Source organism: Cucurbita pepo, chromosome 8 (genome assembly GCF_057944985.1).
Source record: "Cucurbita pepo subsp. pepo isolate OVF chromosome 8, ASM5794498v1, whole genome shotgun sequence".
NCBI classification, from domain to species: domain Eukaryota; kingdom Viridiplantae; phylum Streptophyta; class Magnoliopsida; order Cucurbitales; family Cucurbitaceae; genus Cucurbita; species Cucurbita pepo.
The window spans coordinates 9,754,825-9,816,496 of NC_141805.1; the positions used below are offsets into that span (position 1 = coordinate 9,754,825).

General features: G+C 34.8%; 10 protein-coding genes across 14 annotated transcripts in view; 7 read left to right on the top strand and 3 right to left on the bottom strand.

Moving 5' to 3' along the window:
* Positions 1-48, top strand: part of LOC111800860 (uncharacterized) — an 851-nt gene extending 803 nt beyond the window's left edge. Inside the window, exon 1 of the mRNA XM_023684746.2 lies at positions 1-48. This exon is cut by the window's left edge and continues 803 nt beyond it. The gene's annotated coding sequence lies outside the window, so the exon portion shown is untranslated.
* Positions 49-5,089: 5,041 nt separating this feature from the next.
* LOC111800878 (uncharacterized) lies at positions 5,090-7,425 on the bottom strand. 2 transcript variants are annotated; one of them, XM_023684783.2, is made up of 3 exons: positions 7,351-7,425; positions 5,500-5,652; positions 5,090-5,429 (listed from the first exon to the last, which is right to left on the bottom strand). In XM_023684783.2, exons 1-3 carry the CDS (start codon positions 7,383-7,385, stop codon positions 5,249-5,251), a joined length of 369 nt encoding a protein of 122 aa, XP_023540551.2. In that variant the 5' UTR covers positions 7,386-7,425; the 3' UTR covers positions 5,090-5,248. The 2 variants fall into 2 exon arrangements, with proteins under 2 accessions (XP_023540551.2, XP_023540550.2); XM_023684782.2 differs by having other exon boundaries at positions 5,500-5,655; positions 7,351-7,417.
* A 3,193-nt stretch (positions 7,426-10,618) lies between these two features.
* LOC111800153 (uncharacterized) lies at positions 10,619-11,567 on the top strand. Its single transcript, XM_023683742.2, has one exon. The coding sequence runs from the start codon at positions 10,641-10,643 to the stop codon at positions 11,424-11,426; it is 786 nt and encodes a 261-aa protein (XP_023539510.2). The 5' UTR covers positions 10,619-10,640; the 3' UTR covers positions 11,427-11,567.
* A 1,691-nt stretch (positions 11,568-13,258) lies between these two features.
* On the top strand, positions 13,259-17,171 carry LOC111800820 (heat shock factor protein HSF8). The gene is made up of 3 exons (XM_023684687.2): positions 13,259-13,808; positions 15,343-16,665; positions 16,761-17,171. Exons 1-2 carry the CDS (start codon positions 13,527-13,529, stop codon positions 16,621-16,623), a joined length of 1,563 nt encoding a protein of 520 aa, XP_023540455.1. The 5' UTR covers positions 13,259-13,526; the 3' UTR covers positions 16,624-16,665; positions 16,761-17,171.
* A 1,351-nt stretch (positions 17,172-18,522) lies between these two features.
* On the bottom strand, positions 18,523-23,204 carry VAM3 (Syntaxin/t-SNARE family protein). Its single transcript, XM_023684736.2, has 7 exons — positions 22,708-23,204; positions 21,218-21,311; positions 20,810-20,949; positions 20,426-20,500; positions 19,640-19,797; positions 19,463-19,563; positions 18,523-18,891 (listed from the first exon to the last, which is right to left on the bottom strand). Exons 1-7 carry the CDS (start codon positions 22,896-22,898, stop codon positions 18,826-18,828), a joined length of 825 nt encoding a protein of 274 aa, XP_023540504.1. The 5' UTR covers positions 22,899-23,204; the 3' UTR covers positions 18,523-18,825.
* Positions 23,205-24,870: 1,666 nt separating this feature from the next.
* Positions 24,871-27,677, top strand: LOC111800851 (binding partner of ACD11 1). Of its 2 annotated transcripts, XM_023684731.2 has the most exons (5): positions 24,871-25,057; positions 25,676-25,779; positions 25,863-25,938; positions 26,649-26,732; positions 26,839-27,677. In XM_023684731.2, the coding sequence occupies exons 1-5, from the start codon at positions 25,052-25,054 to the stop codon at positions 27,439-27,441; spliced, it is 873 nt and encodes a 290-aa protein (XP_023540499.1). In that variant the 5' UTR covers positions 24,871-25,051; the 3' UTR covers positions 27,442-27,677. The 2 variants fall into 2 exon arrangements, with proteins under 2 accessions (XP_023540499.1, XP_086982607.1); XM_087126481.1 differs by lacking the exon at positions 24,871-25,057 and having other exon boundaries at positions 25,670-25,779.
* A 1,447-nt stretch (positions 27,678-29,124) lies between these two features.
* On the top strand, positions 29,125-32,073 carry LOC111800883 (dolichol-phosphate mannose synthase subunit 2). The gene is made up of 3 exons (XM_023684788.1): positions 29,125-29,293; positions 31,527-31,633; positions 31,748-32,073. Exons 2-3 carry the CDS (start codon positions 31,544-31,546, stop codon positions 31,898-31,900), a joined length of 243 nt encoding a protein of 80 aa, XP_023540556.1. The 5' UTR covers positions 29,125-29,293; positions 31,527-31,543; the 3' UTR covers positions 31,901-32,073.
* Positions 32,074-32,216: 143 nt separating this feature from the next.
* Positions 32,217-34,692, bottom strand: LOC111800875 (putative calcium-binding protein CML18). Of its 2 annotated transcripts, none has more exons than XM_023684776.2 (2): positions 33,602-34,690; positions 32,217-32,693 (listed from the first exon to the last, which is right to left on the bottom strand). In XM_023684776.2, the coding sequence occupies exon 1, from the start codon at positions 34,102-34,104 to the stop codon at positions 33,613-33,615; it is 492 nt and encodes a 163-aa protein (XP_023540544.1). In that variant the 5' UTR covers positions 34,105-34,690; the 3' UTR covers positions 32,217-32,693; positions 33,602-33,612. The 2 variants fall into 2 exon arrangements, with proteins under 2 accessions (XP_023540544.1, XP_086982647.1); XM_087126521.1 differs by lacking the exon at positions 32,217-32,693 and adding an exon at positions 32,818-33,266 and having other exon boundaries at positions 33,602-34,692.
* Positions 34,693-41,321: 6,629 nt separating this feature from the next.
* Positions 41,322-49,708, top strand: LOC111800796 (lysine-specific demethylase JMJ13). Of its 2 annotated transcripts, XR_002816023.2 has the most exons (12): positions 41,322-41,803; positions 42,939-43,326; positions 44,699-44,855; positions 44,928-45,147; positions 45,465-45,518; positions 45,602-45,681; positions 45,860-46,137; positions 46,239-46,634; positions 46,914-47,341; positions 47,471-47,710; positions 48,093-48,819; positions 49,215-49,708. XR_002816023.2 is itself a non-coding variant. In XM_023684649.2 (11 exons), exons 2-11 carry the CDS (start codon positions 43,014-43,016, stop codon positions 48,456-48,458), a joined length of 2,532 nt encoding a protein of 843 aa, XP_023540417.1. In that variant the 5' UTR covers positions 41,322-41,803; positions 42,939-43,013; the 3' UTR covers positions 48,459-48,957. The 2 variants fall into 2 exon arrangements, 1 of the variants encoding a protein (XP_023540417.1); XM_023684649.2 differs by lacking the exon at positions 49,215-49,708 and having other exon boundaries at positions 48,093-48,957.
* Positions 49,709-56,255: 6,547 nt separating this feature from the next.
* On the top strand, positions 56,256-59,978 carry LOC111800154 (putative transcription factor KAN2). The gene is made up of 6 exons (XM_087125869.1): positions 56,256-57,157; positions 57,623-57,699; positions 58,500-58,542; positions 58,639-58,843; positions 59,184-59,247; positions 59,791-59,978. The coding sequence occupies exons 1-6, from the start codon at positions 56,542-56,544 to the stop codon at positions 59,914-59,916; spliced, it is 1,131 nt and encodes a 376-aa protein (XP_086981995.1). The 5' UTR covers positions 56,256-56,541; the 3' UTR covers positions 59,917-59,978.
* The last annotated feature ends 1,694 nt before the right edge of the window (positions 59,979-61,672 follow it).

The window sequence follows — 61,672 nt, forward strand, 5'->3', positions numbered from 1 at the left end:
CGAATCGAAAATCTGAAGAACAAAAACAATATTTAAAAAAAAAACAAAGCAGAATCAGAAGCTGAAGTCGTAGTTGAAATTGAAGAATATGCATATTGTTACATTTTTCTTTTCTTTTCCTTTTGGCTCTTGGAATTCTGTGAACGAAAAGAAGTTTATGTAATTATTATTAGTGCAAGATTTGTGAATGTTCATCTCTGGTCATTGTCTGTAATATAGATGAGGGGCCAAGAATATGATGAATGTTAGAGAGATTGATTCTGATAAGGGAAAAGAAGAGCAATAATTGGGAGAAATAGGGACATTATTTGGTTCAAATGGGAGATTATTACCACTATATTTGATTTGGTGACATTTTGCCAAACTCCTTTATTTAGGGCAATGGGAAAGAAAGTGTTTGTAAGTTTAAGAATCTTTGGAAGAAGGGGCTTTTAGCTACCTCATATCTCATCATTATTTCTTCTTCCGTTTCATTTTTTGCCCTACTGCTTTATGTTTTAATCTCATTTTGTGTACTTTAAATCTTTAAGGATTGAAATTTTGGGGTTCAGATTTGTTCATAGGCTAATAGTGATTTTTCTTGGACCACTCTTAGAAGTGAAAAGTAAATAACCTAAATGTTGGATGATAAAAGTCTCACATCTCCTAATTTAGGGAATGATCATGTCTTTATAATAAAAGAATACTCTCTCCATCTCCATTGGTATGAGACCAAAGCCCAAAGTAAAGCCATGAGAGCTTATGAACAATATCATACCATGGAGAGTCGTGTTCGTGACGAATCACATGAGTAGAATCCATCGAGAAACATTTATTGGTTTTCAATATTAGAAATGTTTCTAAAATAATAAAAAACAAGAAATATGATATTTTAGGTCATGATCATTCTTTATGATTATATTTAATATCTTATTTAATAACCAAAAATAAATTTTATTTTCATCAAAAGTGAAAACTATAGACTTGATTAATGATTAGATTATTATTATATTTTTTCTTCAAAAAGAATAATTGAATTATCTTTATATCAATCATCATATTACTATTAACATATGATGCCAAATGCTAAGGAAAAAATATTATAAATTTCATTATTCTCTCCTTTTTTTTCTTTTTTTTTTTTCTTTTTAGAGGGTTTATTTATTTATTTATTTATTTTTGTTGCAACTTTATATTATAATTTTAAACCATAGTTTTGCCTTCTTTATATATATATTTTCAAAATATATATATTTATTTTTTTCAATTTTCTTTATATATATTTAAAGTTGTTAATCTAACATGGTATCAGAGTCATGCCCTAAACTTCGTCGTGTCAATAGATTGGTAAATCTTTAAATGTCGAACAAATGACTCCAAAAAGAAAAAGGAGTCAAGCCTCCTCGAAGGTACGAAGGCAGTAAAAAATGACTAAGACTCCAAAGGAGTCGAGCCTTGATTAAGGGGAGGCGTGCTTTGGGTTTATAAACAAAGAATACTCTCTCTACTGGTACGAGACCTTTTGGGGAAGCCCAAAACAAAGCATGAGAGCGTATGCTCAGTGGACAGTATCATACCAGAAGAGTGTTCATCTGGATATTTCTATCCAAAATTATTATTAAAATTGTTTGAAGTTTATTATTATTTTATATATATATTAAGGATTTTTTTAAAAAAAATTATTAATTTAGCCCATTTTATTTGATAGAAATGTAGTAATAAATGAAATAAATGAACAAAAAAATCTAGCAGTTTAGATTCTTGTTAAATAGAATCTAAATAATAAAATGATTTTCTTTATTTTAATTATTGATGTTGAATTTAATAATTGTTCCTATCAAATTACAAAATCAAAATAGATACAAAAGGAAACAAATAAAAATAATTATTAGATATTAAGACAATAATAAATATTATTTTTCATTTTTAGGATTTCAACAGTCCATTGTTCCCAATTTCTTCAATAATAATTAGAGCATTATTTAAAATAATTTGAAATTTTATATACATTCACATGCTTCACATTTTAAATATGAAAATAATAATAATAATAATAATAATGGACCTACTCGGGTCTACTACAGAGAGATTTTCATAAATGTTTCCCCCTTTAGGGACCTAGTGTCCTTGCTGGCACAGTGTCACAATCGCACTTTTAATGGCAGCCGACTCGCGATTGTGCGACACTCACTTTCCAACGACAAGTGAGCTAAGTGAATTCGTTCTTGTGTCGCCTACGGCCAAGCGACGTATACTCGAGCCTCTGGCCTCGGTTTTAAGAGAAGGTTTTAAAAAGCAAGGGCAGAGAGAGATTTTTGAAATAGACGTTATATAAGCAAGCAAGAGATAAATAACAACGGCTTACAGTATATAACCTTGGGTAGGGAGAAGTTGACAACTAGTCGTATCCCCCTATAGTATATTCTGAGGCATTTCATGTCTGACAGGCCTAGACATGATATTTCTGAAACATCGTACTTCCTAGAAATAAACACTAGAATATGAAAAGACATAAAGGGTCGAGCTTGTCATGGGCATACGGCCATGGGCAACACGCCTTGGACGAGCATGACCGTGACACACAGCACCCTGTGTCTGGTGTTTGGGTCTAGAGATTTTCATAAATGTTTCCTCCTTTATGGACCTAGTGTTCTCGTTGGCACAGCACCCTGTGTCTGGTGTCTGGGTCTAGGGATTTTCATAAATGTTTCCCCCTTTAGGGACCTAGTGTCCTCGTTGGTACAGCACCCTATGTCTGGGTCTGATATAATTTATAACAGTACAAGCCCAATGCTAGTAGATATTGTCTGCTTCGACCCGTTATGTATAATTATCAGTCTCATAGTTTTAAAACGCATCTACTATGAAAATGTTTCCATACTCTTATAAGGAATGATTCATTTCTATCTCCAACTGATGTGTAATCTTAGAACTACCAACAACGCTTTCAAAATGTATCATATACACCTTATGTTGAACGTTAACTCATACTGCATTAAATCGTAATTGCTAACCTTCGTTAATCACTATAGAGACCAAACCGAACTCGTACTTAAAAACACGTTATCAAATACAAATATAAGAACACAAACCCATGTGAAAAATAATAATTATGGTCCATTATTATTATTATTATTCATTTGTTTGTGTATTTATAATTTGGAAACGTTTATTTAAAGTATGAAGATGGAATATTTGTCGGGTGCAATGCATGGAGCAGACAGTACAGAGAACTTCCCTGTTCTAACCTTCTTGTCTCCATTTTATGTTTTTTTTTTTCCCTTTTTTTTCTATTTCTATGTTCCATTATTAAAACAAAATAAAATAAAAAAACATTTTTGTTACGAATCTTTGTCTACCAACTTAAGCAGCAGAGCTTGTGTGACAAGTATCGCACTCATCTCGAGAACATATTTCTTATGTCTTGCTTCGAGAGAATTTTGGTTTAAATTAACAATTTAGTTCTTAAACGGGTCCGATAGCTTCTTTATAAAGAAGAAATAGAAAAAGTAAGTAAATTCCTTTCGAGTTTTGCCTTCACCCTTACGTGCACTCGCCTTAGGCGAAGCCGATCCCACGCAACTAAAATAGTCGCTTCAGAGGTCGTGCAAACAACTTCTAGCTTCGCTAACGAATCCTGCCAGCTCCTGGGGCCCTCCAACACTAATCAATAATTGGGGTGGCTCGAGAGGTGCTACTTGTGGCACCAACATCGGTGGAAGTTCTACACTGTAATCTCCGTCTAAAAGAATGGTATCGTCCGCAGGTTCAACCCGATAAATTACCTTAGAATATGGTATTGGTTTTATTATTGTTATTTTAAGTTACAAGAATTAAAAAAAAAAAAATAATAATAATAATAAATAAAGGAATTTAAGTAAGTGATTGGTGGAGCCCACAGATCTAGTGAACACGTGTATAGTAGTGGATGAATATCCAAAGCCCAGCCCCAGGGGTTACCGGGGGAAAGCGGTGGACGAAGGAGGGAGGAGAAGTGGGGTCCACAGAGGAGGAACAGACCATGTGGGAGATGGGCCCCACCTTACACGTGACAACCTCCCCCTTTTTCCTTCTCTTTTTTTTTTTTTTTTTTTTTTTTGAGGAGCAAGGGCAAAAAAGTCTTTTCGCTTCCTATTTTTAATAAAATTAATTTTCGTGGGAACATTGATTTTCTGCTCGGCGACAGACATACGCATTACTCGCACACGCCCCTTTTAATAAAATGTATCTGATAAATTTTTAATTTTTAATAATTAATTAATGTATCAATTATAAAATTAGACATATTTTAATTTTTTTAAAAAATATATATAAATCATTAAAAAAAAACGTTTTGCAGACGTGGCAATAGAGTACTTTGTAAGTTTCACACGTAGACAACTTTTTTACTTTATAATTTATTACTAAAATATATAAATATTTATTCCTAAAATACATAAATTCTTGTGAGATCCCATGGAAGAGTGGAGAAGGAAGCATTACTGGGTGTTGAAACCTCTCCCTAGTAGACACGTTAAACCGTGAGGTTGATGACAATACGTAATAGGACAAAACGAACAATATCTGTTAGTGGTGGGCTGGGGCTGTTACAAATGGTATTCGAGCTAGACACTAGGCGATGTGTCAGTACGTTGGGCCTCTAAGGGGGTGGATTGTGAGATTCCACATTGGTTGGAGAAGGGGTCGAAGCGTTCCTCGTAAGAGTGTGGAAACCTCTCCCTAGCAGATGCGTTGTAAAACCATGAGGATAACAACGATATGTAATGGGCTAAAGCGAACAATATCTGCTAGCGGTGTGGAAATCTCTCCCTAATAAATCCGTTGTAAAACCGTGAGGCTAATGATGATCTGTAACGGACCAAAATAAGAGGATGGACCAAAATAAAATGTTATTTTAAGTATAGATGTTCATATGACTTGATAATTCGATCAATCTAGGCTACTTAACCCAAACTAAAATGAAAGCGGCACATTAATCAGCTTGTTGTGCTTAGAATCATTCAAGTTATCTGGTAGAGTGATTCAAATCACGAGTTTTTTTTACTCTTGATCTTGATCATCTCTATATATTAATAAAATAATAAAAAAAATCAAACTCGAGATTTTGAACTACTAAAAATGTCTTTACGAGTAGATCTTATTTTCGGTCATTAACTTTCATACACGAGAATATGTTTACATGAACAACAATTAAACAGACACAAACCCAAATGAAGAAAGTCCGTTTAGTCTTCAACAATGCTTAAATTTTGAAACATATACGACACGATCAAGCAACAGTGATGCAAGAACAATCACCAGCACATTTAGCAAAGGACTTGGTGTCTTGAGGGCCTTCAATCTTGGAAATGGTGCAGCTCCAACCTTCTCCACACTCGCAAGAGGCTCCTTCAAAGCCGCCCTCGCCGGCCAATTGCTGCAACTTGACGGCCCCCTCGGCTGTCTCTTCGCTGCATGATATCATGTTCACATAAAAAGAGTACCCACACGAACTTTGTTGTAATGGTTCATGATACTTACATTATGCAGACGCAGTTGTTGCCACAATTGACAAAGGTCTTCCCTGCATCAGGGCCTTGAGTTCTTTTGATCTCGCATTTCCAACCTTCCCCACATTTGCAATATGCCTTCCCAAGTACTCCCTTTGCTCCAACTTCTACCTCACTCCCCACACTACTTGAATATTAAGAAATAGAATGTGAGAAATGTTTGCTATCGTTTCGAAGGTCGATAGTTGTGATACTCGAGTAAAAGATGGGTGCGTAGATCAAGTATGTGATGTCCCATATTGGTTGGGGAGGAGAATAAAACACCATTTATAAGGGTGTAGAAACCTTCCCCTAGTAGATGCGCTTTAAAGCCTTGAGGAGAAGCCCGAAAGGGAAAGCTAGAGAGAACAATATCTGCTAGCGGTGGGTCTGAGTCGTTACAAATGGTATCAGAGCTAGACATTGGACAATATGTCAGTTAGACATTGGACAATATGTCAGTTAGACATTGGACAATATGTCAGTTAGACATTGGACAATATGTCAGTTAGACATTGGACAATATGTCAGTTAGACATTGGACAATATGTCAGTTTTCTCGCTGTTCCCCGAAGGGGGTGGACAATATGTCAGTTTTCTCGCTGTTCCCCGAAGGGGGTAGACACGAGACGGTGTGCAAGTAAGGACGCTAGACCCCGAAAGGAGGTGGATTTGATGGCGGTCCCACATCGATGGGAGAAAGGAACGAGTGCCAGCGAGGACGCTGACTCGAAGGAGGGTGGATTGTGATGTCTCATATTGGTCGGGGGGAGGATAACAAAACACCATTTATAAGGGTGTGGAAACCTTCCCCTGGTAGAAACTTTTTAAAGCTGAAAGGGAAAGTCCAAAAAGAACAATATCCGCTAGCGGTGGGCCTCGTTACTTACAAAGTAAGACCATATTCAAACGAGTAATGTTTATGAGAATTTATAGTTAGTACATGTGCTGAGAAAGCACGTTTTTTTTTTATTGACTCAATCTTAGTAATTTCAAACGTGAAGTGTACTTTTGTAAACTGTGAAATTGACAACAATACGTAACCGGCCAAAACGGACAATATCTAGGATTTAGGCGGTTACAAATGATATTAGAGCCAAATACCGAGCGGTGTGCCAACGAGGACGCTGCACTCTCAAATGGGGTAGACTGTGAGATCCCACGTCGATTAGAGAGGAGGACAAAACATTCTTTACTAGAGTGTTAAAACCTCTTGTGTCAGAGCTAGACACTGAGCGGTGTGCCAACAAGGACGTTGACCCACATGAGGGGTAGATTGTGAGATCACACATCAATTGGAGGGGAGAACGAAACATTCTTTACAAGAGTGTGAAAACCTCTTTGTGTAAGAGCCAGACACCAAGCGGTATGCCAGCCAAGACGCTGACCCACAATAGATGTGAATTGTGAGATGCTACATCGATTGGAGAGGAGAACGAGTCATTCCTTATAAGAGTGTGGAAACCTCTCTCTAGCAGAAGCATTTTAAAACTGTAAGACTTGACGGCGATGTAACGAGCCAGAGCAAAAAATATCTACTAACAATAGACTTGAGTTGTGACAACTTTGCTCGAAACAATTTTATATCAAAAGACTCGTGTTGGTGTGTTAGTTTGTGGAGATAATTTTAACTCTTAGAATAATTCAAGACAAAGTAGGTTTTATGATCACGTAGCAAGAACGTCGGGACCAATATCAAATCTAGATCCCAAATCTTAATCTGAATCTTCGGCAAAACGTGTAAAGAATGCAAAGATCAAAGCATATAAACAAAATAAACTTAAACAAACAATAAAAAACAAGATCAAAGCAATATAAAAAAGAAAGAAATGGGAAGAAAAACCTGAGAGATTGAATGGCTTTTGCCTCACTCTCCATTTTCTCTTTGCAATTTTTAAGCTTTCTTTGTGTCAATGGAAAAGCGTTCAACCCTTATTTATATTCATACCGAGTGGAATATTCTAGATGGATTATGAAAAGACTAAAATACCCAAGGTGTCTTTCCTCGCATTTGTTTTTGTTGAGGACAAATTGGTCATTTTACTATATGATATTTAATCATTCTCATCTTCTTGGCTGCACTTTTAGTGGTTTAGAATGGTCATTGAGAATGATTTTATCATAATAATAATTAGGCTTCAATTTTGGAGCCATTCTCAATTAACATATACCATTTATTTTGGAAAGGAGCGGAGTAAGTGAGACAACTCTGACAAACACGGGTTAAGAACGCAAACAAAGCAGAAGCTCGAGCATTGTTATATTTCATTCGGAGAAAGGAGTCTAAAAAGGTTAGAGGAGCGAATCGAAACGACCCATTTTCGTACTGTCCCTTAAAATAATATAGAATATTTGAAACATTATTAGTTTAAAGTGGTTTCCAAATCAGCATATCTTGTTTTATTATGGAATAGACCCGTTTCAAGCACGATCATGACCAATTAATTATATATATATAGATTGAGGTGTTCGACCATATATAACTAGTTGAGTAACGTTTAGGTTAACTCTCAAGTAAAAATACAGATAAATTAGAAATAAATACTTCTGAGCTTTAATTTTTTGTATTCACTTTAATTGTTGTTGTTTAAGGGCGACATTGTCCGAAGAAAGAAAATTGTCGGACTCTACTTTATAATATTGACATTTGTGGAAAATAATGATATTATGTAGTGTTTAGGGGTGTACATGGTCTGGATTGGATTGGGTTGGGATGAGAGATTTTTTTAGTTGAGAGTTAACCCAACCCAAATCCGAAGGTTTTGGTTGGTTGGACTCAAAAAAAAATTAACAACCCAACCATCTATTTTCGAGTTGGGTTTGGGTTGTTCCAAATTGAGAAGAGACAAGAAGTGGAGCAGAGAAACAACGTAGCACTGAGTGGAGAAGTCCGACGAGAAACACAGAGCGGAGAAGTCTGATGACAAACCTAGAGTGGTGAAGTCTGACGGAAGTGGAATGGAATGCCAAACGGAGAGATCGTTGGTGACGATGTTTGATGAGAAACACAGGGACGAGGTCGAGCGGAGAAATGAGAACTGAGAAGAGAGTCCGACGGAGAAATAAAGAGGTGACTGATGAGCAACATCAATGTCCGCTATGAGATGAGAACGACGTCAACGGAGAAATAAAGAAGCCAACGACGAAGACAAACGTAGTGAGATGAGAATGATGAAGACAAACAACTTAGAGACAATGAGAAAGATGAGAACAGTGAAAATACGTATTTCATCTCATGTATCGAACAGAGAGAGAGACAAAGAGTCAAAAAGTTATTAATTCAATCTCGTGTGTATTGAAGAGTAAAGAGACCCACTCTGCACTCTGGCTAGGTGCAAGGGTAGACAACGTGACTTATGGGCTTGGGCTTGAGCCATTTTTTTTTAAAGATTTTCGAGTTGGGTCGGTTGTCCCAATAATTTAAATTTCGAACTCGAATCCAACCCGAACCGAATCAGGTTCCAAAAAATGAACTCAATCCAAACCCGAAATCCTTCTAAACCCAACACAACCCTTTTAAAAAGACAATACCGCCCTTTTAAATTACCATTACGACCCCATTGACAATTGTGGTATGCATATTTGATTCCATTAAAAGAATTACATTATTATTAACCATAGCTTTACATATAGATATTTATTTTATATTTTATTAATTTGTTACGATATAGTAAAAATGCCAATTTTACCCCTCATATTAATGTCACACTATTTTTATAGTGTATAGTTTTAAAAGATTATAATAATGAAGTTGATAATGGAGATGGAAAAAATCATATCTTATTTCTAGAAAAATAATATCACCAACCCACTTAACCCTCTTTTTTAAAAACTTTAAACATAATCTTAATCTTTGGTTCACTTCACTAACTAAAATTTATATTTATTATTTGAAAACTTAGGTACCTTATGTTTATAAATAATTATAATGTTACCAAGTTGAAATATCTCTAAGTTGGCACTCATAGCTTGACCACTATCAAACTTTATCTTAAAATAATAAATGTGATCATTTTTCCACCATTGCATACAAAATGAGAAGTATTTTAATGTTTCTCTCTCAAATTATAATTAGGTAATATCTATTAAGATATCGACTACACCTTATCTTATCCAGTAATTTTTTTTTAGTCTAGAAGCAAATAGATGTGCCAGTAAGAACGCTGGCCCCAAAGGGAGTGGATTTGGGGGCGGTCCCACATCGATTGGAAGAAGGAAAGAGTGCCGGCGAGGACGCTGGCCCCGAAAGGGGGTGGATTGTGATGTCCCACATTGGTTTGGGAGGAGAACAAATCACCATTTATGAGGGTGTGGAAACCTTCCCCTAGCAGACGCGTTTTAAAGCCTTGAGGGGAAGCCCGAAAGGGAAAGCCGAAAGGTAATATCCGTTCAAGAAATTCTCCTTTTTTTTTTATTTACTCTCCTGTAAAGTTACTCTCCTGTAAAGGTTCAGTCGTTTCTCTTTCATTTTCTTCGTTTACAGTGTTTGAATAAATAAGATCACTTATATAAGAGCCCAAGCCCACCGCTAGCAAATATTGTCCTCTTCGGGCTTTCCCTCAACTAGAGGTTTTCACACTCTTATAAATAATGTTTTGTTCTCCTCCCTAACCGGTGTAGAATCTCACAATTCATCCTCCTTCGGGACCCAACGTCCTCGCTAGCACTCATTCTCTTCTCCAATTGATGTGGGACCTCCCAATCCACCTCCTCCAGGGCCCAACATCCTTGCCAGCACACCGCCTCATGTCCACCCCTTTAGGGTTCAGCCTCCTCACTGACACATCGTCCGGTGTCTAGCTCGAGAACCCACATCAGTTAGAGAGGAGAACAAAACATTCTCTATAAAGAGTGTGAAAACCTCTCCCGAGCCGACCCATTTTAAAAACCTTAAGGGAAAGTCCAAAGAGAACAATATCGGCTAGAGGTAAGCTTAGATCGTTACATCTTATTTTCGGGATGACTCTCATAGTACATGGTATATTCATATACCCTTTCCTTTACTCGAGCGTCACATCAAAGATATTTTTCGGTGAAGAAGCAAATGGGAATAAACAAAGATTTGATGAAGCCCCTCAAGCATGTCCTATATAAGGAGATGAATGGATTGATTGTATACTCATCCCTTTACCAATGGCTATCTCTAAATCTTTGTCTCTTACTTTTCTTCTACTCCTTGGTTTAGGCTTAGCTTCGGCGGCCAGAACCCTTCTCTCTTATGATCCTCCACATCACTCCGATGTAGGCTATGGATACCAGCATAACCCAAGAGTAGGGTATGATCATGACCATCATGATGGACCTTATGGTGCATATGGTGGTGGGTCCGGTGGAGGATATGGAGCTGGAGCTGGCTCTGCTCTTGGAGGCTCTGGATATGGAAGTGGCGGCGGCGGCGGAGGTGGTTCTGGCTATGCAGGTGTAGGAGACCTTGGAGGTAGTGGATATGGAAGTGGTGGTGGTGGAGGAAGTGGTGTAGGATATGGGGATTTGGGTGGACATGGGAAAGGCTATGGTAGCGGTGGTGGTGGAGGAAGTGGTGTAGGATATGGGGATTTGGGTGGACATGGGAAAGGCTATGGTAGCGGTGGTGGTGGAGGAAGTGGTGTAGGATATGGGGATTTGGGTGGACATGGAAAGGGCTATGGTAGCGGTGGTGGTGGAGGGAGTGGGTATGGCGGTGGAGCTGATCATGGAGTTGGGTATGGTAGTGGCGGAGGTGGAGGATATGGAGCTGGAGGTGGAGCTGGATATGGTCCAGGAGGAGACCGTGGTGTTGGCTATGGGAGTGGAGGAGGGGGTGGGTCAGGTGGTGGTTATGGTGGTGGTGCTAAAGGAAGTGGATATGGGAGTGGTGGCGGCGCCGGAAGTGGCTACGGTGGTGTTGGTGGTGAAGGAGGATATGATGGTGGATATTGACCTTAAACGAACACAATCTCAAAGCTTATCGTTAAAATGAAAATGCTTGCCTAGTTTTCAATGTGTTTGATAAAATAAGAAGAATTTGGGTAAGAATGTTTAAGTTTCTATATGAATGATGAGTACGAAGTTATCTTATAATCTCTCGTGCACGATTCTAGTAGATCATCTCATATAAATGTAGAGACTGATCCTGCATGTGGGTTCACATTATACCGAGCACGACCCTAATAGATCTTTTCGTATATATGCAGAGAGTGATCATGTATGTGGGTGCTTATTGTACCGGGCACGATCCTAGTAGATCATCTCGTATACATATAGAGAGTGATCTTGCATGTGGGTTCATATCGTACTGGGCACGACCCCAATAGATCATGTCATATACATGTAGAGAGTGATCTTGCATATGGGTTCATATCGTACTAGGCACGACCCTAGTAGATCATGTCATATATGTCATATATATGTAGAGAGTGATATTGCATGTGGGTTCATATCGTACCGGGCACGACCCTAGTAGATCATCTCGTATACATGCAGAGTGTGATCCTACATGTGGGTTCATATCTAACAAGGCACGACCCTAGTAGATCATCTCGTATACATGTAGAGAGTGATTCTACATGTGGGTTCATATCGTACCGAGCACAACCCTAGTAGATCATTTCGTATACATGTAGAGAGTGATCCTGCATGTGGGTTCATATCGTACCGAGCACAACCCTAAGAGATTATCTCGTATACATGTAGAGAGTGATGTTACATGTGGGTTCATATCTTACGGCGCACGGCTCTAGTAGATCAGCTCATATACATGCAGAGAGTGATTCTGCATGTGGGTTCATATCGTACAGGGCACAACCCTAGTAGATCATCTCGTATACATGCAAGTAGTTATTTCACGTGTGAGCTCATATCGAATAAGATTTTACAATTTTTTTATTCATATAAATCTCACGATCTCATCAGTTTTCCACTATTTCATATCAAATGGCTAATTATTTATTTATAGTAATGCAAGTCGTTTCATAAGCCATTTAAATCTCAATATCATGGCGGCTCATACGGCAACAATGTTCTTCAATTCAATAAACAATTGTTAAGGTTTAGATCTTTTTTTTTTTAAGATCTGGGAGCCTTTTAAAGTTTTTAACCTTAAATTTTTTTAATTTCAGAAATTTCATATATGAAATATAGGTCGAGCACGAAGAAATACACTAAGTAGAGGCGTTCATATGACCAAATAATTTAATAAATATTCTTTTTTCGATTTGGGTTCGATTGAATTTTTTTTAAATAGAAAAATTCGGTTCGGGCTGACATTTTTTACCTACTCGTAAAATGATTAAAAATATTTAATGTTAGTAACCGATGTTAATGATAAGTTGTGACTTATAAATATTTAATATTTTAATTTTATGAGAATTTAGTTATTAATGTAATATGTACAGTGAATAAGTGAATGTTTTAATTTTTTTTTAAATAGAAGATTAAATTGGGTTGTGAATTTTATTTGAATTGCTCGGGTCACCGACCTAAGCCATCGAGAATTTCGTGTTGGTATAAAAGTTTTTTTTTTCTAATTAAATTCGAAAATATATTTTAAAATATGTTAAAAAAAATGATTATAAAAAGAAAAGAAAATATGTTTAGAGAATCTAAGTGAAATAAAAAATGGTAAAGACATTCCTTCGAAAATTAAAAAAAGTAAATAAAAATAAAAAAGCAAGCAGCTCAAAACACGGATACGACGTCGTCGGGGGGTCAAGATTTCGAGACGGCGTCGTTTAATAGCTTTCGATTTCCATATAGGGCAAGTCGGTCACCTTTTTTCCTTTGCATCGCTGTTCGTCCGTACGACGACCACTCTCGTTTTCAGTCTCTGGTTATCTTCTTCTCTCTCATCCGCCAATTGATCTTCTTCCTCCTCCTCCTCCTCTGAAACCCTCCGATTTCCTCTCATTTCTTCTTCAATTCAAGCGTTTTCATCTCCTGGAGATGGAATTTTCCGTTTCCTGCATTTCCAAACCCTAATTTTCCGATTCGGTGTTTGTTTTTGCGTTGTTTCTTACTCGTCTTCTCTTTGTTGACGCTGAAATGGACGGGAATGCTAATGGCGGAGAAGCTGGATTAACCTCTGGAAGTGGTAGCTCTCATCCTACGGTGCCGCCTCCTATCACTAATGCCAACGCGCCTCCGCCGTTTCTGAGTAAGACCTATGATATGGTGGACGACCCGGCTACTGATGCGGTTGTGTCCTGGAGCTCCACGAATAATAGTTTTGTGGTGTGGAATCCGCCTGAGTTCGCTAGGGATCTTTTGCCCAAATATTTCAAGCATAATAACTTCTCCAGCTTCGTTAGGCAGCTCAATACCTATGTATGGTGTTTGCTTTGTTTTATTTCTTATCATGAGGTTTTGTGTTGAATTGAGAATTGTTTGATTTGGTTTGGTTTCATCGCTTTAGTTTGTGTTTTGAATCTCTGCAATTCTGTTGTATCTGTTGGAGTGCGGGTTGCTTTGTTGGGAAGTAATTAGATTGAGATTGGAATCCATTGTTTTTAGTGGGTAAAATTGGATGCTATTTGTGGATTGAATTCGTGGGATGGAATTGCTAGTCTAAGTTTCATGTTTTAGAATCAATTTGTTTTCTATAGGTGCAGTCTTTCCTTTTTCATTTTGAACGTGTGGACATTTTTCTAGCAATAATTTGATTTTTAGGGTGCGTGTTTTCTGGGTTTGAAACTCTAAGCTTAGAAGGTCGTAAATTTCCCTTAGTATAGAACATAGGAAATAGAGTTATATTTGATATATATATGAACTGGTGGAAGTTTGCTTATATTGTAAAGGGAGGCCTGATGGAGTATTGTTTAATTTGTGCCTTCCACTGCCCCAATTTATTGTTTTCTCTATTCGAGTTGCTTGTTAAGTTAGATAAGATGCTGGGACGACCTCTTTTGGGATGGCGAGGAACTTACCGCTCATTGCTAAACATAGCCTTGTAATTAAAATTGAGCCTTATTTCATAGGATGATGGAGCTAAATGGGGTTGATTCAAGTGGTGGAAGTGAAAAATAAGTAACCTATAGTTTGCTAAGGTTATTGAGTTTTTATTCCAAATTGCAGTCAACAAATGGATTTGTTAAGTATGGTTGCATCAGTGAATGAAGGCAATCGTTCTCCTCTCCTTTCCTAAGGGCTTTACCTCGTCGACATTAATTTAAGAGTCTTCCCCCATTAAAGATTTCAAGGTTCAAGGATATGTTATTCAGAAGACATCATTTTGACTTTTGGGGAAGAATGGTTTATCCTCTCTAATGTTCGTTCATCTGTCTCTTTAACCTGTTGCCCTATCTTTATTAGGCTTTGTTGACTATCTGGAAATCTAATGTTCCCAACAGACTTGACTTCTTTTATGGACATGATTTGGCCATATTTGTTGACTATCTGGAAATCTAATGTTCCCAAGAGCTAGTTTAGGATCATCTTTGTTTTAGAAGAAACTTCACTTGCGAAGAGCTAGCTAGGCCCCAAAGGGTGGATTGGGGAGTCTCACATCGATTGGAGGAGGGAATGAGTGTCAGCGAGGACGTTGGACTCCGAAGGGGGTGGATTGTGAGATCCCACATCGGTTGGGGAGGAGAACGAAACATTCTTTATAAGGGTGTGAAAACCTCTCCCTAGCAGACGCGTTTTAAAAACCTTAAGGGGAAGCTCGAAAGGGAAAAGCGAAAGAGGACAATATCTGCTAGCAGTGGGTTTGAACTGTTACAATGAGTAAGCAGAGATCAGTATTGTGTGAATCTATGTTCAGTGGTCTGTTTTTCTTTTACGTTCATTTTGCTTACTCATACCTTTCTAGTTGTTTGATTCCTCCACTGTATTTGGCTGGTTGTTTATATTGTTTAACCAGGGCTTCAGGAAAGTTGATCCCGACCGTTGGGAGTTTGCTAATGAAGGCTTCTTAAGAGGTCATAAACACCTGCTTAAGAGTATAACTCGACGAAGGCCTGTCCATGGTCACAGTCAGCAACAACCACAGCAGTCTCATGGACAAAGTTCCTCAGTGGGAGCTTGTGTGGAAGTTGGTAAATTCGGTTTGGAGGAAGAGGTTGAGAGGCTTAAAAGAGACAAAAATGTTCTCATGCAGGAACTTGTGAGATTGAGGCAGCAGCAACAAACTACTGACAACCAGCTGCAAACTATGGTACAGCGTCTACAGGGGATGGAGCAGCGACAGCAGCAGATGATGTCATTCCTTGCAAAGGCCGTGCAAAGCCCTGGCTTTTTGGCTCAGTTTGTGCAGCAGCAAAACGAAAGTACTCGACGCATAAGTGAAGCTAATAAAAAGCGAAGGCTCAAGCAGGATGGAATTGCCGAGTCAGAGCATACTACTGTTCCTGATGGGCAAATCGTCAAGTATCAACCTCTCATGAACGAGGCAGCAAAAGCTATGCTGAGACAGATAATGAAAATAGATACTTCACATTTGGAACCTTTGAACCACAATACCGACAGTTTTCTAATCAGTGATGGTTTGCCATCGTCGTGTGCAGCAATGGACAACGGGAACTCTTCTACTTCTGTATCAGGTGTGACTCTTCAAGAGGTACCTCCGACCTCAGGGGCGTCTTCTTTTAATTCAGCCGCTTCGGGTATTGCTTCTCATGGCCCCTCAACTGCCATTTCAGAAATTCACTCGTCGCCCCAAGCCACAACTTCTGACAAGGTTTCAACTACTCCTTTTTCTGTTAATGCTGTGCGCGGTCCAGGGGCTCGGGAAGCTTCTTCCTTGCCAGTTTCAGAGACAGATGTAATCATGTCTGAGCTTTCCCAAATATCTGAAATGGTGTCTGAGAACATTATTGATGCTCCTGAAGCAGATTATAGGGCAGCTGAGACTGGGAATGGTGCATTTTCAGGTCTGAGTTTGTTGGAAGCAGCCAATATTCCCATTGAAATTGATAGCATATCCCCCGATCCTGATATCGATGCCTTACTAGACAATTCCAACTTCTGGAATGATCTTCTTGTGCATAGCCCATGCCAGGAGGAAGAGGTTGACTTTTTGACTGGAGGACTACCGAAGACAAACGAAATGCAGCCATTAGAAAACATGTGGGACAAATCTAAACATGTGGATAAACTTACGGAACAGATGGACCTTCTCACTTCAGAAATTAAAAGGGTTTGAGCTTGATCGTCAAATGTAAAGTAGGTTCTAGAGTCGATTAAGGTAAACCGATGATAATCTTATCTACTTGCTATACATAATGATGATATTGTGCTTCTGATCCATATTTTAGTGTTGGCTCTGCTCCTTTTTCACAGGTTTCGCTTCGGTAGCTGTGGACGGATACCCTTAGAATCATGGAGGTCTGTTAATACTACACACGGTAATGTTCGTAGGTACATCCTTTTCGTCGTCTAATGAGCTTTAAGTTTAGCTTCTTGAATTACAAGCCATGGAAATAGAAAGGTAAGGAGATTACAGGGTTGGTTTATTTTGGATGCTAATTGTACTTACGTATGGATGGAGAATTCAGTTGTTCTCAGTATTATAGGAAGAGCTGACTCTGCTATTAAATAATATTCGCAGTACATTTTAGCTTTCCATGTAATCTAGAAGGGTGCGTGTAAACAGGTTCGTTCGGCTCGACTTAGGAATGACCATATAGATTGGACTGATATAAGATACTAAACAAGAGAATCATTACAGAATGGCATGGCTGATTGAATTGATTCGAAGTTGCTACGGTCAAAATATTGTGAGATTGAACAATTTTTGTTTGGTTTGGTTTAGTGTAGGCTGGTCTTTTTTTGTATTTGGCCATTTGAATCCATATTTTTTTGACAAAGAATCATATTTTTAAACAAAGTTGTTAATGACAAGATTGTATTTATATGTTCCAAGCTTTAGATTGACTTATTTTATTAGGATATAAATTCTTGGCTTGGATCTATGGAGGTTCATTATTTTTGGAGTTTAGAATATTATTTTAAAAGCTTTTTAAGTTACGCTTTAACCATGTTTTTGAACTAGTTTAGAATATTATTTTTAAAATTTTAAGTTACGATATAACCAGGATTTTGAAGTTTAGAATATTCGTTTTAAAATTTTAAGTCTTCCTACCCAAGATTTTATATTTTAAGCCTTGTTATTTCTCTTGCTTGCTTATATAACGTCTCTTTCGAAAATCTCTTTCTGCCCTCTATCTAAAATCTTCTCTTAAAACTGCTAGAGGCTCGAGCATACGTCGCTTGGCCGAAGGCAATGCAAGAATGAATTGGCTTAACTCACTTGTGGTTGGAAAGTGAGTATCGCACGCAATGCAAGAATGAATTGGCTTAACTCACTTGTGGTTGGAAAGTGAGTATCGCACAATTGCAAGTTTGCTGCCATTAAAAGTACGATTGTGACAAGTTCTTAGTGGTATCGATTGTGTGCAACAATGTAGTATTGGTGATTGGTGATATGTGAGTTACTATGACTATAGATTACTCGCAAATTAAAATTATGTAGTTTCTTAGACAATGGCATATTATAATTCTTAAGCCATGAACTTATGGATTTCATAAAACTTCGCCTTTGTTCAAACTTGTAAGTCATCTCTTCTTTTGTAGGCTTGCCCTTAGTCTTGACGAGAATCTTTAATAGTAAAATTTTGCTAATTTGATTTCTATGAGATCCCAACAAGTAATAAGAAAGCCTTCATTTCCAGCACCAAATAATTCGATTTCATAACTGCAAAACTCGTCATAGTCTCTACGTCCATTCGAGTACATTTTTCAACCAGCCCCAGATTTTTCAGATGAAATAAAATTAACCATCATATGGAAAGGCTCCTCTTTGCCCAACATAAGAACAGCAGGGAAAGTTTCTACGATTCAGTCACTACGTCGAGTACAGAAACCAATCCAGAAAACACGAACAAGACTACAAACCCATTTATTTTAGTACAAAAGCCATAATATCTCAACCCTAGAATGTGAGAGAAAGAGAGCGCTGTCTCTCTTCCTTGCATTTCGCCAACCAAGATACAGTTGGGGTAAATGGTTTGTGTGCAACAGTACAGAGGAGAAAAGAGAGAGAGAAGAAAAATAATTTATCAATATAATTGAATGGTTAAAAGAACAAGGAACAAACGGGTAGGTTGCACACCTTCACACAAAAAGGTTATAGCATTTCCAAATAGAAGAGGATGGTCGAACTGACAGTAGCAAACAGTATACCAATGGCAGATCGACAAGTGTACATCGAGCCCCCCCTTCACAACCCTTTCCCAGAAGGCAGGATCCACGACAACGTAAGCTTATCAAAAGAAACTAACAGGAAGATTGATCTTGCCACACCATAGCAGCAGCAAGTTTGTTTAGTCAATGCAAGTTCTTTCATTTAAGCAACAACTATTATGATCACAATGAGAAGGATTATACCAAATATCACCAAAAGCAAGCAAGCCTGTCAATCAAATTAAGAATAAAAAATACAACGAATTAGATGTAAGAACACCACATGAAACACAGAGTTACATGTTTGTGGTTTTTAGTTGTGAAAATTTGACCATGAAAGCACAAATACCACCACAGTGCATACAGCAGTGCACATCTATTTGGGTATAAAGGGGGCACCCTTAGTTGATTAACACAGTGATCTCACTTGCTCAATTATAACAAGAATGAGAAGGAAAAAACAAGTTCAGCATTCAATTATTTAATAAACATGCATGAATCATGGATGTTAGGCATCCAAATGTTACTTTGATAAACTAAACACGGCTTCAACTGACTTCTAAAGGCTCGAAATGCAATGAGAACCGACGAACGATGTCACTCCTCACTATCTCTACCCTCCTACTATAAGTTTGAGACTCTAGCCTCAAAATACAAACATAAGAATTAAATAAGGACTTTGTACTATCGTGAAAGTGCAAAGTGAAGAATAGCAAATAACCTGTTGCAACTGATGGTTTAATTGATATGAAAAAAAAAAAAAGGAATACTGAAGAATATAAGAAAACGTAAGGGCTCACCAGAGATGAATTTGATCTTTGTGTCTTTGAAGCTTTGACAAGCTGAGTTGTTCCCTGTGATGTTGCAGCGTGGGAACTCTCAATGTTGGATCCAATATCATCTACAACATGGAGATATATACATGAATAACTTGAGCTACACACACAACTGCAACTTTATAAACTCAAGTTCCTTACCAATCATGGCTCCCTGTTCATGAACTAGAACAGCAAGATCTTTGAAAATTTCATTGACCTCTCCAATTTGCTGCTGGATTTCATGAATACCTTGTTCTCTTTCCTCAATTATTGCCTCATTGAAGGCAATTTCATTGTCCAGCAGCAAGACCTCTTGTCTGCACAAACCATTCAATTAAGTAATAAACTACGCATGCGCCTGCCTTATCATAATTAAGTTGCACACTGGGGAAGAGGGAGCATCAAATTTTAGGAAAACACTGAATATAGCATGGCAGAAAATATATGCATGACAGCGCATTCTACGAAACCTAGATAGGCCTTAGGATTCACCATATGAAAGGAGAGAGTTTCTATTCCTCGGTTATTAATTCTGGTAGTATCAAATAACTATAGCATTTTTCAAATCAAATAATCACACTATTTGTTAAGCAAGAAAAAAGAAACAACTAAAAGAAAGGGAAAATGACATAATAATTTCACTTCCTGTTATTAGCTTCTAACTGCTCAAATCTACCAAATGATTTTCTCATCTTTAACCTGATTTATTCAGGACTTTGTTTTTTGCAAGAAAATAACACAACTACCAAAGAGAAACCCCCTAAAGAAAAGACTTAAACTCATTTAAAGAGTTTTTAGCACTACGTTTTTATATGAAATGATGTTCTTGCATACATGGGCCCAACATTTCATCAGTAAATAGTGCAGAGTATTTGAAACATAAATTCAACTGCATAACCCAACAATCAATCACCGAGCAACAAAATGCAGAGAAAAAACTGTTACCTCCTGGATTCCACAAGGAGGGCACGCTGTTCAAGATTATTTTCTGAGCTTGCATCTGACTCACCGGCTGTGTAGCTGTAAATAGGTTCAACCAAACCACATTGCATTACAATGTTAATAGTCATACTAATGTGTTCAAATCAAATCAAATCCAAGAGTAAATAATATTCTCAAGTAAATCCAAGGTAGTCAGTAATCAACAAACACTCCAAGCAAATAACTTATATCAGAAGGAACAACCCAACATGTTTCTTTGGGCGAATAGCTTGCCTCTTTTCCATATCTCTCTCCTTCTGATGAAACGGAATTATATTCCTCTTTCATCTCTTTTTCAGGAAAAAGAGAACAAAAAAAGTACATATGGTTATAATGAACCTGACATACCTAGAAGGTAGAACTGCCTGGGGAACAAACGGTGTATATGCTGTTTCCCTCTCAGCTGCAAGTCGTTGAGCCTTCTGAAATTCTTTCAACACTGCTTGAAAATCTTTTGCAAGCTTAGCATCTGCAATTTTCTTGCTGGCCTGCAGAATTATCACATCGTCTGAGAAAGTAGGAGACGGATAATTCTCAAGTTACTAATGTAGGTACTAATATAAAACGTCCTAACTTACAGTCATACTCTATCATCGATGATGGATCAGATTAAAACTTATTCCAATTCTCTACTACAATATAGGAATATTTTGTTCTTGCTATGAAAGTAGGAATTGGCATCCTAGCTTAACATTTTATCACTGCCAGGGGGGGACTTCTGGAGAGAGAGGTGGGTGTTTAGAAAAAAAGTCTTACGTTAACTCCGGCGTGATGATCTATTTCACTGGCTTGTTTAAGTTTAGCAGAGGTGTCTTTAACCAACTGTCCAATATGTAACCTGGTCTTGTGCCTGCAAGATGTCAACAAAGTATTAAAACATTTTCCGATGGGAACAAAGATTAACATGGAAATGTAGACTATAGTAGTGTCTCTATGATAATTGACAAGGTAAGTTTAACTACTCAATGAGGATCAATGAAATGTCAGTTGAAAAGGCCTGTAGTTATTTCAAATTAAAACTATAGAAGTTACGACAATACATGAGCACAACCCATCATACTGACAATTGTATTAAAAGAGCACAAAAACTTCAATGATGAAATTACTAGAGATCCTAGGTATTTTGTAATTTATCCATCTGAACTGAATATTGATGGGAAAGATGTATATGTGTAAGCTAGTGGAAATATCATAATCCTCATACTACTTTAGAAATGCTACAAATGATCTATGTATATCATGTTAACAGAGATTAATTGGAACAAGAGGAACACGGGAGCGATTTATTTTTATTATTTTACAAGGCCGAATACTACTGATGCTATTCATACAAGACACCTACACATTTATTAGTTGTACAGGCATGGTCTTTACAAAAGCAACCATGAAGACAGTTATCAGTTCTTTTTTCTCTATAGCTACCAAATGTGGGGAAAATTTCTGGAGACCTTTTAAGCCAAGTAGTATTTCCCCAGGAGTACTAATGAAGATATCAAACAACTTCCTTGTCAGTCAAATTCTTAAGAGAAAGGGCTAAGATGTGTAGGTTAGCTCTCCGGCGGCTACTTTATGGAAGATTTAGCAAAGAGGAACCAAAAAATTTCAAAGATATCTCCAATTGGCGAGAAGCAAAATTAAGAATCTGTGAGTCAATGCATCTATGGCAATAATTTTGGGTGGTCAAGATAAAGAGAACTCCTTCTTTTGTAGTTCGTTTGAGCCAGGTTCCCTCAATCCCAGCCCCTATGCAGAGTAGAGTTTTGTTTCTTATCTAAAAAAATTGAAGAAACCCAAATCAAATATGACGAAGCAAATGGAATAGCCATACATGGAAACTCCAAGCGAGTGGACCCATTGGTATATCAAATGGCTCAGGCTACACAAAACTGAGAGGCAAAAACTAAAAGCTCTAGAAACTTCATGGCGAAGAAATTTAAGACTAAGATACCCGTTCGCTAAGGATGTTATGGCGCTATTCCAAAAAAATGGGTATCCCCCATGCAGATCTTTTCCACGCTCGGTATTCTTTTGTTTCATAGAGAATCCCTCCACCAGGGGAGAACAAACGCCAAGGATAACGTACAAGACAAAACTCAACAGAAACCCAAAATTCTTAAAACAGACGAAAATTGCCAAAAATGCAACAATCCATACGAAATGGCAAAGATAACATCAACAACTCATAAAATTAAGGAAACCTAACAGAAAATTAAAAAAAAAAAAATGAAAACAATTACACAACTCACAGCTTCTCGCGTAGCTCGGGAGTATCCTTCGGCGTTCCCAAGGTGTTAACAAGCCTCTGAAACGTAGCGACGGCAGTATTAATCTGAAAAATACCCGAGGCAACGGCTTGCGTGGGATCTTGTTTGCCATTGACGAGGTCTCTCCTCGAAGAAGCAAACGGACGACCAGCCTCGATATCTTGAAAGCTCATGTCGCCGAGATCCCAACTTTTCCAAAGAGAGAAAACCAGAGAGAGAAACAGAGAGAAACAGAGAGAACGAGAGATCAAACCAAAATTCAAGAAGAACAAATTCTCCCCTGGAAAAAAGGATCCGGGACCAAGATGAAGGCGTCGTTCCTGTGGACGAGGATCAGAGCAATCCTCAAATCAAATTGGGGAAAAGGGGCGAATTAGGGCAATGGAAGATTGGCCTATGAGGAATTCGCAATGAGAATGCGAGAGGAATTCAACCTTTTAGAGAGAGAATCGATGAAGATGATGATGATGATGATGGCGATGGAGGAGAGAGAAAGCAAATAATGAGGTGTAAGAGTTCTGTTACGCTGTGACGATCAACATAATGATCCCCTTATTCTCGACACGTGTATGGCTAAGATCCCTCTGAAATTCCCCGAGAAAAACGAGGAGATTTTAATATTTAATTATTTTTATTATTATAAAAATTAAAATTAAAATTACTTTTCATAAAATATTTTAATTCCAATTATAATAATTTTATTTATATTTCACCGGAGATACTATAAGATTAAGTAATTTTAATTATAAAACATGTGAATAAAATATTGGCCTAAACCATAATAAATAAATAAATAATGTTTTTAAATTTAATTTCATTTATAATTTAATTAATTAAAATAAATAATGTGTAGGTTAAACAAACATGTGTTATTATTGAAATAATAATTTATTATTTGAAACTAATTAATAAATTTATTTTAAAATTCAATTAACCCAAGTTTATAATTTTTTAAAATAATAATTAAGTTAATTACATTAAAATAATAATTATATTCATGGAATAAATAACATGTGAAATAAAAATAATTCAAGTTAATCTCTATTGATTAAAAAATTAATTTGTTATTATTTTTAAAAAATTCAATTTAATTTTTTTTATTTAAAATCAATAAAATAAATTTTTATAAGAAAATAGTATTTTAAACTCAAATTATAGTGAATTATATTTATTTTAAAAATTATTTTTACTTACAATACACTTTATAATAAAAGTGTAGCAGCTATTATCTCTTTCTATCTCTATCTCTCTCTCGAGTTTTTTCTCGCTCGCTTCCATCCCCGACACAGCACCTCAAATGTCACTGTCTTCTCTGTCTATCGATCAATTGCCATCATCGTCATTCTTGCACTAGACACAAAAGAACCACATTTTCGTCGATGTCCAATGATTAAGAGCACTCAAAGGATGACGCCCCTGTCGTGGTTGGCTGTGGTGCACATTTTTGTTATGAAACGTGTGGAATTAGTACATCTCGGTCTTGATTCTTGTATACCCCATAATGGTAATTCTTATTTTTTTAGTTGTCGATGATGGTATGAGCTATTAGACTATTGCACAATACTGCGAACCAAAACAAGAATATCAAAGAGTGTTTTATCAGAGATAGTACGGTTATTCATACTATTGTACAGCTTTTACACAGATTATGCACAATACTGCGAACTAAAACATCAGAGATAGTATTGTTATTCATATTATCTGATAATTTTTTTTAATAATATAAAGACAGTAGGGCAATCCAACCTATGTTGTGAACTCTATCTGTATTGTTCGGGCTGCCAACTCAAGTAACTGAATTTTGAGTTAGTCCATAATATTTTTTTTAATTTAACTCGGCTCTATAATTTAAAAATATAATAAAATCTATAATATAAATATTTAAATGTTATTTTAACCTTAAAAAAATAATTAAATTCTGATTTGGCAATCTCACAATGTGGTGGAAGACAACTTGTAAGTTGCAACGTTGCCCGTCACGGTTTCCGTGCAAAAGGCCGTCCCGTGATGGAAATTCCTCCGTTTCGTTAACGCTCCGTATCGAATCCACAACGGTACTTTAACTCGCGTAATGGCGCGTGTAGTACACGTCCCCTAATACAAAATATCTCGATACTATAAATATCCATTAAAACGGAGCCTTGTTTCTGCGTGTGTAGCGATTTTTCTTTCATTAGAGGCGACGAAGACTTGGGGCGCGCACTGTGAGAAAATCCCAAATTCAGAATCAAATTTTCCGGTTCAATTCGTATAGGATTCCGGGTTCCGGAGATCGTCGGTTGATTCTGTCTCCGTTCCGGCGGTTTTATCTTAGTCATTTCCAGCGATGTCGGTTAGTACTTCGTGAATTTTCCTCTCTTTTCGTTGTGTTTGAAGATTGGGATTGGGATTGGGATTGGGAGTTGGAAATGGTTAGGGAAAGATTTCGTTGGTTTAGGTTTGGAGCCGTAGTTTGTAGTTTCTCATCGGGGATATAACGAATCAGTGCAATGTGCGGCGAAGGGATTAGATCTCTTGTGGTTTACTTTTCCGTTTGACTTTCTTATTTGGAGGTTTTGTGTTTGGTTGAGATTTTCCCAACCGGTAAGTCGAGAATCGAGATTAATGTTTAAGCAAATCGGTCCATTTCTATGTTCTGATTGATTATGAGTTCGTGCCATATCTGTTCCTCCTACTGAATCTGGAGCTGCAAAAGAAGCATCAATTCCAAATTAGTGATGCTTGTAATTAATACTTCGCGCCCTTAGATCATAATTGCTGGTTGGCTTGTTGATTGCCATCCTTTTCTTCGCTGCACCATTGAGATTTTCATTTATTTTTTTCTGGCCATAGTTGATTTGTGCATCACGATTCAGTAGTAGAAATGAATTTGTGCATCATTCTGGAGATAGTGAGAGACTTCTTGATCTGTATTTTGCATATAAATGCAACTATTTTGTTCTGTATGCAGGTTAGGACTGTTAAAGTCAGCAATGTCTCCTTGGGAGCATCTGAACGAGATATCATGGAGTTTTTTTCCTTTTCTGGCGACATTGAATATCTGGAAATGCAGAGGTTTGTGTACGATTTTTAATTCCAGTTTATGATATATATTCAGTTCATTCAATTTTATGCAAACGCTAAGTGTTCCTGTGCAGTGAAAGTGAACGGTCTCAAATTGCTTATGTGACATTTAAGGATGTACAAGGAGCTGAGACTGCTGTTCTTCTGTCTGTAAGTTCACTTTGTTGACAATATCTATGGTTAAATAGTAATTATAAAAGTCTTATACCCCATTGGCATTTAAGATATTACTCTCGTCGATTCGATTAATAGTGGAACTATTTGTCAATGTTGAAGTATGGTTGGCAATATGATCGTTAAATGTTAAAAATGGTGGTGTTCTTGGGTGTTATTAGTGGCTGAGCCTTGTCTAGGGAGACGATGATGCTTTACCCTTCGACGTTATACTAGGAATAGATTAGTAAGGGCCTTTACATCCCTTCTTCTACTCTCTTTATCTTTACCTACACCTTACATCCGATCTACCTTCGTAAATCTGCAACGGTTCCCACCTATAAATGAATTATAAGAGGCTAGCCTCCGTATTAGGTGGATCGTGTTGCCATTTCATGATATATGATCTGAGGGAGCATTTGCCCCTTAACGAGTTAAGTGGTGTAAGGGACATAACGCTGATGCTAACAGCTGGAGATCAAATTTTGGCTTGGTTGCTCTTCTGTTGTTGAGAGTTTAAGGTAGATCTTAGCTGGAAGTTTGTTCTATGTGTATTAAAATTTTCCCTTGTCCTTTTCCTTGAGATGTATTTTGTCTTGATTTTTTTGTTCAGTACATTTTAAATTTGTTATAATGAATTGACTAATGACACCCTGCCATAAGAATTGCCTGAGCTTCTTAGATTAATGGGTTCAACTTCTTGTCAGGGAGCAACTATAGTGGATCTTTCTGTCAACATCACTCTGTGTCCTGAATATGAGCTCCCTCCAGAAGCTACCGCGGCACCACCTGTAAGATTCTTGGGAGCGTTGTTCCTTTTTTGGGCTGCTGTGTGTAAGCCTGCTTGTCACTTCATATGTTCTCTTAGTGATCAGTTTATTGTCTTGATTGTTGTAGGCCCCGGGAGTTAAAGAACCTGGTACTGCTGAATCCGCCTTTCGGAAAGCCGAGGATGTGGTTAGCGGCATGCTTGCCAAGGGCTTTATATTGGGTAAAGATGCAGTCAACTCCGCAAAGGCATTTGATGAGAAACATCAATTATCTTCCACGGCCTCAGCCAAAGTTGCTACATTTGATAAGAAAATTGGGTTCACTGAGAAAATTAGTGCTGGTACATCGTTGGTGAGCGACAAAGTTCGGGAAGTCGACCAGAAGTTTCAGGTTTCGGAGAAGACTAAATCAGCATTTGCAGTTGCAGAGGAAAAAGTTAGCACTGCTGGGTCTGCCATTATGAAAAACCGATACATATTGACCGGGACTAGCTGGGTTACTGGCGCTTTCAGTAAGGTAGCCAAGGCAGCTGGAGAGGTTGGTCAGAAAACAAAAGAGAAAGTCGAGGAGTCGGAAGAAGAACAGAAAAAGAAGATGGTCGAAGATTTTGCTCAGGTTCATCTCTCGGAATCCCCTAAAGGAGGAGCAGCAGCAGCAGCAGCAGCATCTGCACCCCCTGAGCCTCAACAACGTCCCAAGCCCGAACCCGCTCAAGGTCTGATTCTCTGAATTGTTGTCATGTTTGTTGATATCTATGTCTGAAAGTTCATGTAGTTGTAATGTGTACTTCCCCTTCACTTCTGGCATATCATGGTTGGTTATATTTTAGGGTGAAAAAATATAGAATAGATTTGTTGCTCAATTAGTAGCCGGACTTCGATTGCTTAAGATATCTTCATTTGACAGGATGATTTAAAAACAGCAGATTTTTCCATATTCAAAAACAAATTCTGCTCTTTCTATCATTGCTATCTATGTATCAGTGCTGTTCTGGGCTAGTTTTTGCAGTTCCAGAGATTTATTTGTGTTATGTGCTTCCAATTTTCTTTTACAAAACTATGTTCGTCTAATAATTTTTTAAACTTTTTAAATATTGTTTAGTCGAGATTTTCTAAATTTTGTATCTAATTGGTTCGTTTGAGAAGGATCCTTTTATGATTATACTTGAATATGTCGTTACAAGTACCCAAGAGGAATATGACATGATGGATCAACGAAGCATGGCTAAAAGAAAATCAACCCACCGGCTCAAACTGTTGACATCTACCATAGGATAAACGATGTCGAAGTACTTAAGAGGAGGATGACATGATGGGTCAACGAAGCATGCCTAAAAGTAAACTAACCCACATACTCGAACCGATGATATCTGTCATAGGGTAAACAATGTCAAAATACCTAAGAGGAGGATGCCTTGATAAAGTCATCGAAGTATGCCAAAAAGTAAAACAATTCGCCGACTTGAACTACTGACATCGGTAAATCAACGTCTCTTAGCCCCAGATTGATTCTACCATGTCATGAGGGAAGATATTAAGCACTTTTCATTGAGGCTAAGGATTCTACAAGATCATAAGACATCATGAAAATTGAAGCATCACGATTGAATGCTTAGATTTGCTCGGATTTGGCAGATAAATTTGGTTTTCTTTGGTTTTTATAATTTATTAGAACGAAATCTATTCACGTGATAACTTAATCGAGTTTAACGAACATAAAGTTGGTTAGTACATAAGAAATTTTATGATCTAATTTTACTCTAGGGCGAGACAAAGTTTCATTTTGATACAGTTTTAGCCTCGCAAGTGTCAGATTATTATGAAGTTACGAATGGTAATGACATAAGAACATATGATTAAACATCTTTAAAATCTTTAAAATGTACATAAGGGCAACGTGCATAGTTAGGGTTGGCCTATTAAGAACCTTCAACGTTTTCAACTTTTATAGTTCTAAAAAATGTTATTTTGGCATGGGACGTGACGTTAAGACTGAACACGTGAGATAAGTAATAAAGAAAGCAAAAGGGTCCTATGGGGGGCGGGGGAATATCCGAGCACATTTTACATGTATAGTGTCTACTTTGGACTAAGCCAATATGAATCGAAGCATAGTTAATCCATGTGGATAGTTTGAGCCGTGTTGGCAAAATGACTCTGTTTGAGGATGAATTTACTGTTTTACCCCTCAAATTTAAAATTATAACATCATTAAAATTTTAACGTTAAAAAGGAGATTTACGTACATCCACGTGGCATGTGTAAAAAAGAATAATTAAATAAATATTGATCCAACCATTTACAATTGTTATTAAAAATAATTTCTCTTATTAAAATAATAATAATAATAACGAGGACATAAGCGTAATTTTATATCCTGTGAGGGCTAACTAAACAAAGCCCAAGCTTCTTCATTTTCCCATATGGATTAGAAATCAAATTTCGCCTTCCAAATTGGCTCATTCTTCGGAAAAACCCTTCCAGATTCTTGCCGCATTCCTTAATCCTTCCAATATTTTCACCTCCGATTACGTTCATCGTTCGATCAATCACCCAGAATTCCGGCGACGACGACGAATCAGGTACGAGTTCTATACCACTCTATCTGGTAACACATCGATTATCTCTGGCTGCAAAAATTTCGGCGATATTTGATCTCTGTTATGATTTTTACTGGGCGAATTCGTTGATTCCATTTGAAAAATATGAAGTCTGCAATTATTGTTCTGTCTTTACATGAATTGATTTCAATTTATAAGATGATACTGTGATTAGCTTGATCCATATTTGCTGAGTCTGTTTACTATGTCTTCAGCAGTATTAGCTTCAATTATTTCACATTTCTTATTATAAACAAGTATTGTAGGTTAAACAGGATTGGTTGTTGGTGTGTGTAAACTAAAATTATGTGACTATAAACCAATTGGTGACAAAAATCCCAGAAATGAGAATAGAAAAGGCAAGAACTGAAAACGTTTAGGTTTTGGTAATAAAGATTGTTACTGTTTCTTTGTGATTTGATTGCTTCATGGCATCATATGCAATGTTCATTTGGTTCTAGAATTAAGTAGTTGTTTCTGAGACACAGATGATATTGGCTATGGAATGTTTTTCCTTCATTATTTAGTAACTATGATCAAGGTTGTTAAATGGTGACAGATACCTAAAATCCTAACATAGCCTTGAATCTACAGTTTTATTTCAAATTCAAATATCAGATAATGAAACAGTCCCTTTGTTTTGTTATGTTTTGAAGTCTCCATGAATATAACTTGGCAGAACAAAAAGGACTCTATTGTTACCCCTCTCTTCTACCTCTTAAGATTTTAGATTTTTCTTCTTGTTTGCAATTTCCCCTTGAATGCCAATAGTTCCTTCGTCTTCCTTTTTCAATTATAGAACTTGTACATGCCTTTCTCTCACATTTATAAAAATCAAAACCCATCTTCATGTCTAAAACATATTTTCTGGGTATCTATGGTCCCAATGTACTGATCTCAAGTCTTCTGGGATCCATTTCAGGTCACCCATGCCAGTGGAAGTGCATTTATGGTCCTGTTTTGCAAATTTTGAAATTTGATTTTCACACCTGGGATGTTGTATTAAAATCAGAACTTTCTTGGAAAGTTATGAAACTTTTGCTCTAGGTTTCTTTTTTTTTTTTTTGTCTCTTATTCCCTTGAAGCTTGATTTGTGTTCTAAAGATTATGAATTGCTTGTCATCCCAGTGCATTTCCTACTTTTCACTTATATGAATGCAACTGTGAGAATCAATGATAATCTAGTTCAAACGCATGGTTTTGAATTGTTCACATGGTGTTCCTCTTAGTTTGTTCAATATGGAACTTTTCTTCTTCTTTTTCTTAATTGAAAAATCACTTCCGTTGAGAAAAATAAACGAACACACAAAAGCGATATGAAACTTTGGACCAAAGGTCAAGCAGAAATTTCTAGCTGTTTAATGTTGTCTGAACAACATCCAGATGTGCATCCCGTCTTGTGAGGTTGATGGAGTTAGTTCTGGTTGATTAATTATTTGTACAGATCAGCACAAGAATGCACGTATATCTATAATTGTATTATTATGGATTAGGTTGATCATATATCATTATTTTTTTTAAAAGGTCATACCAATCCCATAATCTTCCTTTTTCTCAATAAAAGGGAAGGTTGTATTAATATCCGTGCACAAGATCAAAATGAATCACGAATAGTTATTCAACAATCTAGTTTAAATGAGTGAGAGATGGTATTTGAATATCCAATTGGTGCATTTACAATGACTTGTCAAGATTAATCATCTATGAAAATATATGAAAACTTTTTGGTGGAATTAGCAAATATTACTAATAAGGTTAAGGTTTCCTCTTGTCGTGAACTCTGTCTAGTAGTCAGACTGAATTCTTATATAACATGCCAAGCCAAAGCACTGCAATATGCGATAACACACTTTTTGTTTAGGGTTTAGCACAGAAGTTTGGTACACAGTAATCTCTATATTTATGCTATGTTTGGCAGTACGTAGTGGCTATGTAACACTTTCTATTCCTAGTTTTTATGTTTGGAAGTAATGTATTGTGTTTCCTCATATGCTTTATGAGGAAACACTAATAGAGTGTTTCAGGCACAAATAATTAATAGCATATGAGGAAACACTAATAGAGTGTTTTAGGCACCAATAATTAATCGAGAAGCAGTTTAAAGTATTTTCAAGAGTGTTCAACCAATTCTCTAGTAAATTTGTTATTAAGCATGTGGTACTAAATGCTTATAAATAAATACTCGATACTGATGCGAATTATATGATAATCACAGGAAGTAATAGCACCAAAATGGAGTTAGCAGACAAGACGGTTGGATTTTTGTTATCGCTAACTAGCTTGTCGATATTCACTTACTATACTTTCTGGGTCATTATCCTGGTAAGCTTATCTTCCATGTTCATACATATTCTGCCAAAATTTGATCTCATTTAGTAAACTCGATCATGTTCGTGGTTGTTATCAACCAATGTATTTTGTTTTGTTAAATGGCAGCCATTTGTTGATAGTGATCACTTCATCCACAACTATTTCTTACCACAAGAATATGCCATCTTGATACCTGTATTTGCTGGTGTGGTTCTTCTGTGCTTATTAGCCATATTTGTAGGAATAGTGATGCTCAAGTCCAAAAAGAAGAAGGCATGAGGATAGAGTTCAGTATTGTCTGTATTTTTGATAGTTTACTTCAAAAATGTGCTGCCTCGATGATTTTCGAACCATTATGGTTTGTTTTTTTGTTAATTGATTGGTCAAAAATCTTGTTTTTCAGTATAAGATTCATTTTACTTCAATTGAAATTATTACCATTTATTTCTCCATCTCCTTCCTTCATTCTCTCTTGAAGTTATTTATGAACTAGAAACATATTTCATGCTCAATCATACATTTTTTTCCTCTATTTACAAGGATTTTGTTAAATTAGCACATCTTTTAGGCATCTCTCGTCTCTAGACAAGCAAAAAACTCAAACTCAAACTCATCGCCTCGTTCTTTCCTTGAAAACACTTGAACAATCATAAGCTTAATCATCAAACACTTGAACAATCATAAGCTTTCCTCAAAAACACTTGAACAATCATAAGCTTAATCATCAAACACTTGAACAATCATAAGCTTAATCATCAAATAACAGAGATTTCAAAATGTTCGAAGATCAAAAATTGTGTGTTGGGAATCTACCACCATGCCATATTGAAAACTGGAATTGGAACAAAAATCCTCCACAAAAAACCCCAGCAGTGTTTGGTTTGGACTCCAACTTTATAAGCAACCAAAAATTTGAAACCTAACACAGCTTAAACGCTGTCTTTCTTTCAAGCAAATAAACATTCAAACTTAACCCAAAATTACCATTTTCGGTTTCTTCATAACATCTCCATCATGTTGGTACCGCAGTTTTCCCTCCAAACATACCAATTTGCTGTTTGTTTTTCAACCACTGCAGAAAGATTTACAAGCACACACCTTAGTTTTCCATGCTCAAATTGTTGGCAGAGGTTTGTATACAACAACATTTTTCACAATGACCATTTTACAAAAGTGGATAGATGATCAAACATACATTAATCAAATAAGCCTTACTCTTCGATTTCAAAAGTAATAGATCGGGGAGGGACAACATAGAGCTAACACGTAATATTCGAGAATACATGTATTCAAAAATCCCTGTCATGGCGGTTGTAATCAATCCATAGATACAAGAATCCATATGTTTATATGTAGTCAATCCCTGTCTTAACATAGAGCTAATAACCCGTCGCTCGGTCCACCTGTCTTAGCGGGTAAGCAACCCTACTTTCTTTAAGAAGTCATAGATTCAAGAATCCTCTCTATTATAAAGTAAATGAACATAACACAAAGGGGTATGCTTTTGTAGGTGGAATGATGGGAGGGAAAGGGAGAATGGAAATCCTATGATCTTCTTCCCCAAGGTTGTGCCCCTTTATTATGTGTGTAAATAATAAGGCGACTTCTGCAGAAAACTGAGCAGCATAGCTTGTGTTCATCGACCCTGAGAGGACATTGTGAATCCACATCCTCAATATCCCACCATCCAAAAAAAGCACCATGAAGAATTTGACAAGAACAATCTCAAGTAAACAAAAACACTTGCTAGAATGTTAAGAAAAGTAAGTACTCCTAAGCCTTGATGTTTGTATACTCGAGTTCGTTTGAGCTGTATTTTCTAGTTTGATTTTTCTAGATTTAATGAAGGAGTTCATGATTGATTGATAAGATTTGATGGGTAACTAAGGATATGAACCCAAAATTTGATTTCAGAAATGCCTTATGATCACAAAGAACACAGAAAATGTTCCAATGAGAGAGGGAGAAAGAGAGATTTACCAGAAAAGTAATCAAGCCCAGGAATTATCAAATGCAGCAGAAGTAATAGCCTGAGAGAACTCCTGAAAATTGATTCTGCCATCGCCGTCGGTATCGGCTTCCCTGATCATTCCGGTGAGCTCCTCCGCCGTGAGGGCGTGGCCGAGTTTGGCCATGGAGTGAGCCAACTCGGCTGCAGTGATAAACCCATTCCCATCTCTATCAAACATCCTAAACAACTGCCTCAATTGATCCTCTGTGTAAGGGCACTTCGCCGATACCAGCTCCGGCTCCACCAAAGCTACGAACTCCGAAAATTCTACTAATCCATTGCTGTTCGTATCGGCCTTCATTATCAAACTCTCAAGCTGATCTGGACTCGGCTTTAAACCAAGTGATCGTAAGAGCGATCCGAGTTCGAGTTGTGTCAAACTCCCGTCGTTATTCCGATCGAACGATCGGAAGATTTCCCTCAGCTCAGCAATTTGTTCGTCGTCTAACTTAATCGGTTGCTTATCGCTCATGTTAAACACAGCCCTAATTTCGTCGAAGAAATCTTAAAATTCCTGTAGAAACTAAACAAAATCCCCAAAACAAATAATCTATCTCCGTTTAATCGGCATTCAATTACACCAATGTTCTTCTCGAGTAGAATAAGAAACAGAAACAAATAATCTAATCCTTAGGTGTTCTAGGATTTTACGCCCTGGATTCGCCCAATCTGAATCCACTCCCTCAACAACAACAACATCAAGCAAGAACAATACCTCGAAAATTCCAATCAGGATTCACCAAAATCGAAAGCCAATCGATCAAAACCAAGTTTGAATTTTCTGAATGGCTTTTTGAGATGGAGATCGAACGATCCGAAACATGCACGAATGTCGTTGTTCTTCCTCCTGGTTCGGTGGATCGACCGAATCACCCTTGAATGTTCTAATTCACCGAAAAATCGGATCCTGAAAGTGAAATTTTCTGAAGAACAACGATGAAAAGTTTCCGAAACGAATCAAAATGAAAACCCCCAAAACAATTTTCGGATTGGTTTCGAAGAATTAGAGACTCTAATTCTTCGAAACCTGTTATTCTAATTTTTATCAATTTTTTTTCAAAATTTTTTAATTGTTTTCTTCAGTTTTCGTTCAAAATTTCCGGGAAAATTATTCCAACCGAAATTTCCGATAGAAAAGGCGGGAATTTCGTGACAAAGTTGCACGTCCCTTAAATGCTGACGTGTACTTTTCTGTTGGTGTCATGTTGTCAACTACTTATTATAATTTATTTACCATTTTACCCTTTCAGACCTTATTTAAATTAAGTTTCATTTATGTGTTTTTGTAAAACTAAATTGCGTTAAATCAAATTTATCTAAATTTATTGAAATATATTTTTGTTTATGATACAATTACTATTTATTTTACTTTTATCTAATTTTATAATTAATTTTTTGTTATTTATTCTTCTATTGAATCTTAAAAAATATTTTTTAACTATTTAAAATATATATTTAAATTTACAAACTAATATTTTCTTTACTAAAATAAAAAATTTAATAAACAACCCAAACTAATCCAACTTAAGAAATTTATGGTTAGATTGAATTAATTTGGAATGAACAAAATTATAGTCCAAATAATTGGGTTGGGTCTAAACAATGTCTCGTTTCAACTCAGCTCAAACTACGAGTAACTGTATGTTACGCTTAAATTGAGTTAAGGTAAATGTGTCATTTTTAATACTCTTACTAAATATATAGTAATACTTGTTTTTAAAGCAGTCTTTTATTTTTAAATCATAAATTATTATTTTTAAGTAACTACCTTTATCAATAATTATTTAAATTCATTAATGCAAATGACAAAAAAAAAGAATACAATATTGGGCCTAAATGGAACGTGAAAGCCCAAACATTAATTGGGCCTAAATGGAACGCGAAAGCCCAATATATTTACTGAATATTTGTTGTTTCAATTGGGTTGGATTAGAATTTTACGGCTTCGATTGTATTAAATCTTTGCTTTTGCGTAACTTAAACCTACTTTTAAGATTGTTACGAAGATTAAAAATATTTGTTGCTTATAAAAAATGTTAATAACGTGACTCGTGAATGTCTGATATCTAAGCTTTATAAAATTTTAGTTATTGATATAGCATGTACCGTAGCCAGATGAGATTTTTTTTTTTATAATAAATTAAAAAATAAACAACTTAACAATTCGACTCGATCCGACCCAACTTCAAAATAGAAGATTTGTAGTTCGTTAAGGAGTACGTTAAAAAAAGAAAAAAGGAAACGTTTGAAAATAAAATAATATAGTCATGAAAAGGAAATAAAGGACTAAATTGCAAAAATAGCCCTAATAAACCCTATTTAGGAAATTCAATATTTTTTTGGTTGGCCTCCACAAATCCAATTCAAAACTATTTTTAATATAATTTTTAATATTCCTTGGAACAATAGTTTTTTATTTATTTATTATTATTATTATTTATCTTTTTTTGACATAAATAACCCCACCAAATGGGAGAAAAGAAAAGTCACATTTTGGACTATTTGGTGTATATTTTGGGCAAAATAATGATTTGTGTAGGACCCCAAATGGTAATTTTACCTAAATTTGTCAATAAAAAAAATAATAAAATATTTTTCTTATTATTATTATTGAAGTCAAAATAATTGGAATATTATTTCCTAAAATAGAGAGATTTTAATACAAAATATGTCAAAATTTTGTTGGAAATTGGCCCAAAACAGAAGTTCTTAAGATTATTCAAAGCTTACACAACCAATAGAAAATAATATTAAATTTTTAAAATTAAATAAATTAAATTAAATGAGTGGTAATGGGAAAAGATGGGATTTTTTTAATTTTAAAAATATTATATATTAACACAAAGTGGATTCAAAAGATTTGGTGACGTGTTGTGAATCTCCATGGGGACATGACAATTTTTAACTATATTATTTATGTATACGTCATAATATTTTTTTTATAATATTAGAGTTGTACGTGTGTTCGGTCCAGTTGAAAAAAAATCGTTTGAACCAACCCAAAATTTCGTATTTGTTAGGTTGGTGCCCCGAGTAACCTAAATAGATTTCATGACTCAACCTTATATATTTTTTTTCGGGTTGTATTAGATTGTCGGGTTATTTTTTTAATTATTTAAGAAAATCCTATTTATCACGATCCATATTATAATAATAAACTAAAATCTCATAAAACTTAAATAAAAAATATTCACAAGTCAGAATGTATCGCCTAATATCAGTTACAAACGTCAGATATTTTTAATTTTCATAATAATCTTAAAGGTTGAGTTGAGCTGAGTTGTAGTCATGTGTTCAGGTTAGTCAGGTTAACCGGACAAAAGAACAGTATTAACCCGCGAACTAACCCAAATTTTCGTTTTTAAAAAATTCAACCTAATCCAAATCGAAAAAAAAAAAAAAAAAAAAAAAAATTGGGCAGGCTAATTTACCAACACAACCCTGTAATTTTAATATATTGTTCTTCCTTTCAGCACTCATTTTCACATCAATCAATTCTATTTTTCTTAATTAAAAAAAAAAAAAACCGACATTTTTTATTATTTAATTATGACGGGCGAGAAGTTAACGATTATTATATATGATAATTTGTGTTTTATTCTCTAAAATTGCTCGTATTAGCTAATAACTATACGGATCGAGACTATTTTCATTTGTACATAGGTTGGTTAGTCTTACAGAACCCCCTTATAAAATAAACTTACACGAGCCTTAAAATGTAATAATAGTAATAATAATAATCAATTTAAAGAAGTAAAACAAAACAAAATAAATACTAGTTAAAACAATAAAATATATAATAAAAAAAAAAAAAGAAAAAAAAAAAAGTCAAACACATTATTATATTTTTAAAAAGTTAAATTTATTAGATATATAATTGCATTCCATATATAGTCAAACCTAAATTTTTTAATTTTTTAGTTAATTAATTTTTAAAAAGAAAATATAATTAATAATATATTAAGCAGAAAATTAAAAAAATTTAGATGTTTTAAATATTTTTTTAAAATTTATGGACCTAAAATTTTAAAAATAATACCGACCCCAAATTAAAAAATAAATAAAATAGATTTTTTTTTTTAATTTTGTATATAATATTTTAGTTGATATATGTTCACTAATTGTGGGAAAGATAATGACAATTCTTTTTTGTTTGCCAATTTAAATTTATTTTTTTCTTTGTCGGGAATAATTTAAATTCATGCCATTTCTGTTGTTTATAGAATAACTTTTCAGTATTTAATTATACAATAAAAAAGTGCAACGTCATTTTCACGTATTGATATATAAACGAAAAATCGAACGATGTTGATGTTCAAGCTAAAAGGAAAATGACGGTTTTCTAACTTTTTAAGAAGTGGATAGTACTGAAATATTGTATCTTAATTAATAAACAAAACTCGAGATTTCTTTATTATTAAAGTTTTTTTTTTTGCGTATTTTTTAAATTGAAAATTTAAAAATAAATAAAATAGTATTTTACACGTAACAACGAACCAACTCAATTCAAAACAATTCGAACAATTTTATTGGGTCTTGACAAAACGTCTCAACCTGTCCAACTGAAATCACGATCACTCCGACTAAAAATTAACTAAAAAAAACAATAAATTATAATAATAAATAGAGTTCTAATTAGAGGACTCGCCAATAAATGGAATTCCATTATGGATTAATTAGAGTGTTTAATTATTGCTTAATAATTAATTGCATTACTTAGAGAGAGTGGCACCCAACTCAATGTAACCACATGCCCTAAAACATATTCATATAGATACTACAAAAAAAATATTTGTATAGATTAATAATAATAAATGTTTGATATTTCAGTTGAGATTTTAGTTAGTAATATGACATATATTCTAAATAAATATGATTTTTTAAAAAGTTAACCACTCACCGCTCGGTCTAACAAAGGATGGTTATATTGTAAACTCTATTCGAAACATTTAAGTCACCAATCCAACTCAGCTCAATCTGACCCGACTCAACCTAACAATAGAGGGTTGGATTGTGAAATCTACTCGAAACATTTAGGTCACCAACTCGACTCACCCTCAAGTTTTAATATAAGGTTAAATACCAAAATAATTTAAAGCCTATTTTTGATGTGAAATTATTATTTTTATATAAAAAGGAAAATTTAATTTAACCCCCAAAAAATAATACCAAATGGGGATTCAGCTTCAGCCTTCAAGCAAAAGCCAAAAACGGACGTGGGTCCCACCCACAAAATTTATTATTTATTAAAATAATAATAATAATAAGGACATTTGGGACTCCCCAGTTTATCCGCTTCGCCCCCGAAATGTTCCGAAGGGTCTTCATGTGATTTCGTACCATTTGCTTGGCTTTTTCGTCAATTCAGAACCCCTGCTCCTTTGGCAGTTATTGCTTCCGTTACCCACGCGCTTTTCCTTATTTCTTTATCTACTCGCCCTTCTGTTGCTAGAAAATATGAGCTTCACACGTGTACTGTCGATTGCGCGAGTACTATTATTTTCTTACTTTCACGCGATTGGGTCCGTCAACCAAGACAAATCTCATCTCTATTTCTCAAATTAAAAGAAAAAACATAATTTATTTATTAATTTTTTAAGCTAATAATTCATGATATAGTTACAAACTTATAATAATAATTTGAAACTACAAAAACTATAATTTTAAATACATAAATAGTTTAATATCCTAAATTATTTTTAATAATTGATATTTTGACATTAATAAAGGTGAAAGTCAAACGTTGAATTTTACTAAGTCAATAGGAGCGGAATTTAGGACGGCAGGAGACCAAAAAGAGAACAAAAAAAAAAAAGAAAATTAATTAATTAATTAAGTAATAATCATTAGGTCAACTTCCAAGTAACAATGCCACAAGCCAACCAATGGGGATTAAAGAAAGAAAGAGAGGTTACCGAATACCAGTAGAGGCAGTTGGCTTCGTTATTCCCGACGGGTAAAGTTGCCCCGGTGGAACCGGTCATCCGGTGGGCGACTCCGATAAACTGCCAGCTAATTTCTTCTGGCACCCACCGCGCACAGTAATTCATAATCAATCTCCAATCACCCCTTATTCTTCTGCCACGTGTTCAATAGGTTCAGCTGCTACGCCACGTTATGCTCTGTCACTCACTCACGCGCCTACGTGTGTTTCGAGAACCTCACGAGCTTTACGGAAAGCGCTTCTGAAAAGTCTATATTACCCCCGAAATCTACGAGGAAAGTAGCGGAAAAAGGTGGAGAAAATTGGACTTTGTTACGTAAGCATATATAACGAACTTATGAAGGTGGGTGAAAACGAATCCTCTGCGGGTGGGCCGTTTCAACTTTCGTAAACACTCACGTGGGATTTTATGCCCCCCTTGTGGGATTACATCTGGACCGTTCAGATTGGATATGTTTGGACGGTGGGGATGGACCCATATGTATATATATATATATTTTTTTCTATTTAAATGGCTCATTCATACGGGGGGAAAAGAATAAATCCTTTTCTTCTCTCTTTCTTTCATCCGACACAAACTCTTCGATTATACCGCATGTGAATTGACTATTTTACCCTTTATTCAGTTATTTTTATAGTTTTTGGGAATAATTTTATTATATATTTCAATTCATTTGAAATAATTTTTTAAAAATAAAATACTAATGTTTTCTTTCTCAAATAAACATAATTTTGTTTTATCATTTTTTTTAATATTTAAGATATTATTTGAAACCATTAAAAGTTTTTTTTAGTATTTTTTAAACACGATTAATATTTTTTATTTTATAATCCAAACCATATATGTAAGGTGGTCCTCGATTTCTTTTTAATGTCATAAACTTCATAAATTATAATAAAAATGTTATAATTTTCCAACTATATTTTAATAATAATAAAGTGCTATAATACATGTTTGATTCACGTGTAACTTTTTCTTAATTATCATATATCGTATTATTTCTAATTTAAAATTTAGAATAAAAATCTAATATTTTGTAATTTATGGTCTAATTAAAAATAAAATTCGAAACTCAGAGGTAAACTGGTAATTTTATCAAAATCTTATAAACAAATGTGACCATTTACAAAAAAAAAAAAAAAAAAAAAAAAAAAAAATTGTAAATTACGACAAATTTTTTGCATTTATCATATCAAAAAAAAAAAAAAAAACTTTTCTATCTTTTTCTACCAAATTATAAAATAAAAATTTATAAAATAACTATTTATTTATCTTCAAACCTAAAAGATTCCATTTCAATATATACAAAATAAATAATAATAAAAAATTATGACATTAAAAAAAATATAGATATATAAAAATTATTTTTTGAAATTAACTATAAATTCAAATTAGTTTTCAACTCATATTAATTTCATAAAACACTAGGAGAGGTACAAAAGAAATTAATAATAAATAAAACAGTCCTGGAGGGGTAAAAAGGTAAAAACATCAACGGTAGGTAACAGAAAATCGGACGGAGAAAAACGCGTTTCGGCTTTTCGGGCGTTTGGTTGAACCACCTAACAACAACTGCTATCCTCGAATATATATTTTTAATAATAATAATAATAATAATAATAATAATAATAAATAAATAAATAATAATAAGAAAAAGAAAACTGATTGGGTGGGTTAGTTTTACATTTACTCATTAAAGCGTTTTAATATTCTTGAGGTATAAAAGTATAAATTATCCTGTTCTAGCAACTTTTTTCTGTTTTCTACGCCTTTCGCTCCCTTTTCTCCTCTCTTTTCATTTTCTACTGTTCTCTCCCTCCAGTTTCTCTCTCTCTCGCCGGTGAATCTCCTTTTCCTCTTGCCGGAAAAGTCCTCGACGTTCTCCAACCACCGCCGTCTTCCGCCTTAGAGATTCTTACTTTATTGCCGCTTGCGTGTTCTTGTCGCTTTCCTTCGATTCCACTCCGGAGCCTCTGGATCTCTGAATCTGACTCTCCTTCTTCTGGTTCTTCGCCTCTTTCGAGAATGTGGTCCGCCTCCTCCTCCTTTCTCCCTCGCACTTGACTGCTCCTGCCTGGATTGTGATCTAGGGTTTCGGTTTCTGGATTTCCGGTTTGTGTTTGTTATTGTATTGTTTTTTTTTTTTCGTTCTGCGGTTGTGCTGTTTCGGTGAAGTGAACGGAGACGGAGGCGTGAAGGTAGAAGACGCAGCTCCGTGATGAGATAGTACGCATTTTGATTTTTTTGTTTGTTTGATTTATTGTTCTTGTAGTTTTTTTTTTTTTTTTTTTTTTTTTTTTTTTTTTTTTTTTGTTGTGGAATATTAAATTATTTTATTTTCGGTTTGAACTTTGACGAAGTTATCTCTTTCTGTTTTACTTTTCAGATCTAGTACATTGTTCTCGTTTTGCATCATTTATGTAGTTTTCTAAATATATTTTTGTTATTTGTTTTCCTCTGTCCTCTCTGTTTTTTACGAGGTCAAAGAGTTGATTTCTAGTCGTCGAATTTGTATGATTGGAGAATTCGTCGTTGGATTTGTGCCAAGAAGTTTGCTGTAATACCGTTTCCGTTTCCGTTGACTTATTTTAGTTATTTTAGCTTTAATCTTTTCTTCCCCATATAGTGATTGGTCTAAATCTCCATTTTCCTCATCGTCGCTATTTATCCTAAAATCCTTGGTTATTGTTACACGTTCGTTGATGTGTATGATTTGACTTGGTAATTTCAAGAGACTTTTATTGGTTGTATCAGTTTCAATTTGTCAGCCAATAGATACGGCGACTAGTTATTTGTGTAATTATGGCGGATATTGGAAATTTCCGGCTTATTCGAGTTTTAGGACCATGCTATATTCTTCTTTAAGATTATTGATATATACTGCTCGGCGATGAAATTCTGTTGAGGGATATGAATAGTGTTACCGCGACCTAGATACGGTTCTTTGACTTTCATAGTATCATTAACTCGTTATTACCCGGTGTCTACCTGATATCCCTATGTCAAAGATAAACCACATAGGAGTAGAGTAGGTTGATCGCCTGGGGTTTATGATCCGTATTCCTATTTGTAGCAATCTAGTTTGCATGCATTGGAATGTGATCAGATGCATTGCCGTCGTTTTCATGTGGTAATTTGATGCCTGGTGAATTTTATTTTACAGGAGTTCCTTTGCTTTGAAATTGCTTAGCTGATACTATTTTAAATTTTAACCTGGCTACTTCCTTAAATTAATACAAATTTCATTCAATTTCAAGGTTTTGATAGATAGAGAAGAGCTTGTACGTTACTGTTACTCGTTCATTAAACTTACATTTTCCTATATGATGATAACTGAACGTGATACGTTGGCTTTTGACAGGTGGAGGGAAGAATTTGCACATCGGGAGAGGACAGAAATGGGTTAGATGTTCTGTAGCGCAAGAGGCTTCAGCTAATGAATTGTGAAGCTACCAACAAAACTGCAGCTGTCAAGAAAATGATGAATAGAAGTGGAGGTGATGCTTTAAGGGCTTCAGCTCCATGTGGTGTGAGATTACTTGGTGGCAATTCAGAAACTTTTTCTCGATCAAGTGGCATGTCAAATGAGAGGGATGTCTTTTCGAAAAGGAGAGTAGATAAGTTTGAATACGATGATTTAGAGTGGACCGAGAAGATTCCAGAATGCCCTGTATATTCTCCGTCAAAGAAGGAGTTTGAGGATCCTTTGATCTATTTGCAAAAGATAGCTCCAGAAGCCTCAAAATACGGTGAGATACTTGCTTCCACCCCCTGGATTGTAAATGCCTTACCTGTTATCGTATTTGATTTGGTTTATAAGTTGATTTGATCTTTAAGTCTCACTTTATCGTGCATGCACATATTTTCATGGAAAAATATGTTGTCTTCTGGTTTTGTGTGATGAAATGATGTCTCTTCTACTATTTTTAATGGAAAAATGGAACGCACTACTTGGTTTGGGAAAAAAAAGTACTATTTTAAAATTGGATCGCAATTCGCACACTATTGAATATAGCTGGTTGAGATTTGTATGTAATTGATGATACACAACCAAAAGATTTTTTCATGCAACGACAGAAGTTAAAAAAAAAGGGACATTCTGTCTTCTTAGAATTGATGGTGTGAATAACTTAATATGGTCAGTAAGCAATTGGGTATTGTAAGATCTAAGCAGGTTTTTGTCGTTTGGAATGGACAAAAGTATTCATTGAAATGTCATGAGGTTTATTTATGCCGGCACTATCTCATCTCATTATGTCAGAATGCTTTTCAAATTGCAATTTGACACTTACTAGAAAAGAAAATGGAAGAAAAAAGTTCATTCATGAGGGGCTTTGTTAGTGCGATTGTTTATGGGCATTTAAGCAACTCTGTTCTTGTTCTTTAGAAAGGAAAGTATAAGAAGGTAAAAAGAACCTCTGGGAGACACCCTCACCATTATAGTGTTTCACATGGATTCTTTTTGTTGGCATCTTTGGTTTTATTGCTCAATGATTTGCTAAGTCTTCTGTGGATGCTGCAAAGTTCGTTGACTTTGTTGGTTATGCAAATATTTAGGCTAGTTTACACACAATTGAATCTCCATCCTTACATATTAGGATATAATTTTCTTTTATTGGTAAGTTGAATTTTAAGTTATGTCTAATGTGGTTGAACTTTTCTTTGTGGAAGTTGGTTTTCTAGCAACTGGCGCATTTGTATTACACCAAGTTGGTTTTCACTGCTTAACTCATGGTTTCTGCTGAGAATTTCTGTAACCAATAATAAATTTGGAAGTAAATAAATATGTATAATATAACATGTACACATTCTTTTGTTATTATTTCCAATAAACATCAAGCAATTTAGGAGATATTTATCGGTAAGTATTTAGTTCTTTTTTGATATGATGCAATTATATTAATTGGAAGAATTCTTACGAGAGAGCTAGACTTGATGCCAATCCCAAATCAATGACAAATAGACTAATGAATTTTTGTTTCAACTGTTTGCACATTCTAGATATCATTTTCTTTTTGTCAATCCTTCCTAGCACAATATCATCTTTTGGGGTTCTGCCGTTCGTTGTGTTGGTGGAAATGCGACTGATATTGCTTTTGGTAACTAAACTTTAACTTTCAGGCATATGCAAGATTGTCTCGCCACTGGCTGCTTCTGTTCCTGCCGGGGCTGTATTAATGAAGGAGAAACCAGGGTTCAGGTTTACAACGAGAGTACAACCTTTTCGCTTTGCTGAATGGAATACTGATGATCAGGTTACCTTCTACATGAGTGGCAGGTGAGCATTTTTTGTGTACAAATGAAATTTGGATCATATCTCTGGTACTGAATTTGTAACCTGTCATTTTAGGAACTATACATTTCGCGATTATGAAAAAATTGCGAACAAGATATATGCTCGTAGATATAGTAGTTCTGGATGTCTACCTGCCTCATATTTGGAAAAGGAATTTTGGCGTGAAATTGCTAGTGGGAAGACAGAAAGTGTTGAATATGCTTGCGATGTTGATGGTAGTGCCTTTTCATCTTCTCCAACTGATGAGCTTGGGACAAGTAAATGGAATTTAAAGGTTTTTCTCTTTCTTTATGTGAGCTAAATGGAAAAGGGAAGCTTAACAGATTAAGAATGAAAAATGCGTACATTGTAATTATATGTTTGTTATGCTCGTTAGCTTTTGAGTACCCATATTTTTGTAGACCATATTTGGAAAAGGAATTGCATGCTTCTGCACTTTACTATGAACTTCAGCAATATTCTTTTTATAAGAAAATAATAATAGTCAACCAAGAATTTCACGTCTTAGAACTTAGAAGTGACATTTTAAGATGTTGATTTGTTTGTTTTCTAAAACGTCAGCTTATTCTTGTGTATTGCATTATGTTCCAGAATCTTTCACGGCTACCCAAGTCCATATTGCGCCTTCTGGAAACTCCAATACCGGTAGGGTGGTTGCTTTATGTATCACGCATCATCAGATGCCAGCACTTCATGCTCTAATGAATATTTTTTGGTACCTATAACAGGGAGTCACGGACCCCATGCTTTATATTGGAATGCTGTTCAGTATGTTTGCTTGGCATGTGGAAGATCATTATCTATACAGGTAGGTGTTTTTATTTTATCATTTTAGGAAAAGATAGACATTTTTGGCCTATATTATAAGGTTTTTGTCAGTTTTTATTTGGCACCCTTTCGGTTTATGTTGATAGTTTTGAGCTTATGAAGTGACACCTTCTATCTCATGCTAGTCCTTCACCAAGTTAATTATTTACTTCTTGCAGTATTAATTATCATCATTGTGGGGCATCTAAAACTTGGTATGGCATTCCTGGTCAAGCAGCTTTGCTGTTTGAAAATGTGGTCAGGGAGCATGTATACACTAGCGATATCTTATCCACTGGTGGAGAGGATGGAGCATTTGATGTTCTTCTGGGGAAAACAACGTTGTTTCCACCAAATATTTTGTTGGATCATGAGGTGCCTGTATACAAAGCTGTCCAGCAACCTGGGGAGTATGTAATTACCTTCCCCAGAGCATATCATGCTGGATTTAGTCATGGTCGGTAATTCTAGACTATGTTTTTTTTTTTTTTTTTGAGTTATTATGATTGCTGAATATTTGTTGTCCTTTTAATTTCCCCCCTCCCTTAAAACGCACAGGCTTCAATTGTGGTGAAGCAGTAAACTTTGCAATGGGTGATTGGTTCCCTTTGGGAGCTGTTGCCAGCCAGCGGTATGCTCTTCTAAACAGGATGCCTCTAATTCCTCATGAAGAGCTTCTATGTAAAGAAGCAATGCTTCTCTACACAAATTCAGAATTTGAGGACCAACATTATGCGTCTGTAGAGTTAGACTCTCATTATTCTGTTAAGACTTCTTTTGTACGTATGATTCGCTTCCAGCATCGTGCTCGATGGGCTTTGATGAAATCGAGAACGTGCACTGGCATTTCACCAAATTGCCATGGAACCATCCTTTGCAGCTTATGCAAACGTGACTGCTATATATCATATATTAACTGCAGTTGTTCTGGACATCCAGTGTGTCTTCGTCATGGTATGCTCATCTCACTTGCTGATTTAATTTATTTTTGTGCCAATATCATGTTGAATTTAGAAATCACTGGTATTATCAAGGATGCATCACAAATATTTTTTCTTCCTTGCCTTCGGCTGTGTTCATCTGTTGAATCACGAGTTAATTGCAGAAAGTATTTTCTTTCGGGAGAATCGTAGTTTAAATTACTAGTTAATTCATTTTCCATGTGTAATGTTATAGAACACGTTTTATGATTTATGCTTTTGGTTGTTACTGATTACTTGATTTCCGAACCAGATATCAAATCTCTGAACTTCTCATGTGGTAGCAACCGTACACTCTTCTTGTGTGAGGATATTTTAGAAATGGAATCTGCAGCTAAAAAATTTGAGCAGGAATGTGGAACATTGGATGAGATTCATGGACAAACTTATAATGATGAAGAATTATATTCTTATCCTATGTTAAATTCATTTAAACGAGCTGATGTGGATGGATACACTCCTTATTGCAAGATAGAAGTGCAGTTGAATTCTGAATTTACTACTGCTGCTGCTTCTCTTTGTCGCTTGGGAGAAAATGAGGGTGTTTCCTGTAGCCAACCTACTCTAAGTTGTATCACCGAAAACCATAGACCTGAACCATCAGATCCTTCTCTCTCTTGTGAAGCATCAACTCTTTGTTCAGTTGTAGACTACAATGAATCATTGTCCACAACTAGCCATGTAAGATCTGATTTCGAGCTCAACTTATCCATTTTTCTAAATCATAGTTTACATCACAGTGAGTTCTTGTTTAGAATAGCCAGTTATGAAGTATTAAAGAATAATGGTTGATATAATTTGCTCTAACAGGTACAAAGAAATTCAAGTTTTGAGCAGTCCTCAGAAATTTCTGTCTGTGCACTTGAATCATCGCCTAACAATTGCTCGAGTACATCTCCGGGCAACATACGTGCATTGGAGATCACCACAGTATTAGAACAAGAAAGTGATGATTCTGATGCAGAAATTTTTAGGGTTAAGCGTCGCCCTCTGAAGCTAGATAAAAAGACAGGGAGCGATGCCACATCTTTAAAGCATTTTGCTGGCCAGGTACTGTTAGCCGTTTTGTAATGTCATAACTGATTTGTCCTGAAATTCGAGCTTAAAGGTGAGAAATTAGGGTTTGTTTGCGTGTGTTTCCTGAAAATTAATTTATGACGATTTCTCTAAACTTGCGCTAACTGGAAATGTACTTTTTGTCTCTTATCTTTGGGGTCTTAAATTTTTTTATATGCTTTGAATATTTTAGCTTTTTGTGTACAAAAAGGCGTTAATTATTGAACATCATGCATTCTTTAGAAAATACTTGAAAATAATGAAATATCTCTTACTATTATTGCCAAGATCTACTTGATTAACTTGCTTTCCTGTCGCCATAGTTGCACTAAAAGTTTCAGCTCTTAAATTTGGGATATGCTCATCATTATTGCAGGATGGCCGCAAAAGATTGAAGAGACTCCAAACAAATGGGAATTCTGAGCAACTAACGCCAAGGGATTGTCGTGGAACTGACAAATCACGTTGTAAATTCTACCCTACGCATAAAGACTCTGCAAGTGATGCGATCGGTAAATCTAGCAAAGGGACCACACCCATCTCTGCGAAGTACAAGAGATTCATCGACGAGAAACTAGTAAATAGACAGCGCGTCTATGAACTCGACAATCACAGGAGGGAAAGGTTTCAGCATGAGATTATGAAAAAGCCCAAACGGCTACCTCCCTCTATGGAGATTGGGTCAAAGCGTCTCAAAATCAGAGGCCCAACATTCTTGGGGCCGGATGAACCAATAGTTTAATGCATCACAATGGGCCTGAGGCTGGGCTGCGCTGGGCCTTGCCTCTATTTCTGTACAGCAGCATATGATAGAGCCTGACATAGCTAATCTTATTCTTCACTAATGGGGGGTTCTAACAACACACGAAGGAAGACGCCATAGATGAATTTGATGATTAATCTTCTGGGAGCAGTGATACAAAATTTAACGTCTAGGAAGCAACATTTTAACATTCTTTGTGCAGGCCTTAAAAAATCGAGGCCATTTGCACACACGGGTGGTGATGATGATGATTCTTGAAGGTAACCCAAGTCGGTACAGAGCCATTTATCCGCCGTCCTGGGAACAACCTTTGCTGCAGCAGCTGCTCTGCTTTAAGCAGGTAGATGGTTTAGTCAAATTTGACGTCCAGTTAAATTTTTTTCCTTATCCTCACCTCCATTTTTGTGAGGTAAGTGGGGATTCCCACGTACTTCATTTCAAAAAAAAAAAGAAAAAAAAAAAAAGAAAAAAAAAAGAAGATGATTCATAGTTCTTCGCTGCTTCCATTTTCACGTTCTTTATTCTTTTCTCTAGCAACGGGTACATGTACCTTGGACTACTCGAATAAAATGCAAAGAAGTTTCTTCTTTGTTGTCACGTGTAGGCAACACATAGAATGTAGACACAGAACAACAGTAGGTTTTCTTTCTGAGGAGAATTGCTTTTGTTCTTTCCTTAATCCATTTGAATTGGTTTAAGAATGTGAAGAATATTAACCATTGTCAATGGATGCAGAGAGACAATTGGGGTCTCATATTCTTGTGGGGGCAAAAGGCAAAGCGCTGCTCCCAATCAATCCCAGGTAAAGGACATTATCTGAGTGAATGAATTGGTCATATTATTTTATTCTGTTCGGGGGATGGATGATTGGTTGCGTGGGACAAAACTATCCCCCACTCCCAATCATTTCCAACCTTTTTTTCCCCCTAAAGATAAAAAGAGAATATATCGATGGTTTGAACGGTGGGATGGTATGAAACCAGAATTTTTAGAATTAGAAAGGAACCTTTTCTTGCCTTGAAAATAGGTCATCAGTCCCCAATTATACGAGTGTTGGGTTATGTTAACAACCGCCACCACTGTCTTGGAGTTAGTCCACTATTTGAATTTGTTGTCTCTTGATAATAACGCCCTATAATATCTGTTCAGTATAATGTAGTTTCTCCTGAATTGAATTGAATTGAATTGGGTGGGTAAACTACTAATCACATTCTTCTAGTCTTCGTTGATTAGGTTTGTGTTCCTTGATGTATATATATATAAATTTGGAGTTTCCAATTTAAATCTATTATACATGGATTTGACAAGTTTTAAATGAGGTCTGATTTATTTAGAGAAAAGGAAAAGGAAACAGAAAAAGAAAAAAGACAAATCTGTAATGGTTTCTTTTCAAAAAGATATTGCGTGTGTATCTTTCACTAATTAATTTATTCTCTTCACTTTCCCGTCGTAGATTTATTGGATACGTAATTTGAGGTTTTAGCTTTTGGCACCATAAGTCTTTGCAAAAGATTCAAAATGTTTCATCTTTTGTCTTTGTTTTTTGTTATCTTACTTTATTTGCTTAAAATGTTGGCCATTCTATCACATCGCCAACTATCACCACCTTTGATTGGATAAACGCCAAAAAAAAAAAAACGAAGGAATTTTCTTTTTATAATTCTGATCATCCTACCAGCTCTGATGCCTTTAAAAGTTCTTTTATTTCCCTTTCCCCTCTCAAATAATTCAGTGTACTTTTACTGTTATCATTTTTCCACCTTTGTTTGAACCCTCCCATTTCTAGCTAACACTCCAGAGGAAAGTTGGGCCGTCTTCAATCTTGCATTTCGAAGCCCAAAATTGCACGAAGCCCATTAAAGCAAAAAGCTCAATATTTATTCCAATTCTCTCTCTCTCTCTCCTCTCCCTTTTGGATTTAGTGTACGTGGGATCGTGTTGGATTTTGGTAGAAATTGGCATCCAAACCACCATCGTATAGGTTTATGAAAATTTTAAAATTCCTGCCGAAATGGAATTTCGTGAGAACCAAACGTACAAAATTGGTTGAATCGATGCCAATATCAATTGGAATCCATTGAAATTGACAATGACAAGGTTTGTTCATGCCAAAAGGATCGACTCTTTCTTGTTTAAAATACTTCACAAACCTAACTGATCCACAATTAAGGTTAAAATTGATGAGATATGATTAGTTTTGTAATCTAACGGATATCTAATCCTCCCTCTTTTAACATTTTCCGTCTTCATGAGATATCATATCATTGTACAAAATGAATCACAACCTTGAAAATTCTTAAGTATAATTGGAATACTACAATTAAGTTTGTGGGTAGAAAACAAAGAAATTAATTTTTTATTTAAAAAATCCAATAGTTATTTGGATCCAACATTACATTATGGGATAGTGTGGATGTTTGATTTCGTACAAAAGAGAAGACAAATTTGTATTGACCCTTGTGCTTATGCATGACTCAATCCCAAAAATTACTAAATAATTATTAAATAATAATAAATTAATTAATTAATTAATTAGGAAAAGAAAAGGGTTAGTTAATTGGGTATTTAAGAAAGTGAAGACTCCAATCCATCGCATTCTTTTGTTGCATAAAATTAATTGCATCACGTGACCATTAATTATTCTCACCAATATAAACGGATTTATCTTCCAAAAACCCATTACTCAATTAATTAAAATATTATTTCACATTCTCAGTCTCCCAATCTGGTACTCCTCTTTTTTTTTTTTTTTTAATATTTCATATTTATGTAATTAAAAAAAAAAAAAGAAAAAAAAAAAAAAAAAAAAAAAGACTAAATCTCGTTTTTTTTTTTTTTTTTTTGTGGTTGACAAATTTAATTTAATTTAACAAACCTTATATTTGAATATTAAATATTTTTATAATAATTTAATAATTTTTTTTAAAAAAATATTACGGTTAGTTTTTTATTAAAATTATTAGCACTTTGTTTTAAAAATACTCTTACACTTTAATAAGTTTTGTTAATGCCTTTCAATTTTTTTTTAAAAGTTCAAAAATACCTTTATCGTAGTACCATATTCAAAGATACTCATGAAATTTTAGAAGTACGACCAATCATTTATGAATGAATTATTGAAATAATAATTTTGAAAAACAAAAGTAGTTCTTAAAACGATACGTAAAGAACAGATTAAAAAATATTGTTGATAAATTATGAGTGTAGGGAGGAGGTTAGGTATGTATTTGAATGAAATGTGTGACCAAATCCCATAAAACAAGGTATGAATGCAAAATTGGGAAAGAAATTAAAAAAACATTGATTTGGAGAAATGATGGAAATTAGGTATTAATGTGAGATTCTCCCTTTGACTTCTTCCCTCTTTTTCACTTCTTCCCAAATATTACATTACACCAAACCAAATCAATGTTTTATTTAATGTTTTAAATTTCCTCTTCACACCCACTTCTTCTAAACTACTATATATTTTTTTATTTTCTTTTTTGTCTTATTTTTACCACTTTAATTACTTTATATTATTATTATTATTAGGTCAGAAATGCACGTTGCTCAAACTGATAAGATTAATTTGTTTTAAAAAATCGAGAGTAAATAAAAAAAAAAAGTAAGAAGTAGAGTGTTTGAAAAAACTAATCGCCCGGAATTAATCAGAATTCAAATAAATAAAAATTTTATAAATTTAATTTATTCATGAATTTCCTTTAAGGTTAAATTGATTGAATCCCGCTTGTTAATGTTAAAAATACATTTTTTTTAATGATACAATTATATATACATTTTTTTTAATTAATTATTCATCGACAAATTTTAAAAATAAATTTTTAATAATTTGTACGGTAATTTTTTAGAATAACCCGAAAATTTTATGCTAATGTATTAAAGTTTTCATATATATTTTTATTATAGAAAATAAATTTAAATGATCCCAATATAAACAAAATTCAATAATATATAAATAATAAATAAATAAATAAATAAATAAAATTTTGGTATTAATTAAATGGTAATGAAGAATTTCGAGGAATGGTTGACATTTGGTAAAATTAGTAAATAATAATAATAAACAAATGGAACGTTCATTTGTCTTTAATAATTATAATTTTAATTTAATCATATTCCATCTCCGCATTGATCGCTCCCAAGATTATTTCATAATAATAATTATTATTTTTTAATTATTTTCTTTTATGCCTCCATGTCTCTCTAGAAACCCTAAAACGATACCTCTCCCGGTAAGATATGGTTCGAGGACGAACAAGGACAGAAGCTGGTGGGCATGTGACACCAGTGTAAAGAGAAGTACATGAATGAATCGATGACATTTTGAAGTTTAGAAGTACCCGTGTTGGGTGACCTCTTCTTCTTTTTCCTACGAAGCATGTGAATCAGGATAAAGACCCGTATTAATTTGTGGGAATAGTCTGGAATGCCCATTTAAATAGAGTTCCTCTCTCGAACCTTTGACGTAAACAATTGAGTTCGAATGTTTGATAACAATAATAATAAATTTAAATAAATATATATAAATTAAGAGGAAGGGTCAAAGTTTAGTTGACCTCTAGATTCACTATATCCAAGGTAGGATTCAACAAACCCTAAATTACTAACTCAACCCGACCCGACCCGACCCGAAAATTGAGGGTTAGGTTGGGAGCTTTATTTGGATTGTTCGGGTCACTAATCTAATCAACTCGAAATTTCAGATGGGTCGAAAAGATTTTCTGAACCTAACTCGTATAAACCCGACATTTAATAACTAAAGTAAACATATTAATAAATTTAAATGAATTATATTATATGGTATTTGCTTTATATATATATATACAATGACCCATTACTCAAATTACATGAAAATATAGATTTAATTTGGAGTAATTAATATAGTCCAACAATTTGATGCCCACAAGAAGGAAACCTACCTAATTATTATTATTATTATTTTAATTAAAAGATTATTTATTTATTTATTTATTTATGGAATAAATGGGAGGGGGTGGGTCCTCAAATTATGGGGAAAAAAGAAAATAAAGAAAAGAATGAAGGACCAAAATGCAAAAAGTTTATGCTTAATAATTTTATTTTTATTTTTATTTTTATAGGAAGCCCTAATGAAAGCTAAATCAATGGTAAAAAGTCCCCAACTTTTCACCATCAAAATATTTTATTGGTTCACCAATCATTTCACTAAAATTTTTGGTTACTTTGCAATAATTATTTAACCACTTCATAAATTAACTTTTTTTAATTACTTTTTTTTGACACTCGAACACATAAGAACCCTCGTAAGCACCTGGGTACGTGAACCATTTTAGTGTACTAATGCAAAAAGTCTCGACCAATTTGATTTCATTCCAAATGATTGCAAGAACAATTGTTTGAGATTCAAATCACTTTACCAGTAAGATTGATTATGTCAAGCTTCTATGATTCTAAAACATGCCACATAGAATTGCAAGGAAACTTAGTCATTGACTAAAGAGAGAACTCTTTTGACTGTACATGGTTTTATATAGTCTCAAAATGAGAACCCTTGACCTTTCACGAGTCACCTTCATACTTTATGACCCTAATTAGCCACTATGTAAATATAACCTTAAGCAAATGAGAACCCACGAAAGTTTATACTCCATGATTGATGCTTTGGTTCATATCAATAACTTTTTCAGGGTTTCTCTCGGGAATTCCATTAATAACGGACCCTTTTGATTTTTTTTCAAGTAGGAACAAATGACTATCAGTAAAAGCTTTTACAGGGTGGTGGGTCATTCACGGACCAAACTGTACCTACCATTTCTTTTCTCGGGTCAATATCAACGGAAAAAAACTATCAATTAATTAGCAACAAATTAATGAAGTCAAAACAAGATTTAGTTTCTAAATTATAGTTGAAATAGGGATCATAAAAGGAAAACTTCCTAAATTGATTAAATGAAGTCCTTAGAAAGTTAATTAAAAAGTAATGTGGGTGTAATAAAAGGAGGCTATATTTCCAAAACAAACAACAAAATCTCCCATTTTTGAAGCCTAAGAAGATCAATGATGAGTTGAATGTATAAACAAAGAGGGAAACCAACTTTTACTTGTTTTGGAAATAAGCAAGAACCCTAACCCTAACCCTAACCCTAACCCTAACCCTAACCCTAACCATAGGCCTTCCTTTTTCCCAATTTCATCAAATTAGGGTTTTGAAATTTTAAGAATTTGGGAATTTTGCTGATTTTGATGTATCATTTCACCATCTTTACTTCCCATAATCTTACATTTTTTTAAAGATCTAACCCTAAACCAAATTGGGGAAATTTTTATTGGGATTTTTCAAAACTTTCTATTTTTAAACAATCAATTTTATTTATTTATTTATTTATTTTTGTAGGGTTTGGGGCCCTTTAGAAATATCATAATTTTAGATAACCCAAATTAAAATATTAATAATAAAACCCTTAATTGCAAACAATCACGAGTTGGATTATAAACGATCTTTTCTATAGGTTAGAAAGTTCGAATTGTGATCGGTCGAAATAAAAGTGAACTCTTTTTCGATATTAAAATAAAATTCATGGGCATTTTGGTAATTACACCACGAAAAATGGGTAAGTTTTTAAATTAAATTCCAAGAATTAGAAATTTTTAGGTTAAATAGTGAAACTTTAATTATTTGGGTTTTGAAAAAAGCTACCCAAAAAATTATGATGATCTAACCATCTTTAGTGAGTTTAAATTCGGAATAATTGTCGTATATTGTTTATAATTTTCAACATTAAAATAAAAGTCAGGGGCATTTTGGTAATTACGACATGACAAATGGGTTAGTTTTTAAATTAATTCCAAGAATTAGAAATTTTTAAGTAAAAAAGTGAAACTTTTAATTATTCGGGTTTTGAAAAAAAAAACTACACAAAGTTATGATCATCTTTAGTGAGTTTAAATTAAGAATAATTGTCGTATATTATTTAAAATGTTTTAAAATAAAAGTCAGGGGCATTTTGGTAATTACAACATAAAAAAGAGATTATATTTCAAAATAATTCCAAGAAATATAAATTTTTAGGTATAAAAAAATAAAAAAGTGAAAGTTTTAATAATTTGGGTATTGAAAAAAATGGAACAAAAATTGAGAAACAAAGTCTTAACCCTAAGAAAAGTTGAAGACTTGAATTCCTTTTGAATTGAGAGAGAAATAAATAAATAAATAAATAAAAGAAAAAGAAAAAATAAATGTTTAATTATTTTCCTTTTTCTTCTTAAAAAGTAAAATAAAAAAGGATAAATTTTATTTTTTTTAATTTTTTTTAAAAGTAAAAGGTGAAGTAAAAAGGAATCAAGTCCCTAAACTTATTTGCTTTTTTATTTATTTATTTATTTATTTATTTTATTTTTTCTCTTTTTCTCATTTCTGCCCTCATCCACAAAAAGCAAAATTAAATAAATTTTATTAAAATTATTTATAAAAAAAAACTTTCTCTCTCCCTCTCTCTCTCTCTACAGTCCTCTCAAGTGTCATTTTCTCACATATACTTCACACAAAAGAAACAACCATTCACTTCATATTACCTTCTCTCTCTCTCCTCTCTCTCTCTCTCTCTCTCTCTCTCTCTCTCTCTCTCTCCATCTCTCTATCTCTCTCTCTCTCTCCATCTCTCTCTCTCTCTCTCTCTATCTCTCTCTCTATCTCTCTCTCCATCTCTCTATCTCTCTCTCTCTATCTCTCTCTCTATCTCTCTCTCCATCTCTCTATCTCTCTCTCCATCTCTCTCTCTATCTCTCTCTCTCTCCCTCTCTCCCTCTCTCTATCTCTCTCTCTATCTCTCTCTCCATCTCTCTATCTCTCTCTCCATCTCTCTATCTCTCTCTCCATCTCTCTCTCTCTCTCCCTCTCTCCCTCTCTCTATCTCTCTCTCTCTCTAAAATTTGTGCAACTACTTTCTTAAATTTGATCAAACCCCATCTCCAAACAAAGCCAGAAATCTCATTCTCTCTCATCATCTCTCTCTCTCTCTCTCATCCAAAATCTTAGGTTTAAGAAGAAGGAGAGGAGGAAGAAGAAGAAGAAGAAGAAAAAATGGAGCTTTTTCCAGCTCAACCAGATTTGTCTCTTCAAATAAGCCCTCCAAATTCCTCAACAAATTCAAAGCCCTCTTCCAATGGCGGCTGGAGAAGGCAACATCCCATTTCTTCTATGCCTTCTCAAAACCCTTTAGATTTGGTCTCTTGGAACAATAAATTGCCTTCTACTAATCCTTCTTCTTCTTCTTCTTCTAATTTTGACCCTTCTCCTCTTCTTTCTAACCCTAATTCCTCTTCCGATTTCCTCCACCGCCATTTCCCCACCGCGGCTACCGCTGCGAATGGTGGCGGCGCTGGAACCGGTGGGCTCTTCCACCGCCATCTCCATGATCTTCACCATCAAGGGCTTGGATTCTTGAGACCCATTAGGGGAATTCCGGTTTATCAAAACTCTCCTTCTTCTTCCTCTTCCTCGTCCTTTTCGTACCCGATATTTGGTGGCGGTGGTAACGGTGGCGGTGGCGGTCAGTTTAATTATAACACCGCCCATCGATCAAGGTTCTTGGGGAGGTTTCCGACTAAACGGAACGTCCGAGCGCCGAGAATGCGGTGGACCACCACTCTACATGCTCGTTTTGTTCATGCTGTTAAGCTTTTGGGTGGCCATGAAAGTGAGCAAAACCTCTCTCTCTCTCTCTAAATTTTCTTTTATTTTTCTCTCAATTTTTCTTCAATCTCTCTTGCTTTGGCTTTAAGAGATGAGATTGAACAAACCCATATTTTAAAAATCAATTTTTTTCCCATTCTTCTCTCTCCTCTCTCTCTTTCTCTCTCTAAAAAGCTTGCAAATTTCATTCCAATCTAAGTTTTTTCTTCCAATTTCTCTACGTTGGAGATGAGATTAAACAAACCCATATTTTATTTTTTTCATTCTTCACTCTCTCACTAAAAATTTGCAAATTTTCACTCCTCTCTCTCTCTCTAAAAATTTAAAAAAAAAAAAAATCGCTTGCTTAGGCTTGTAGAAGATGAGATTGAAAAAACCCAATTTTTAATCTTTTAATCTGTCAACTATTTTCCTCGTTTTGTATTGGAAACACTTTTCTAATTTTTCCGATGTGGGATTTGATCAATAGGAGCAACACCAAAATCAGTTCTTGAGCTTATGGATGTCAAAGATCTCACCTTGGCTCATGTCAAGTCCCATTTGCAGGTATCAATCTCTTTCTCTCTCTAAAAAAATGGTTTTAAAAAAAAAAACAACAAAGAAAGTCAATCTCCTTAGATTCATATGTTCTTGGAGTGTGTTTTTTTCCAACAAACAACGTTGAAATAATTAGCAGTAAGCTGTGGTAGGTGACAAGCTGGTAAGATTATCAACAAGTTCTGCATTATTGTACTTGAAAAAACAAAACCCTAAAAGTAATTATAAGAGAGTCTTGGGGTGTTAATTAATAATATCTCAAACTTCAAGGGGCTTAATAAATAAGTTGCAGAGATAAGGGACTGTGCTGCAATACTTACTTCCTTTATTTTTTTTGGGGTCTCATTAGATCTGTTATGGGCTTTTTCTGCTCTTTTCTGCAACCTAATCAACAGCTTTTTTCGCTTAGGATATTGAACCATACACCAAAGTAAGAGAGAGATTCAAAAAAAAAAAAAAAAAAAAAAAAAAAATTTGAGAAAAATTAAGAAAAGAATATAATTTTTTAATACGCTCGTGAATTTCTCGTACTACTCGTATCTATTCCCTTCGTTTTACTGTTGGAGTATTCGAATCTCTAATCTTTCAGTTTGTTGATATTAGTCAGTTGAGCTATACTCTAGTTGATTTCAGTGAACTTGATGTTGTTTTTAAGCGATACTGACAATAAATGAGCTCGGTGGTTTGTAATCGTTATATGCGAAATGGGTTTTCGAGATCGAGAGAGAAAAGTAAATAGAATTTTGATAGAGGTCCGACAAAGTACGAAAAGACTATCCTTTCTCAAACTTAATCTCTTCTTTTTGCAGATGTATAGAACTGTGAAGACCACTGACAGAGCGGCTTCTTCTGGTAAAAACTATTAAATTTAACAATTTCTTCCGAGATTGTAAGTTATGAGTTTAAGTTTTGGAATTGATATGAGATTTGGTTATGATTTGAATGTAGGGAATTCCGATGTTTACGATCAAAATGGGTCATCTGGAGATACGACAAATGAAGACATAACGTATGAAAATGAGAAGTCGTCGAGAATTAGGTCGAGTGTTCCAACTACTGATGATGAGCATGGATATCGACAAACCGTTGGAGACGAACAAGATCATCATCATCCTCATAAGGACTTCTATTCTCTATGGAGCAATTCTTCGAGGTAAATCACAATTCCTTCTCCACCTTCTCGAGAAATTATTTGAAGGGTTAGAAGAATTTGATTGACGATTTTACTGTTGGAAGTACGAGAAAAGTTAAGAATAGGGTTTTTTTCCAATACATTCGTTTCGTAGTCGTAAAGTTACAGAAAAGAAAAACGCTTTTGATGTAAAAAAAACAACGAGAATTTTAGTGCAAAAAAGACTCTTTCAACCCTTTATTAATTCTCAAAGCTTTTTCAATTGAATTTTTTCAAAATTTTATTTAAAGATAATGTTTTTTTTTTCTTTTTCTTTTTTTTAATATAATTTATTTATTTATTATTATTATTTTTGTGGCAGAGAAGCTTTGCTCCAAGGCACAAAAAATCATTCCTTTGAAAACCAACCCTCTCAGCATGATCAGGTACTTTTGTTTTTTTTTTTTTTTTTTTTATTCCAAAAATAAAAAATAGCCTTTTTTTGAAGCTTTTTTCTTCTTTATAATGAAATTTACTCATAATTTAGCAAAATTAAACCCGACCCATTTGTTATAATTCATCCTAACGGAGATTTATGCATTAAAAATCGAAACTTTTCATTACCCATCTTAATTTATTAACAATGTTCTAGAAAACAAACAAAAAAATTGTCCCGAAATGAACGAAATCATCATCAAACAGGTTTAGGTTGTAGCGTCGTTCTTCTACGACACAAATAGAACGAAATGATTTTCGAGGAATGGTAAAATGTACTTGAATTTTGATCGTTTTTGCAAGCTTTTGGTATAGTTGTACAAAAGCAAACCCTTTAGTTTTTTTTTTTTTTTTTTTCTTCCATATTTTCAATGATAATAGTACTCGATTATTCCCTGAATCAAATGTCCTTTGATTCCCACCAATTGCACAGTCCACAAACTAAAAAATAAAAATTATTTTTTTTCTAATTATTTTTGTTTATTTTCTATTAGAATTATTTGGAAGCCAAATGTTCGAGCCACGAAAGAACATCAGATGGAAGCTCATTGACAAATCTTTCAGCTGGAACAAGTCCCGAAAAGCCAAATTTGGAGTTCACGTTAGGACGATCGATTTGAAATTATTCAAAAAAATGTAAAAATATATATAAAAAAAATCATAATTTTATTTTATTTTTCTCTTTTTTGGGTCGTAATTGATTAATAATTTATGAGAAATGGGAAAAAAAAAAAAAAAAAAAAGAAAGTGAAAAACAAAGGGGAAGAAAAAGGAAAAGCAAAAAAAGAGAGAGGAAAAAGACAAAGACAAAGGGAGACAAGAAAGACAGAAAGCAATCAAAAGTAGAAAACGGTGAGAGAAAAAAAAAAAAAAAAAAAAACATGTTTTTTTTTTTTTTTTTTTTTTTTTGCCATCAAGCTTAGCTAACTTAGCTATTATTATTATTATTATTAGATAATTAAAAAAATTATATTCCCTTAGGTAGAGAGAGAAGAGGAGGAGGAGAGAGAGAAGAAACATTGGTAATTGTAATGAAAATCTCTTTGCATTTAAAGAACAATTTTTAATATCTTTGGCCATTCCACTTTTGTCATGCATGCATTATGGTTGGAGAAAGGTGTGAGAAAACGAGCGTGACGATAAACGATAGTATCTTCTATACTATACGATATACACAGATTTCTCAATAGGGTTTTTGTTAAATCGGGAGATTGATTTCAATCTCGTTCACCGGTGTACATTGGATATGTACGAGAAAATTTCTAGTACTACTGTGCATCATTCTTATAAGAAACTGACCTGATTGACAATAAATTAGAGTAGTGTCTTCTATATTATAGAGTATTGACAGATTGCTCAACAGGTTTTTGTTGAAATCGAGAGATTTCAATTTCTCATTCACCGGTGTCTGGATATGTACGTCAAAACTTCTAGTACTACCATGGATCATTCCATATTATGCAATATAGACGAATTTTTCAACAGGGTTTCCATTAGAATTGAGAGACGTCAATTTCTTATACATCTGGCTAGGTACGAGAAAATTTATAATACTATTCATACTACTGTAAGATAGAAATTTTTTTAACTGGGTGTCCACTGAAGTCGGGAGACTTCAAATTCTCATCGATCGAGAACCGTTAGAAAGATATAGAGCTCTCTCGCTCTCAAATGGTGGCAAAGGGCTAGTTGGGAAAGAGAGATTGAATGTCTTTATCAAAATGATTACTTTAGTGATTGCACTTTAGATATGGGAATAGATAAAAGGCTCAAAATGCCACATTTACTTTTGTCACTTTTTCAAAAAGAATGGTTCTCAATTCTAGCTTTGAATACCATTTCACCAACAAAGGGAAGCTTCTCTCAAAGTGGGAACATAAACCCTAATCCTTTTTATATTAATTTCATCCTACCCGTCATTCTTTTTAGACCAACCCGAACCCGAAGGATGTACATAGGTTAGGTTGGAGAGCTGTTTTAGACCAACCCGAAGTTTTGGACCGGTTGGGTCGATGGCTTGAAAATAGAGAGTTGGGTTAAGTTGGGTTGTCGGGATGGACTAGGTAGTTTGTGTTGGTCGGATTTTCATATCATATAAACATCCCTAGTCGTTTTTGTGCAACGACTTTTAGTAATAATTGAAATAGGTTAGTTACGAGTAGATTTTGATTGAACTTTCGATCTAAAAAAGAAAATCGTCAACGATTTAGGTACGAAAAGACAATCTCTCGTGCGAGTCAAGATCTTACACCATATTTGTTTATATTTCAACATAGACATCAAGTAAAAATGACTTAGCTTTCACAACTCTTCTCTTTATCGAAATTCTATGCTATCACTTTCTCTTTCTTTAATTATTGTACTATTTTTTTTTTC

Coding starts and splice junctions, on each gene's coding strand:
- LOC111800820 (XM_023684687.2), top strand. CDS start 13,527: ATGGACGGGAATGCTAATGGCGGAGAAGCTGGATTAACCTCTGGAAGT. Junction 13,809..15,342: donor TTAGGCAGCTCAATACCTAT/GTATGGTGTTTG, acceptor TTGTTTAACCAG/GGCTTCAGGAAAGTTGATCC.
- VAM3 (XM_023684736.2), bottom strand. CDS start 22,898: ATGAGCTTTCAAGATATCGAGGCTGGTCGTCCGTTTGCTTCTTCGAGG. Junction 20,950..21,217: donor ATCATCACGCCGGAGTTAAC/GTAAGACTTTTT, acceptor ATAATTCTGCAG/GCCAGCAAGAAAATTGCAGA. Junction 19,798..20,425: donor CTCCTTGTGGAATCCAGGAG/GTAACAGTTTTT, acceptor TGGTTTGTGCAG/ACAAGAGGTCTTGCTGCTGG.
- LOC111800154 (XM_087125869.1), top strand. CDS start 56,542: ATGGAGCTTTTTCCAGCTCAACCAGATTTGTCTCTTCAAATAAGCCCT. Junction 57,158..57,622: donor GCTTTTGGGTGGCCATGAAA/GTGAGCAAAACC, acceptor TTTGATCAATAG/GAGCAACACCAAAATCAGTT. Junction 57,700..58,499: donor ATGTCAAGTCCCATTTGCAG/GTATCAATCTCT, acceptor TTCTTTTTGCAG/ATGTATAGAACTGTGAAGAC.
- LOC111800851 (XM_023684731.2), top strand. Junction 25,780..25,862: donor GAATATCTGGAAATGCAGAG/GTTTGTGTACGA, acceptor GTTCCTGTGCAG/TGAAAGTGAACGGTCTCAAA. Junction 25,939..26,648: donor AGACTGCTGTTCTTCTGTCT/GTAAGTTCACTT, acceptor ACTTCTTGTCAG/GGAGCAACTATAGTGGATCT.
- LOC111800883 (XM_023684788.1), top strand. CDS start 31,544: ATGGAGTTAGCAGACAAGACGGTTGGATTTTTGTTATCGCTAACTAGC. Junction 31,634..31,747: donor CTTTCTGGGTCATTATCCTG/GTAAGCTTATCT, acceptor GTTAAATGGCAG/CCATTTGTTGATAGTGATCA.
- LOC111800875 (XM_023684776.2), bottom strand. CDS start 34,104: ATGAGCGATAAGCAACCGATTAAGTTAGACGACGAACAAATTGCTGAG.
- LOC111800796 (XM_023684649.2), top strand. CDS start 43,014: ATGAATTGTGAAGCTACCAACAAAACTGCAGCTGTCAAGAAAATGATG. Junction 46,138..46,238: donor TCATGCTGGATTTAGTCATG/GTCGGTAATTCT, acceptor TAAAACGCACAG/GCTTCAATTGTGGTGAAGCA. Junction 46,635..46,913: donor TCCAGTGTGTCTTCGTCATG/GTATGCTCATCT, acceptor TTTCCGAACCAG/ATATCAAATCTCTGAACTTC.
- LOC111800878 (XM_023684782.2), bottom strand. CDS start 7,385: ATGGAGAGTGAGGCAAAAGCCATTCAATCTCTCAG. Junction 5,656..7,350: donor AAAGCCATTCAATCTCTCAG/GTTTTTCTTCCC, acceptor TTAATATTCAAG/TAGTGTGGGGAGTGAGGTAG. Junction 5,430..5,499: donor AACAACTGCGTCTGCATAAT/GTAAGTATCATG, acceptor GATATCATGCAG/CGAAGAGACAGCCGAGGGGG.
- LOC111800153 (XM_023683742.2), top strand. CDS start 10,641: ATGGCTATCTCTAAATCTTTGTCTCTTACTTTTCTTCTACTCCTTGGT.